Source organism: Amblyomma maculatum, chromosome 7 (assembly GCF_055883805.1).
Source record: "Amblyomma maculatum isolate TAMU_Amacu chromosome 7, ASM5588380v1, whole genome shotgun sequence".
NCBI classification, from domain to species: domain Eukaryota; kingdom Metazoa; phylum Arthropoda; class Arachnida; order Ixodida; family Ixodidae; genus Amblyomma; species Amblyomma maculatum.
Genome location: NC_139350.1, coordinates 124,357,008 through 124,429,096, shown reverse-complemented (window position 1 = coordinate 124,429,096; position 72,089 = coordinate 124,357,008). Strand labels below are relative to the sequence as shown.

General features: G+C 45.5%; 2 protein-coding genes across 2 annotated transcripts; both read right to left on the bottom strand.

The window, feature by feature from the left end:
• Positions 1 to 32,680: 32,680 nt before the first annotated feature.
• On the bottom strand, positions 32,681 to 36,699 carry LOC146184661 (uncharacterized). The gene is made up of 2 exons (XM_084608826.1): positions 36,477 to 36,699; positions 32,681 to 34,433 (listed from the first exon to the last, which is right to left on the bottom strand). Exons 1-2 carry the CDS (start codon positions 36,486 to 36,488, stop codon positions 34,179 to 34,181), a joined length of 267 nt encoding a protein of 88 aa, XP_084464952.1. The 5' UTR covers positions 36,489 to 36,699; the 3' UTR covers positions 32,681 to 34,178.
• Positions 36,700 to 53,231: 16,532 nt separating this feature from the next.
• On the bottom strand, positions 53,232 to 56,334 carry LOC146184660 (uncharacterized). Its single transcript, XM_084608825.1, has 2 exons — positions 56,323 to 56,334; positions 53,232 to 53,516 (listed from the first exon to the last, which is right to left on the bottom strand). The coding sequence occupies exons 1-2, from the start codon at positions 56,332 to 56,334 to the stop codon at positions 53,232 to 53,234; spliced, it is 297 nt and encodes a 98-aa protein (XP_084464951.1).
• Positions 56,335 to 72,089: the final 15,755 nt, after the last annotated feature.

The window sequence follows — 72,089 nt, the reverse complement described above, 5'->3', positions numbered from 1 at the left end:
CGTTCGTGCATTTTAACGCGCGCGGATCAGGCAAAGCTGTGGACACGCAAGCGCTAATAATTGTGCAGTTTAATTCAACACTAGTTATAATCGGTTAGAATTTAACAATCTATGCTGCAAATTAAAGATCAAGAAATTAAGTCACCACAAGCGAAACATGCTTTTAAGGCATATATAGTTTCGTTTTTGCTCGTTCAGTCGCTCGATCGCGTTACATTGGTTATGGAACTGCACCGAAAGCCGCAACGAAGTTCACATCCCTCTAAACGAGCTTAATTGTCGTAGACAGAATCGGTGTGAGCCATGTGCGCTGACAGCCGCCGAACACAAGCGTCACGGAGTTTTTGGATGGCAATGCGAACATTTCGTTATGAAAATTTATCTGTTGGTTTCAACCAGGAATTTGTTTGCTGCTGGTTGAATTGTCTCAATAAGGAAGGAAGCCTTCTGGTTTCGGTAGCTATAGGGAGCACCAGCTAGTTCTGTGCTGTGGCTGCCGGGATCTGGCGTTGTACGGTCGGAATAATAATAATAATAACAATATTAATAATAATAATATAATAATAATTGGTTCACAGGAAGGAAAGGCGCAGTATCTGTCACACTTGCTCTGTGGACACCTGAACCGCGCCGTAAGAGAAGGGAGGAAGGTGGGAGTGAAAGTGGAAAGAGAGAAAGGGGAGCCGTAGTGGAGGCCTACGGAGTAATTTGGACCACCTGCGGATCTTTAACGTGCGCTGACATCGCACAGCACACGGACGCCACTTCGTTTGGCCTCCATCGAAACGCAGCAGCCGTGGTCGGGATCGAACCCGGGAACTCCGGCACAGTATCGAGCGTCTTACCACTGCACCACCCCGGCGGGGCCTTATGGTCGGAAGCCAATTTTTCTTTTTGGTAGGAATCTGTTGGCATGTGGCTGTGAACTGCGATTTATTGGTTCTAGCCGAGGACGTTTTCGCTGCATATGCTTAGGTGAGCGTTTGCAATTTGTGTGATAACGATGTTCTATAAGCAACAAAATATTTCACCTAAACGTGCTTAAAATTCTGCCAACTATAACGTATTATAGTACCAAAAACTTAATTAGAAAAATTTGCTCATTAGCTATGCGCGCGTTATATAGCTACGGGGTACCCTTGGTGAGGGAGTTTATATATATCTAGTCGAGCCCACTTACACAGGCTGCGCAGTTACAACGAACGTTCGTTTATTACGAAGACGTATTTTTGAGGTAGCACTGTCAGAATAAATGCACTGCTTCTGAGATATATACACCACGCGAATTGATTATAAAGATAGCGCGCCGTAAAGGAGGTCTCCGGAAATTTCGACCACCTGGGGTTCTTTAACGTGCACTGACAATTGAGCAGCACAACAAGGCACATATTAGGGCGCTTTCATTTCGTCTCCATTGGAAAGCGACCGCCGCGGCCGGAATTCGATCCCGCATCCTTGATGCACAGTAGTCTAGCGCCCGATATATATCGCTTGCATTCAGTGGTTAGGGGGCTCGACTGCAGACAGGCAATCGCGTGAACACGATTGCAAGCCTACATATGTGCCCTATAGCTGTTACGGCGAACCACGATGTTCCCCTAGGCCAGTGTCGCTGTGATGAGATGAGCTATACGATCATCGATCACATATAATTTGGGAATGTCCGCACTCAAGCTCCCCGGTGGAGCGCAAAAAATAGATGGTGGAGAAACTTGTGTACAATTGCTGCGTAGCTCAGAAAGACGGGAGCACAAGTAACGGACTACCTATATCGACAAGGGACGTATGTAATACGTGAGGTCACTCATTTTCTCGCATACACTGTGCCGTTTCCGCCGATCGAACCGCGTTGGAAGACACTAACGATCTACTAACAGCGCTGGTTTCATCGGCCGCAAGGCAGTGCGCGTAACCATCAGTGAATTCACTCACGCGAGCCTGTGTGTGTTCCCACAGCATGAAAGTCCTGCATGCTTTCCTCTTCCCGTCTGTTCAGCAGGAAGGAGAAGGGGGGGGGGGGGGGACTTCTTTTTGCCAGCATACCCGAACTTATATTGTGTGTACTATATGCGGCCATGTTGTACACACGCCCGCCTCGGTGACGAGCTCTGCAGACTGCTAAGACAATCACGTACGGGCCGAAAGCCTTCAATATAGCTTATGGTGTGGTGGACAAAGTGGAGGCGGGATGCGTCCCTGCCATCTACAACGCCACACTCGAACGCGCGCTAAGGAACGCCACGCGACAGGAGCTATTGTGTACCGTCCTAACTCACACTTGCCGGAGAAAGTGTGATAGATACTGCGCCTTCCCTTTCCTGTATACGTAAACCAATTAAATTAAAAGTAGCACTGCAACGAATGCCGACAAGAGGCTAACGATTGGAGGCAAATTATAAGATAGAAAGGGTAGGCTTTCGCCATTCTCCTCTTGAGAGACATCTAAGAGACCCTCTAATTTTTATTTTTTTTTACTACACCTCTAATATCTGTGTTCTCTCTTTTTTTTTCTACAAGCGCAATGTACCACTATATATATATGTATGAATCTCCGCGAGTATGCAAGACTTGGCACCATCACTGTGTTGCATGTTTAGAACGTCCTAAACGCACTAGTCGTGTTTAGCTCCGAGCTCGAGCACCGTCGATCGCGTTGAGCGGGCCTGCGCTACGATTTGCGTTATATCTGTAGCAGCTGCAAACCATAAAGCGTATCTGTGTAGCAATGCTTTAAATGGGGCTAGTTTTGTTCGAATATTAAAGGAGCGCGCTAATAACTTGACAAAACAGACAAACGGGGTGAAAAAAAATACACGATACGAGACACAAAGCGCAGTGTCTGCGCTTTGTGTCTGGTGTCTTGTATTTTTTTCCTCCCGTTTGTCTGTTCTGTCAAGTTAGCGCACTTTTTTAATTAATCTGTAATGTATACAACCTGCGTTGTTTAAGCTGCACAGGTCAAGAAAAAAAAACATGCCAAAAACTAAACCATAAAGCTCGATCGTGCTCCATCTGCAACGGCATAGGTTCGTTTCTTTCTTTCTGTCCTTCTTTCGTGTGTGTGCGTGCTTGCGTGCGTGTGTGTGTGTGTGTGTGTGTGTGTGTGTGTGTGTGTGTGTGTGTGTGTGTGTGTGTGTGTGCGCGTGCGTGTGTGTGTGCGTGCGTGCGTGCGTGCGTGCGTGCGTGCGTGCGCGCTCGCGTTAAATACAGCGGTTATCGAGCTGCTTCGTGAGTAGGAACAAAATTCACGTCGTCTGAGCATGCGAGACGTCATGTGTGAAACAGACAGAGCATGCACTGAACTGAAGCGCTCTATTTCGCGCCATCCATGCGCCGATGGAGAGTATATCGATTAGGACGGCATGCTGTCACCGTACTGCGTGCTAAATGCTGTCCAACGGACACATAGCGAAGTGCGACCCGCGGAATCACTGCCACAAATCTGTATTGCATGCTAGCAGTGTTTAGTGAAAATGCAACTGCCTGTGTCGCAACATTCCTCCACCTTTCACCAATATCTGCCTTCTACGTCCCTTTTTTCTAGGAACTTAAATTAGGAGTAGGTGTCTAAAAGGGGGGGGGGGAATGAGGGAACATGCATTTGAGAAGCATTAGTAGGGTGTAGAAGCACCTCCTGCTAGAAATGCGGGATGTGTGGGGATGGGAAGATGTGCTTCACAGCAGGACACTGGCATCCTAATTAAGCCTAACTAGACTAGCAATTCATATTTTTCAGGCCCGGTCTCTAAAAGTGCTCACTTCAACGACACTTCCAATATGCCAACAAGCTCCCAACATCCCTCTGCCAGGTACCCCTGAGAAGAGCTCCCTACCCTTTGCACCCCTGCACAATGCCGCTTTCTTCCAGAATATTTGTGCACTACACACATGCCTAGACCATTTTCTCCTCATGTCTATACTGGGGCAGTAAAATTTGCCGAAGACATATACTCCACTGCTACACTGTATAGTGCTGTATAGATTTATTTTAGGGTATGAAAATATCATTTTGGTTTGACCGCTGTGCATTTACTTTGACTATTGAGCTGCCTTTCTTGAGAAATTGCTTCACTGAGCAAGACCATAAGATAAATTTCTTACAACTTGGAGATATATTAACCATCACCATAATATTTGCGTCGTTTCTACATCAAGCTGCAACAACACCTTGAAAGTCATTCTGAGCACGACAATGTGCGGTGTGCAGAAAAAGTGACCGAAAGGAGGCAGCATCTATATATAGTGCTCTAAGTGCCATAGCAAAAACAACAATTTTATTGGTGAAACTATTGTAAGAGCTCATTCACAAAATGGTACCACAAGTGGTGGTGTGAATAACCAGTATGACATTCTCAGCATCCATGCAAATGTTAAAAGAATATGATACAGTAAATTGGATCATATTGATTTTGTGTGCGTACTTAAGCCTGCTGTTGCAGCATTTATTAATCCTCCTGGTCCAGAGATACAACTGAATGCTTTGCATAAATTGGTCTCTCAGTACAACAGCACCCATTCTGTACAGGTCAGTGCAGGTTGATTCATTCACCGAAATTGCAACTGGCATTAATGTCTTGTTGTTTCATATTGTAATATGCACTGCATAGAGCACAAATAACCCTGAAATAGCAAATAAACCACATGTAGTTTAGATTGCAACAATAACATGGTGAAACTGGTAGCTGAGACAGTGTTTGCGGCTTTGGCATAACTGCTGCCATTAGCCACTAGAAGCAGGCAACTCCTTGTGACGGTGGATTTTTACGGTGCAGGGGATCTGAAGCCAAAGAGCGCCAAGCACAAGAAAAGTGGTGAACTCAAGTCAGAAAATGTGCTGGGTGTGAATCTTTTAGAAAGTGATTAAGTATTAATAGCCCTAAAATATTAATTTGCACTGTATAACGAGATCTGTAAAATTGCTAAGATGATATGAGTGGCCTGGGCAAATACGTTGAGGCCTGTGTGGTACTTATTCTCAGTGTTCATAGTACTACAGATAGTGGCTGACACAGGCAGTCTGTTGGCTGTCTCATTTCTAGGCATGTTATGGTAATGTAGCACCCAGCTAATTTCAGACTTGGATTTGCAAGCATGGCATGAGGTTATTGAAAAGAAAATTTGTCTATGGATTCTTATGGCATGTCACAGAGAATAAAGGCAGTCGCCAAACTTCTGTGCAAATGACAGACATCCGCATTTTTTTTTCTATGATGCATCTTACAGTAATAGGATGGCACAGCATTTGGCAGTACATGCGTGTCTGTCCGCTCATTGTTTTTGATTTCAAGAACAAGGGCCCATATGCTGCACACAGGATCAGAAAACTTGGAGAGGTATCTGTATAAAATTCACAACACCTGTATTCTGCCAGCAAGGACTTGAAGGGATATCATACAGCAATTGATTGCTCATACTTCATACCTCAAGGAATATGTCACAGCAGTCTGCATTTCCAAGCAGTTGCACTTTTTGTGGAGGCCATTTAAGACAAAAAACCTGAGTGTACAGCTATGGTCTTTGTTTTGTGCTTTACCTGATGTCTCTGTAATGTATTTATGTGCACATTTTGTCATGCAGTGCGACCAAGGATTGTCATGATGTGCACTTGAGTGGTTTATGAAGAAGACATTGCCAAGAGCTTCACAATTTCTAGTTGACAGTATGCTCTTGAAACTTACTAAGATTATTTATTCTTAGATTCACGTTTTTTGGTTTAGAGAAATGGGAAAGTGACCACTTCCATAGAAATTAATAATAGTCCAAATAATATGTTGTAGTATGCTTTCTCTTGCTGGTTAAACAAGATCCGGATGACAACAGGTTTTCTATTAGTACATCTCACAAGTCGGTTTTTGGACAACCCCACAATATGTAGTGCGCATTAAAGCTTGCAACTAATAAGGATGGCTATGGGAGCTGGTCCATTACTTTTTAAAGTTCTTTGCTGGACAGCCTATATATAATCCAGTGGAATGCAGAGTGAATAGACCGTTATAACAACCCCCCAAAAAAGGCTCATACTACCTTCACCCCTGCAGATTGCTATATAGATACAAATTTAAGAAGAGGGCTTCGTCGGGCTGGTTGGTTCATGTTGAACGGAAGGAAGAAACAGCGCAAACGGACGAGACAGACACGTGAGCAGCTCATGTCTGTCTGTCTCGCCTTTCTACACGTCCTGTCCGTTTGAGCTGTTTCTTCCTTCTGTTCAAACACAAATTTCAACATGAAATGGATTTCTGGATTACAATGACTACATCACCTATTTGGTGAGCTTGCTTGCTAATCCTTGTGGAATACAATGTCATAAAATGTATGCGATTCTTGTAGGCAAAGTGTATTGAGCTGGTGCTCTATATACATTTTACTATACATCAACTATGAAGTTCAACCGCTTTTTGTGGTTCCAGTGGACAATACTCGCAGTAGGCATGATAGTAAGTGGGGAAGAGGGAATGAGTGGCTATATTTTAGACATTCTCTTATGCAACAGCTGGACTGGAGGTTGCTTTTTAGGCCTGTGGCAGTCCAGAAGGCAACGCCTACTTTAGGTTTGTCCCTTGTTATCACCGACGTGGAGTCCGTGGTCACCTCTAGCACCTTCAGTGGAGGCTTTTTGTGAGGAAGGCCAATATAGATTTGTCACAAGGAGTTGGAGTCCCCACAGGTTGTCTTAGGCCTCGACCTCTAGGATGTTGAAGATTGGTGCAGTCACTGGCCACTTGGTGGGGAGCCTACACCCGGAGGAAAATCATAACTGCAGCAACTGGTTTATGGAACAACTCCCACTCAGCTTGACTTGGGCTAAGGGTCAGTGGTGGTGCCGAGTACTATCTTTCTCGAGACTCAAGGTGCCCCTGCTGCAAGAGATAACTTCTTAAAGCTTTAGGAAGCACCAGTTAACACACTGACTGGGAGTGTAACACAAATAAATTCAGTAACCAATATGTAAAATGCAATTTTTTTTTGTGAGGGAATGAATAGTGTTGTATCACAATAAGATACTGTCAGCAGCGAACATGTCAAGGTTGGATGAATCGGCCATCTCTTTGTATACTTATTTTCGCTTGTTTTAACAACAAAAACGTTTGTCTGCTGCATACGCATCCACTATGTTGCCCAGCTGAAGCCTTCTTCTGGGCAGCAATTCATTGCTAGACAGCTCAGATTATACCCTTTCCTGCAAAGGCAGCTGGATCGTGTATTACATGATGATCCAGGCAGAAGACCTTGGCAATGGGAGTATTAAGTACTCTGTCATAAATGAAATATAGAAAAGCAACATTCACTTGCACCTCAATTCCGCAAGACAGAGGAACTTAATATTACATGTGGGAATGGCACGTCGCTGAAACTCAGAACCTACCGAGTAATAAACAAGCGTCGTAAATACAGCCAAACGACACGGGCACTGCCAGATATAATTGTGACACGGCCAAAGCAAACTGCCGTCAAGGTATTCGCCCTTAGCTTGTCTACGATTGTCCTGTCGTCGTGATATCTTCATTTTGAAGCTAGTTCCGCATGCACAATCTTCAGCACACCGTCGCAGCAGGGGATTCACGCACGGTGGAAGCAAAAAAATGATAGCGTTCCAACGGCGATGGGGCCCGAAGGCTACGTCCTTGCAGTTGCGAATAGTTCACACTGCAATGGAAGCAAACCGAGCGGCAAACCGTACGTGCGTTGCACTCCTTCTGCGCGGGTCGAACACAGAATGTACTACCGTAACTGAGCAGCTGCACTTTGGTATCATCTCCAGTAGGTCTGCTCTCCGCGACGGCCCCGATCGAGCTAGGAACTGCCGCAACAAAGGCCCAGCGAGGCCGCAGAGGCGTGGGCTCGCGAACGAGGGACTTGATTATGACTAGGGAGCGTAACAAACAAATCGGAAGGATCGTTCACTACAGAAGTAAAAATTTGATAATGCTTATTACTACAGTTCACTACATTTACAACAAACACAAATGACATGCGCCCCACCACGGCACCATGAATACGAAGAGCGCTATCACAAACCCGAAATGTTGGATTGAAATAAAGCGCTGCAGTGACTACAAACAATGCTAAAAACCATAAAATGGGCTCTAAAGACGCGAACACGCCTAGACAGAGAAGATGCAACACGATCGCGTCGACGGTCTCATCAACACCAGGCCAACCAAGCAACACAGCACAACGGAGCACAGACAGAGCGACAGAGCACAAAAACGTCCAGCAAACCGCCATTAAACCAACGACGTCATTCTAATGTAAACTTCACTTCTGGTTTATGACGTCACGTCCGGTTATGACGTTACTTCCTCCGTGTGTGAAAATAGCCTCTGCCATTTAAAATTAGTAAATGCATTTTGCAGATAATTTTGAACCTGTATTTGCGAAACTGTAGCCTCAGCCACTTATGCACCATAAAATGCAAGAACAGAAACACCGACAGCATTCGTGTTGCAACAATGTATTTGGGGTTTATTTAGCAAAGTGAACATGGTCGAGAGAGTTTTGGAGGAAATAAACTGGTGCTATCTGCAATGTGATATAGTGCCAACATAAATAACTTTCATTCTTTCATCAGCGCATCAGCATCTTGTCAACTGATTACCAAGATTTCACCAGCTGATCTTCACATGTCCATCTTCACACGGGGCAGTGTTCGTCACCATGTGCTGCATAAAACATCCGTGTTGTATTCTTCTACCTTCCTGAAATGAAAAGGTGCAGTGTTCACAGAAATTACTGTAAAATTAAAGCTGTTGTGAGAAAGCTGGAGGTTGTTTAATATTGCTGTCCAGCTGGTATTGCAGGGAATTACTACGCATATGATTATTCATGAAATGTCTGGGCATATGGCATACCCCTATATCATGGCACAGAAATGCAGCAGTCTCCTCTTGTGAATGCACCTATCAGGGGTGGAAGTGCCGCTCCATTTGCTCCATTCTGCTCCAAACTGCTTTTCCTGCTCTATCCTGCTCCAAAATGCAATATTACTCCAAAACTGCTCCAAACTGGCTGTTTTAGTGTTCTACCATCAAATTTAGTGCAACACGCGAACAATGTCTTTGCACCAACAGGCAAAAATATAACGCATCTAGCACTGGGCTTAATGCAAACGAAATTTTTGTAAGGAAAGGAAGCATGTGGCATAAAAAATATTTGTTCGCAAGTAAATTTAATATGAGTCACTGGCGATTGGAGATAATTGCGAAAAAAATGCACTGTGCATGTGACGTAGCACCTCCTCTCAGCCTTTTGAATCGCCGGTGGAGAGAGAAGCAAGAGCAGCAAGCGAAGCAGATAGGCGCAAACTACCGTGAGCTGTTCGGAAGGAAACTTGTCCGACTGGAAAAACCACATGAGTTATTCTAATGGTTGTGTTCTAAGAACAAGCAGGCACTTATTGAGCCTCTTTTTCAGTAGCAGGCTTGTTGGGCCTACGGCAGACAAAATCATACTTGAATCGTTATGGGTTGGTACTCCAAAGATATCACTCACTAGGAAGTGTCTCAAGAGTGTTGGAAAGCCATACAGGGCCTATTGCCAAGATTTAAAAAATGAGCCCCAGCATTGCTCAAGCAAAGAATGATAGAACTATTGGAAGGAGGTAGTGAAGTAAAAATACTGAAGAATGAAAAGGCTACCCTTCAGTGCCATCTACATTTCCTGAAGGCACTACTGACCACTGCTCAGGAATTTATCAGCACAGGCATAGGATCAAAAAGGGATATGCACAAGATAGCAGAAATGGCATGCCCATTAATCTGAGCTCCAAATTAGTGACATTGCTTGAGGGCATTGAAGTGGTAAACTCGACATTTGAATCTGTCAAGTCAGAATAGGCAAATGCGTTAGGTCACAAGGCCACACTAGGTGTTCAGTTATAAAGCACACCAGCAAGCGTTTTGTTTGCTGCTGGTCTCTTCCAAGTTGTTGGCCGTTGTCTTGTCAGAAATGAGTGCGAAGGTGGAGTGGCATTGAACTTGCATAAAAAGGAAGAGCTCATCTTTTTCTGTCAGAAACAAAAAAACAATTACTACAATTATCAGAGGCATTTGACCTTAGTAACCTGCTCCAAAACATAATTTAAATGCTCCAAAACTCTTGTCTCACTGCTCCCAAAGCTGTTCCAAAATGCTTGAGCCTGCTTCCACCCCTGACCTATGTATCAGACCCATTGATGACGGTCTTTAGTGGTAATGGCACATACCCACGGCGGGGAATAGGCCATGGTATATAGCAGGTACAAAAGGTTCATGGACAAGCAATTGGGCATTTTGATAATTACTAGTCTTAAACTAGAATTTCATGAAAAAGAAAGGAAAAGAAAAGACAGTGAATTCTCATTGTAGCAATCTACCTGGTGTGATTATATAGTTGTGAACAGAATTGCACACAGGTTGTAGGGTATATCCCTTGGCACTTGCCCCGAAGGAGAGGAGAATAAACACAAATAGCATGCCTGAGTAATCACCATTTGAACGATCTAACAGTCACTAACAGTGTTCCACAAGGAAGCCTGCTTTGGCCACTGTTGTTGAAAGTGTGCATGAAAGACATTGCCCACATCGACATATTCATTAAATTTGTCGTACATATATAGGGTGGATCTGGTACATATGATATGGGCGTGTCCAGAAATCTAAAATATAAATCGAGAGACAAAAAATAATTTTAAGAAACTACTGTGGAGCTCACGCCCTGAAACTCTGCTAGGTCTAATCCGACTAGCTGATGTCGCCCATGTCCAAGGACTCCAGGATGTCATCTTTGCGGATAACTTAATGCACATCTTGCACCTGTTGGATATTTATTGGTTTTACCACCACCACATGCAGATGACTGTTCTATTATGAGGGGCACAGATGCAGACATGTTGACAAAGCAAAGCAAAGCCTTCCTGTTAACATTATTGTTGTGGTTTCAATCAAACAAACTTAATAAAAATTGATCAAAGACAACGCTAATTATTTTCCTAGGAAAACATTTTGTTTAAATCGTGCTGTCAGCAATGAGAGCCGGAACATTACAACTGTAGGCTCGCAGAGAATACTAAGTGTCACGTTCAACAGCAATCTATACTGGGACATGCCTGTTGCTGGCATATGCAAAAGATTTTCCATGGTATTTGATGTTATTTCATGTCAGTGAACGCTACTTCTGATGCACATTGAAAACAAATTGAATAATTTTTTCACATCAGCCAATGCATTAAGATCACAGTGGAGGGTGGAGTAAACAATAATATAATTTTGCCATCCTTTTCTTGAGGATAAATAAAATGCACCAGATGGGTAATTGTGGTAGAAATGTTGCCATAAAATATTACTTCTGAGCTTTTGCGTTGATTATGCACATGCACAGCAGCATGCTGCGATGACCTAAGAGCTGGAAATGCATCACGCGTCCAGGCAAACACCACATAAGAGTGTGAAGCCGCAAAAAGAAAAAAGCATGTGGGAACTTCCCATGCTTTGCCCGATGATGAATACATTCTGGAGAGGGGTGCCTGAGGGCACACCGCACAGGAAGATACGGTGGCTGTTTGGGAGAAGGGACATGGCCATAAAACCATTACACTGATCCATTAGGAGTTGAGTTCTACAGATGCTGTTTTGATCCGCTGTGTGTGACATCAGACATGCCCTGTGTTTTTCTGGCAGACAGACTTCTCGTTTGGCTATTGCTACGCTATCGAAGTGAAAAAGGGAGTTTCTATGTCTCCTCGCCTGTTCCTAAGGTCTGACTGCAGGAACATTGCTTACCAATACTGTTTTATTGACTGGCTGGTTGACCCGGAGAGATGTGCCGTGTTTTATTGGCCAAAGTACTGTGAGAGAGCTGGATTGATTGTTTAAAGGTTTTTTGTGGAGCAAAAAAAAAAGACAATTCTGGCCCTTGGCAAGAGGCTCTATAGTCTATCATTGCTATGAACTTGCTTTTGACATTTTGCTGCTAAGACCTTTGAAGTATGTACATAAGTCTGCAGAAGTGCAATCAAATTTCATTGTTTTTGTTCTGTCATCTTCGAAACGTCATTCTTCTCTCAAACCGAAGACTCATGTCATGCCACCAAATGAAGGGTAGATTCAAAACAATCTGAGACAAGCATAACAATGCACAAAGCATTGCGATGGTCTCGTGAGTGTGCACCATGAACATGAAAATTTGTGAATAATTTGTTTTCCTACTCATTTATTTCATTTATCGCTGCTTTCATAGACCTTTGCATTTTGTATAATGCACTGTTGCTGCTGCTGGTCCGTGCATAGTTTTGGCATGAATGCAAAAGCTAACAACTTGGTTCTAATGCAGTTGTACTAAGCAGTCTTGAGTTTTAAACTTTAGTAAGTTGTTAAGGCATTGAGATAAATAAAACTTTTTACAAATTGGTGCTGCTCAAAATAACATAAATATGTCCTCACTCCTCAGTGGCACTGATCAGGCCTGGTGTTGACGGCAGCGGCTCCACACTGCGCAGACTTGTGACTGTGCCATGGAAGCAAGCAAACAAATGAAAGAAATAATTATTTCTGCAGCCATGAGATCTTGGGCTGTTTTTCAGCACATACACAACAGTGTGTATAGTTGGAGCGTAACACTTTAATGATAGATGCACGAGCTTACTTTAGCACTCTGGCTACACCTTGTACACTGCAGTAAGAGAATCAAGACAGAACATTGCAGTGCTTTGTAAATAGCTGTAACATGTTCAACAAGAACATTGAAGAAAGTAATATAAGAAGTGTTGTCGCTTACTATCCAGGGAGTTGTCATGATTGCTTTCATCATCATGAGTTTCTCTGGGCACCATGTCATTCAGGCACTTGCAGGCTCATTTTCATCTGAAAGGGAATAACCATATGAGACACAGATGATTGGTAATTAACTTGCCAACATAATACAGGATCTAATTGTGCAGCTGAAAGTTGCGCCAGGACACTAGAAAAGTGCCACGAGGCAGACACTGTTGCCTTCATTCAATGCAATGGTCCTTAACAAGGATCCTTTTTTTAATTTTCAGGTGTTTTTATAACATAATGAGCAAACCAGTTCAGCCTCTGCGACTTGTAAATGCACATAGGACTTCCAGTGCCTGAATGTTTTGTCCAACAGCATAAAATATTGGCGCACTTCATTTCACGTGCTGACACAGGGACACAAGTTCATAAGCTTGGAGCAAAAAGAAAAATGAAAAGACCTCTTGCAATATTTGGCTTTGGCACTGCATTCAGCATGTGCTGTTAGCTAATGGTGCCAGATAATTGTCTGAGAAGATAAAGCAAATCATCTTGCAAACAATTTTCATTTATTGTGGCTCCTGGTGGCTGTGCACATTTAAATGCACATGTAAACAAAAGCAGCTACACGACGTGCATTATATTATGCAACTCGAGCCATGCTTAGCAAAAATGCTGAAATATCATGTATCTAATTCGCACAACGTAAGTGGCTTTTTACTTTGTGCTGCTATTCCCCAGCAATCGACTAGGCGGTGTTCAGACGGACGGGCCGTATGTATCGTGGGAAAGCACCATCCACCACCACTCCTACTCGGAGCGCACGCGATCGGCAGGCGCCGAGCCACTGCCATTCCGAGATACTCGAAAGTGCCGTTTTCGTCAGATATGATAACTAATTGTTCCGCTCGGACAGTCCGCTGTCCAGTCCGATCGTCTGAACAGAGAAGGTAGTGGGTAGTGACTTACCAGAATCATTATTTTTTTCTGACGCTGGATGGCTTGCAAAGGCCTTTGCGAACGCCTTCATTGTTCAGCGGAGCGAGCGCTCGTTCGCCGTCGGCGGATCCCTAGAAATCGTTGCAACTTCTTTCGACGGCGCCTTCTCCCTGCGCTGTACAGTGTATGTACAGGATGGTGGCGATCTCGAGCTACTTGCTGGTCGTCCGCCGCACTGAAACGATTGCGCATGATGTTTTCTTGGCACGGCAAGGGTATTGCAGCATTTGATGACGCCATACCTTTTTTTTTTTCGTTCGCGATGCTTGGGAAAACTATGTGAAAACGGGAGAACTATGTGGCCCGTTGCGCACAGCAGCACTCTACAAGCACTCGTACCACCATCCCATCGGCGCTTGGCTTAGCTTGGCGGTTTGGCTCCATGGCTGCTCAAAATCACGTGAGATCTCGCGAGATTACGGCAAGCTGGACGTCACGCGGCATACGTCTCCGGAGTACGTCTCTAGCGCCTGTACGTATCTGCAGTTTTCACGCATGCGCAGTAGGCGTCCGATACGTCTACGTCTGTACGCCTCCGGCAGGCGTCATACGTCTCCAGTAAGCTAAATCTCTCTAGTTTTAGCTTACCGTGATTCGCCACCGCGTGTTCCGCTGCGCATGCCCAGACCCCTCTTGACGCCACGCCACATACTGGATGTCGGCACACAGACCTGCCGAGTCGGGACCAATCAGCTTGAGCGCCCCGCCCACCGCGGTAGAAAGTCACGGTGGCGGACCGCGGATCACGGTAAGCTAAATCTCTCTAGTATCAGCGGATCACGGTGCGTGCATTCCCAGCCGAAACGCAGAGCCACGTTTTCTTGACTCGCTAGCGACGTCAGCGGCATCAGTCAGCCGCTGCTATCTCTAATTCGCCGCGCAACGTTGGGCCCGCGCGCTGCATCCAGCAACCTCCCGATAACTTAATTGCTCTCTTAATTTCTCCAACCATAAAGCTTCCTTCATGACAGTTAAGAACCAGAGCTCCTCAATACTACCAGTTGCGAAACCTCCCACAGGGCCGATGTATCAAAAACGGTGGTTTCGATTGGTCTGAATTCGGGTGTATACGAATGGTGGCGGCGCCCGCGGCCATTAAAGGAAACTGCGTCTATATTGCAAACTTTCAGATTTCTGATAAATGCGCAACCACCATGGAAAAGAAAATTGTTTGAAGACTTGCAGTAGCAAACTTCTTAAAAATAATAGCCGTACAGTTAATTAAGATGGGAAAGAAGAGAGAAAAATTGATTTCTGAAATGCAATGACGGCAATTGTAAAACGTTTTTATTGACCTTTCCCAGATGACGCGACAATTCATAAGCACCCTAAAAAATGCGTGCAAAATCGAACCACTTTATGAAACGGAGTTTCGCAACTGGTACTATTCAAAAGCTGTGTCAAGAACTGTTAGTGTGTTTCTTGAAGGAATATGTGTGAAAAATTAAAATAAGTCTGAATTGTACATACAAGTCTTGCTCGAAATATTTGCCTCAATCTATCGAAAAGGTGAAACAGCTGATGAGCAGCGCTCAAATTTTGCATTAGGAAGTAACGTAATCGTCGGTAAATTTTGTAACCCACACCAGCTACACCAGTCTAGCAAAGCGCTTATGCCATCACGTTCTATAACTTTAGGTCGAGTACCGTAATTCGGCTCCATGACGAAGTCTTCACCTACGAAGTCACTTTGCTCGCCTTTGTGACCGTATGACAGCGTTTGATGCTAATAAGTAATTACTCCACAGCATCCCCACAAACATTGGACCAAATGTCGCTTCCGATTGGCGGCTTAGCACCCTGTGCGACAACACTGGTCGTCCACCCCAATTCCGCAACTGAAGAAGGTGTGAGTGCCCCAAACGTATCAAAGTGTGCCCAAACGTATTCAGGTGCCCACCCCAAGCCCAATGATGACGCAAATCAGCTGTCTTCCCGTTCAGTGGACTGGAGGTCAAAACAAGTGCATGAACATATAAAGTTAAACTTCGGCATCTGAGGCGCCTTGTTCCCAGAAGCAAGTTCAAAAATATACCGCTCTCGGTTTGGTTGGAAAGAAGTTATTGCTAAAAAAATTCCTTAAATATTCACGCGCAGTGTAGCGTCGGCAAAAATTCATAAGTAGCTATTAAACACTAGAGATGGAGCAGTTAAAGTTGGCGATAAAAATCATAAAGTTCCATGTTATTACAGAATATTTATTGAGGATAATGACATCAATAATGATGCTAATATTAACATTATAATTTTCAGTTTATGTTTTTTGTTGGGTCATATTTACTGAAAAAAAAAATCCTCAAAACTGCGCGAACCAAAATGAGTGAAGCGGGACTTGTCTGATCTCAATACGTTTTCGCGAGGGACATTTCCAGGAACTTAGCGCGGGTTTGTCGCGACCGCATGTCGTTACCGAAGACGATGAAAGTTGCAAGCCATTCGCAGCTTTGCATGCCTACATACACCGACTACTTGAAACCAGTGAAGCCGGGCGAGGTCAAAATACCTCCTCTCTGTTGCAAACCGGTTCCACTGCCGCCTACACCGTACTGACGTCAGGCGCACACAACAGCCCAGCGAGCAATATGGAGACGCCCAGGGGGCCCTCCTTGCATGAGTGGCGTTTGCATTGACCTTCTCTCTCTGTCTCACACGCACACACACGCGCGCACACGCACGCACGCACGCACGCACGCACGCACACACACACACACACACACACACACACACACACACACACACACACACACACACACACACACACACACACACACACACACACACACACACACACACACACACACACACACACACACACACACACACACACACACACACACACACACACACACACACACACACACACACACACACACACACACACACACACACACACACACACACACAAGCTCCGCTTGTGACCCATTACATGTGTCGGCGGGGCCGTTCATGCCTACCTGTGCACTTCTCATGTTAAGACAGAAGATGCGCCTGCTGTTAGACGTCTCCATTCGCAGCTAAGACTTATCAAGCCTGCGGTGACGGCTGCAGTTTGAAATCGTAAGCTTCATGAAACTTGGCAAAAAAACAAAACAAAAAAAAAAAGCCTTCCCTTGCACGCGGCAACCATGTCTCATAAAGAAAATCCTTATACTATGGCACGTACACCTTGCGATAATGAACTTGACAACTCATTTCGTATGAGCCTTCTTCATTCCGGTAACCTCGCAGGGGTGGAACCTTATCAGCACTTTCAGAGCAGCTTTTAGCAACCTAATTTCATTGAGACAGCTTTAGGGGACGCCAACACGGCGAAAGTGGTACGTCGTCAGCTTCAGGTGCAGCAGTATCATTGTCTGCGTGAAGCTCTCGTCTGAAAGCTCTTTGAAGCAGAGCTTTTGGATCGTACTAGTTGGTAAATTCCGTTCCAAAAAGTGACAAGTTTAGTACGAACTTTTCAGATGGCTATGAATTGTCCGCCATCTAGAAGTGGTCAATAAAAGCTTTCTGCTACTGCCATCATCGCTGTCGCTATTTTGCTCGCTAAGCTCCGCTAAGGTGCCCCTTACTTTGTCTTGACCGCAGCCAATTACAAGACACTTGGCTTACTTTATAACTCTGCCTTGAGAGTTAAAACTGGTCTACCCGCACACATGCGCATCACGGAGCTTCACAGATTCGCTCAACTCCCACCAGTGGATGCACTTATTGCTACGCATCGAGCCAATCATGAAACTCGCCTGCGACACACACCCAACGGGCACCCCCCTCCCCCTCCATACCCGAATCTTTGACGAAGCAAACCTTCACTTGCCCATATTGGACCATCTTACAGCACTATGGACAGAAACATTGGTAACGAATCCAAAACCCCTTCCAACCGACACCAAAGGGCCTGGAAGAAATCACCGACAACGCCACATAATTGATACACAAGACCAGCCCATCGGTCTCCCCATTTATGCCGACGCCGCCCTATATCATCACGCACAGGGAACCGGGAACAGGACGGCCCACGAGGCCGCTGGCGCGCAGCTAGAGGAAGACCGCCGGCATAGCCATGATTTGGGCCCGTCCAACTCGGACCACTCTTACTGTTCTCTCATCTCCTTCATCATACCGGACTCTGTCACCACGCGGCTTAAACATGAACGGAGGGGTTTGTTGCGGGACCTTGTCCCCGATATTACTCCTCCGATCCCTTCCCGCCTCTCTCGTCCTGCTCAAGTTCTAACTCACAAGGCGCAAGCCGGTGCAGCGTACACACCGGACATCCTGAGTCAATGGCGCCGAGCCAAGATCAGCTGCCCCAACTGCCCTGCTGACTCCGTTGACCTGCAACACTTGATCTGGACCTGTCCTGGCACGGCTAGCCTCCGCGCCCGCGACACATCTGCTCACCAGACTTACGAAGACTGGACTGCCCCCAAAACTAATGCCAAGCGCAAGCTTAGTGCCCTGCTAGACTTCATGTCGGAGTCTGGGGCCCTCAACCTCACCTAACCCACCCCCGCCTTCCCCTCTAGGCCTCAGGTCATCCTTATGAATAAAGGTTTATGAATGAATAAATCATTGAAATCATCTCTTTTTTTTTTGTCCACCTTAATTACCTCTATATACGGCTTTTATTTTTAAGAATTTTTGCTCCTGAAACTCTTGAAAATATTTATATTCAAGGTGGTTGTTTATTTATCAAAAATCTGAGTTTCTAATTTAGGCACATGTTCCTTTAGTGGCCGCGGACGCTGTCACTACCAAAACCACCGTTTCTTTTTTCTTTTTTATACATGGAACCTATGGAAAGTTTCGCATCTAGTAATATTAAAAAGCTTTGGTTTAAATTGTGTAGAACAGAAGCAATTACGAATAGAAATATGACAAGAATGAAATGAGAATTGGAATATACTGTTGACTGAAAAACAATGAAAACGGAGCTGAAACGGATTAGAGAGTGAAACGCAATGGAAACTAAATTGAATAAAAAGAGATTGGAACAAATTACCGAATAAAAGAATAATGCTATATCGCATTTGCTCGGATTGAGGCCGGTTGACCGCTCGTTCAAATTATTCGTCCTTTTGATCATCTCAATTCACCATGCTTTTTGCGTCTCCCTTTTCAGGATGGTGCTTTATATCCCATTATTTTTTTTTCCTTAAATCAATTGTTGATAAATCTGTTTTGTTGATACATCTGTAACACATCCTTATTACTTACAAGCACTCGCACTACGTTCCGCATTCCACTTTCATGTTTTTTTTATTGTTCTTTTCAACAATCTATGACGTTAAACGCGACCTCTAATTTCCGCCACTCTCTATATCGCGTATTTAAGAGAAAACTGTCTAATATTTCAAAAATGGAGGCCGATTGAAAAGGCAAAATTATTTTTAGTGTAATGTGGATTTAATGGTTGGTTGGAACGTCTAGCGCTGGCAGTACTTTGGGCACACGGGATCGAATTACCAGCCGCAGGGCACAGCTTCAGCGCGAGCGAGATGGGCGCCGGAGACAAGCGATGGTGATGGCGATGCCGCAGCGTTTTCTGTTCTTTGTCTTCTTTACATTTCCCCCGCGTGAAGAAGTCGCCATCCTGGCGACTCAGGGAGAAGAGACGACCAGAGGGTTGTAATATGGCTTGAGGCGGCTAACGTGGACAACCTCGCGGCCGCGACGGCGGTGGTCGGAAGAAGGGGTGACTGGCTCGATGACGTAGTTCACAGGGGATGTGCGTTCCAAGACACGATAAGGTCCGTGGTATTTGGTGTCTAGTTTGTTGGTGGCAGGAACGCATAGCCAAACGAAGCTGTCGGCCAGGAACGTGGGAGCAGGGGTATCGGTATCATGCTGATCTTTGCGATAGCCTTGAGTGTTGGAGGTAAACGTGCGAGCTAGGTGACGGCATTCCTCGGCCTTCTGTGCAATATCTGACAAGGCACTGTACTCAGAGGCATCTGGATGGTATGGCAAAATTGTGTCCAGAGTACAAGATGGTTCACGGCCATATAAGAGAAAGAAGGGCGAAAACCCAGTTGTTGCTTGGGTGGCTGTGTTGTACGCGAACGTTATGAATGGCAGTACCTGGTCCCAGTTGGAGCTTCCCGATTCAGATGTAACATACATTGCGAGCATGTCCCCAAGCGTATGGTTGAAGCGCTCCGTGAGGCCGTTTGTTTGTGGGTGGTACGCGGTTGTAGCCCGATGTATCGATTTGCAAGACGACAGGAGCTCTTGAACTACTTCGGGAAGAAAGACACGACCTCTGTCACTCAGTAGCTCGCGAGGGGCGCCGTGTCGAAGAATGAAGTGGTGTAGAAGAAAATGGGCTACCTCTCGGGCTGTCGCCGCGGAAAGTGCAGCAGTCTCGGCGTAACGGGTCAGGTGATCGACTGCGACGATGACCCATCGACTACCAGCGGCCGTGCATGGTAGCGGACCATAAAGGTCGATTCCCACGCGATCAAACGGGCGAGCTGGACAAGGTAAAGGCTGGAGAGGGCCAGCGGGGTGGCGAGGAATCTTGCGTTGTTGACAGGCGGTACAAGAGCGAATGTAGCGCCGTACGAAATTGTACATTCCCCGCCAGTAGTACCTCTGACGAATTCGATCATAGGTTTTGAGGACGCCGGCATGAGCGCTTTGAGGGTCAATGTGATGGTGGGCACAAACCTCGGAGCGGAGGTGGCGCGGAATGACAAGAAGCCACGTTCTGCCGTCTGAGTTGTAGTTCCTGCGGTACAGAAGGCCGTCGCGAATGGCGAAATGGGAGGCCTGTCGGCGGAGTGCCCGAGGATGTGTAGCCGCGGAAGTAGTGCCAAGGATATCCAGCAGGTTAGAAACCCAAGGATCTTGTCGTTGCTCGAAAGGCATATCCTCAATGGTGAGTGCTGACAAGAGTGCTTGAGGAGGGGACGATGAGTTAGGCGAGCGCACCGGTGACCGAGAAAGAGCGTCGGCGTCAGAGTGCTTGCGGCCAGAGCGGTACACTACACGGATGTCGTATTCCTGAAGCCTGAGAGCCCAGCGCCCGAGACGGCCAGACGGATCCTTGAGAGACGCGAGCCAGCAGAGAGCGTGATGATCTGTAACTACCTCGAAGGAGTGGCCGTATAAGTAAGGGCGGAACTTCGTTACAGCCCACACGATTGCTAAGCACTCCTTTTCGGTAACGGAGTAGTTGGACTCGGCTTTGGTAAGAGCACGGCTTGCGTAGGCGACAACGTATTCGGAGAAGCCAGGCTTGCGCTGGGCGAGGACGGCGCCGAGGCCGACACCACTGGCATCGGTGTGAAGTTCTGTAGGTGCAGTAGGGTCGTAATGGCGAAGGATTGGGGGTGACGTCAGAACATTGCGCAGTGTCGCGAATGCATCATCGCAGGCTGGCGACCAAGAGGAAAGGTTAGGGGTGCCTTTCAAGAGCTGTGTAAGGGGGGCTATGATGGTTGCGAAATTCCGAACAAAACGACGAAAGTACGAGCAGAGGCCCACGAAGCTTCGCAGTTGTTTCAAAGTGGTCGGTTTCGGAAAGTCAGCGACGGCGCGCAGCTTCTCAGGATCAGGCAGAACTCCATCTTTACACACAACATGTCCGACTATTGTGAGCTGGCGGGCACCAAAGCGGCACTTTTTGAGGTTGAGTTGAAGACCGGCGCGGGTTAGGCAGGTGAAGACCTGGCGAAGTCGAGTCAGGTGGGTCGGGAAGTCGGTTGAAAAGACGACGATATCATCGAGGTAGCATAAACAGATGTTCCATTTCAGGCCGCGCAGTACAGTGTCCATCATTCTTTCAAATGTGGCTGGGGCGTTACAGAGTCCGAATGGCATAACATTAAATTCGTATAGTCCGTCTGGAGTAATAAAGGCGGTATTAGGACGATCCGCCTCTGCCATGGGCACCTGCCAATACCCGGAGCGTAAATCGAGTGAGGAAAAGAATTCTGCGCCTTCCAAACAGTCTAGGGCATCGTCGATTCGTGGGAGGGGGTACACATCACGACGAGTGATTTTGTTGAGGCGGCGATAATCAACACAAAATCGTATGGAGCCATCCTTCTTTTTAACTAGAACCACAGGAGACGACCATGGGCTACAGGATTCTCTAATTACTCCGCGTTGCAGCATGTCATCGACTTGTTGGGCAATAACACGGCGCTCAGTCGGGGACACCCGATACGGCCGCTGATGGAGAGGTGGGTGAGCGCCAGTGTCGATGAGGTGGGAAACGGTCGTCGTGCGGCCCAAGGAAGATTGCGGAATGTCGAAGGAGGCGCGGAATTGGTGTAGAAGGTCGAGAAGTTGCTCGCGGTGGCGCGGTTCTAGAGCGCTGTCCACGGAATGGTCAAAAAGGTCCCGCTGTAGCGGATCTGAAGCCACACGAGTTGGAGTCAAGGCGTCAACTTGGCAAACAGGGAATGACACATCATCAAAGGTGAACAGAAGGTCCACGGGCTCGATGCGGCCGAGGCACTCCCCTTCGATCAACATAGCGGGAGACGGAAGAGGATTGGCTACCAGAAGTGTGCTAGCGCCGTTTTTCATGTCAAGGACGGCAAACGGCAGCGGTAAGTGGCGGCGGCGGCAGACAACGTTAGAGGGCACAAAGAGGACTGTCGCGGCGGTGGTAAAAGAGGCAGTGAGGGGAACCAGAACAGCGCTAACGGGTGGGATGGTTGTGTCATGTGCTACGAGGAGTTTGGTCGCAAAACGAGGACACGGCTCGTGGAGCAGGGCATCAGACGGTGCATCACTCGATTCAATGAGCTCTACTTGAGGACTGGCGCAGTCAATGATAGCACGATGCTGGGACAGGAAATCCCAGCCAAGAATGACGTCATGAGAACATGTGGGGAGAACGACGAATTCGATGATGTACAAGGCTGCAGCAATGACGACGCGAGCAGTGCAGATAGCTGTCGGCTGTATGCTGTGAGCGGATGCGGTACGAAGCGATAGTCCCTCGAGAGGCGTAGTCACCTTTCGGATGGAGCGGCAGAGTTTTTGGCTGATAACTGATACAGCGGCATCGGTGTCGACGAGCGCAAGAGTATGAACACCTTCAACGATGACAGGAATAACATTCGCGGGATTAAGACGAGGACTTTGAAATTCGGTCGGATACGCAGTTCGTGCCTCGCGAACTGCGGCGGTTAGTTTTCCGGCTGGGTAGCGGGTCGTCGGCGCATTGGCGAAATGGAGCGGCGACGTGGTGATGGCGAACGACGAGGGCGGAAGTCCGGAGGTTCAGGGGGTGCTGTTGGAGGACCCGATGGGACTGGGAACTGGGGGGCCAAATAAGGTGGCGCAGGCCGTGCAGCAAAGGCCATATTTATTCGGCGCCGGCAGTAGCGTGTAGTGTGTCCGGGGATGCCGCAGTGGTAGCAAATAGGCCTGTTGTCTGCAGTGCGCCATGGAGATGGTGTCTGACGCAAGGGGGGAGCGAAGGCTGTTGGTGCGGACCGCATGGGGGGCGAAGCATAGGCATATGCTGGCTCAGGCGGTGGACTTGAAGTGACTTCGGCATACGTGCGACGCAATACTTGAGGAGGAGCCGGCGCGAATGCTGGAGCGTAGCTCAGTGGCGCAACGCCGGAGGATGAAACTGTGGGCGTGAGTAACGGCATTGAGAGTGCGACCGGAGCTGATTGAGGAACAGGGTTAGGGAGGACTTCAGAGACATGCTGCTGGATTGCATGGCGAAGCTCCGGAACAAGGCCAGTTGTTGACGACTCCTTAACATATGGCTGTAGGGACAGTTGGCGCGCGACCTCCTGACGTATAAAAGCCTTGATGTCTTCAGAGAGGCTAGATGACTCCCTCTCCGCGGCTAATCCAGCGAGTGATGCATCAGGCTGGCGAATCAAAGCACGCTCCTTGCGGAGTTCGTCGTAGCTTTGACAGAGGTCGTATATTTCCTTGACCGTATTGGGGCCTTTGGCGATAAGCATGTTGAAAGCGCCGGCATCAATTCCTGTGAGGACATGACGTATCTTAACGGCCTCGGTCATGGTCGGGTCAACGCGGCGACACAAATCAACAATGTCCTCAATATAACTGGTGAACGTTTCACCGGGCAGCTGTAGTCGCGATCGAAGACACTGTTCCGCGCGGAGTTTTCGGACGGCGGGGCGGCCAAAGACATCAGAAAATTTAGTCTTGAAATTCGCCCAGGTGGAAAAGTCCGACTCGTGGTTTCGAAACCACAGGTTAGCGACGTCGCTCAAGTAAAAGATGACATTGTTGAGCTTACGGTTGTCGTCCCAGTTATTGTGACGGCTGACCCGTTCGTAAGTGGTCAGCCAATCGTCGACGTCGTCATCGCTGCTTCCGCTGAAGGTAGTCGGGTCCCGTTGACGGAGCGCACCTGTGCAGGTGACGGGCGGAGGCAGGTGCAATGAAGTCAGCTCCGTCATTGGGGCAGTCAATGTTCTGCTGCGAAGTTCCAGGGCGAGATGGGTACAGGGAACTTCAGATTGACCTCCACCAAGTGTAATGTGGATTTAATGGTTGGTTGGAACGTCTAGCGCTGGCAGTACTTTGGGCACAAGGGATCGAATTACCAGCCGCAGGGCACAGCTTCAGCGCGAGCGAGATGGGCGCCGGAGACAAGCGATGGTGATGGCGATGCCGCAGCGTTTTCTGTTCTTTGTCTTCTTTACATTAGGAACAAACTCTCAGCAGCGGCGGATGTAATTTAATGTACAAACCTTTAATTTACGTTGGCATACTTTCCTACAACTCGCTGGCTAACGTTATACTTAAAACCAGCTTCGGTGGGTAAGTGCCAATGGAGAGTTTTTAACTGTGGACAAAACGATTCATAGAAGTTCTTTGAAACGAAGAAAAACTCCTTTTATATAGAGCCATTCAGCGCTAGAAATCAACCCCCCACCTTTCCCCCACACACAAACACGGACGTATCCACATTTTGTTTTTTTGTTTTTTACACAAAAGTGAAAATGAGCGTATTAGACGCGCAGGAGGCTTGCTTCGTTCTGGCGCCTCCTATTTCCGCTCCTTCTTTCTGTCATTTCAAACCACGCAAAGAGCCCTCATACCTGACTTTAGGGCCTGTCCTTCCCGAACGAATAGCGATGGAGGCTGTCTGCAGAGGTAAACTCAACGCTATTTCTTCTCCCAGCAACACATGGCACTCAGGTCCTTTTCCGGCTAAGTTTGGTTTGTTTTGTTTTGTAGAGTTTAACGCCCGTAGGGGACGCGGCTATGAAGGATGCTGCAGTGAAATTCGCTGGGGGTTTCCATAGTCTGTAGTTCCTTTAAAGCGCGCTAACATCGCACAGGACATAGGCGCCTTACGTTTCTCCTCCAACGAAATGTGGCCGCCACGGCCGAGATGGAATCTGCGTTTTGACAACAGGTAGGACATGAACAGGATAGAAGTTTATGCCAGGAATCCCAGCTTCGCCACCGACAGATGACAGCCGCAACCAGATTTCAAGAACGTCACCTGTCAAGGCAATAGTTTCAGGAAATGGAAAGTGATGGGCGATCTCCTAACCTGACTTGTAGTGCTTGCTTGGCGCCCGGGAAAGACAGAAGTCTGCGTTTGACATGACGGAGGTATTATTTCCTAACTATAAAATTAAAATACCTGTTATTCCCGCCACGTTCACATTTCCACCCGATGCAGGGGAACTCCCGTGAGCTCATGCCATCTCTGGAATGCAGTCTCCATTCACGCTGGTTGAATTTCTAGAATCAATAGAGCAAGTAAAATTGACGACTGCTCCTGGTCCTGATGGTATGACAGTGACTCCCAAGGAATATTCCTTAGGAGGCATTCTCGGATCTTTAAACGGTGCCTGGCTTTCAGGAGAAATACCTACAGGAACAATGGCTGCCGGCAGCTATTACCGCCCTCCGCAAACTCGGCAAACCTCGATCATGACAATATAAAAAAGCTTGTGCCAATTTCTCTGACACTTACTTTGAGGAAATTGTTGGAATTATTGGAATGTGGAGTGGCTACCTCTCTTCAGTGGTGGCTAAACGGGCATACCCTGGTCTGCTCCCGCACGGCCGCTCGATGGAAGCGCACTAGGTGCGGCCTGCTACGTCGCCCGAAACCGGCGGGAGGCGCCTACTTCCCGTCGCCACCGCCGCGGCGCCACCGTTCGGGGACAGCCGCACGCGGAGGGCTGCGCCTGGCTGCGCTTTCAGGGAGCCGTCGGCGTGGTAGAAGCCTTTTATTTTAAGAATATAAGAGCTCCGCTTCACACAATTTGGCAACGTGAATTAGTATATACTGTCATGTCTACTGTGACCATGTCAGCACTTAGCGCTTGCTCGGCAACGATGTATACGGTGGGTCAAGGCCACTCGATTGGAGAGTTCGCATTACCGTGATGTTGCATTCGGATCAAGTTGTTTGTCACATGAAAATCTCACCCTACTGTGAACAACTCCAAGCTGTTCAGCTGCCATGGTAGCCTAATGCATAACCACTTAACTATGTCGCGAATTCCGTGTGTCATTTTCATACCATTTACTCAATCCTGCATACAACTTTTATACACAAATTGATATCAACCTGTTCTAAGCTGACAGCGCTATCCAATAAAAATATATTGCCCTACTGTGAACAACCTCTGTGAAAATGTGACATGATGTCAACCTGTTCTAAGCTGACAGCGCTATCCAATCAAAATATATTGTCCTACTGTGAACAACCTCTGTGAAAATGCGACATGTAACCAACCTTTCTATCTCATTCTGACAAATGTTACGTTGGAAATATGAAGATGTTTATTAGGTTAAATCTACATGATAACCTGGGATCTTCGACTCAGTTGGATACCTTAAAATTTTTGCGCCAGAAGGCTATCCGTCATGGCTTCCCGCATTTTGCTTGACCGAACTAAGCGCGCTTCATAGAGGCGGTCTGCCTCAAGCCTGCTACGTATATGCGCCGAAAGCTTTTATTAGTATTTTTATTGGCTTCTCGCAAACCCGTACAATTTTTGCTGGTTTGTAATTTTCAATGGAAGAACGCGCATCGAGTGTTCCTGTTGTGAAACTCTTAGCAGCGATCTCAACAATGTTGACGCTTCAGAGCACAACTGCAGCCGAGATTCAGCGAGCAGCCGAGTACGCTTATTAAGTGGCCACACAAAAAAGGAAGAAAATTACCAATCGCAGATGGAAAAACCTTTCATGAGAGCTTATGCGATAGCCATAAATGTCGCTCGACTGTTGAGTTGACATTTCCAGCTCAGCTCGCTATCAGTGGGTGCCGCAACTTAACAATATCTTGCATAGCGCCTCAGCATGGGCACGATCATTGTTTTCATAGATTAGCTGCGGGTACTGTGTGAGAAAACAATGATGAAATCAAAAGTTTACACAGCTTGTTACTTCACCGGACCTCTTAAGACTTCATCATCCTGTTAATGAAGGTGCTCGTAAGCTGACAAAGCTTGATTACTTCCTTTGCGGGGTACATCAAGCCTCCATTGTCCTTGGTTTTCATCAACCTGTAACTGGTCCAGTCGACTCATATTTCCTGCTGCAGACATGTCGCCTCAAAACCATTACCTAATATCGCATAAATTAAGCAGCAACCTGGTAGTGATAAACAAAACTTGGGGTTCCTAAATCTCCTTGCAGAGCCTCGTTAGAGTACCCGCTCTTTGCTACCAGCTTATTCACCGTATCCCGTAATTGCTACCTCTGTCGCATATCATTAGAATGCAGCCTTAAGCCACCGCATTATATGAAATACCACCCTACACATAGCTATATAAAGCCTCTCTTTACTGAAGCCGTACGAACGTGCCCTATAGGAGTATAGTGTGCCTGACTTGGGATCTAAGGGTCCCACTTTGAATAATTTCCATTTCACCCTTACATCTTATTGACTCTCTCTGATTTGGCAGCTCCTGCTACATTGAACATGTCGTGTTCTCATTGCGCCAAAGGTGTCTGGCCATATCACCAACGAACGTGCCTCTTACCAGAGAGGTATTTTTCCGACTTTCCGCCGACAGAGCGGGCGCCGGATTTTCTGTGGAACGTGGCTTTTCAGTTTATCGCGTCGACTCAAACAGTCTCAAGAGCATAAACAAATGTTGTATGCACAGGCTCCTTTGCTTGCAAGGCCACTCAGACTAGCGCGCGGCAAAATTTAGAACAAATTGTATGCTTATATTAAAAAAAAAGCGCTTCGTACCGTTTTCTGATATGTCCTCGCAACATAAACTGCGAGAAAAGCTTCTGGTGCTACTTCATCGTGTTCATCTGCTTCACAACACATCGTTAAAAATCCTAGTTCACTGGCCAGCTCCCTGGTAACCAAATAGGTTAAACAACGTGACGGGAACACAGGAAAAGAGGATGACACAACTAGCATGGTTGTGCCGTCCTCTTCTCCTGTGTTCCCGTCACGTTGTTTGCACTGTTAACCTATAATTAATCACCAACAAGTCCAATCTGCTGTCTCTTCTAGCAAATTCAATGACAGCTGATAGGGTATTATGCTTCAGCATCTGGACTTTTTAACCTCAGCGCCACTTTCATTTCAGAGGAAGCGAGTGCATTTCCACTCCTCGCTACTGCCTTTGTCTGAAGCGAGCTCAGCAGATAAAATTTGAGGGTCTCTTAGATGTCTCTATAAGCGGAGGACGGCGAAAGCCTACCCTTGTCCTATCATTTGCCTCTCATCGTTTGTCACAGTTCGTCATTTCAAGTCGTCGTTTGATATATTGGTCGTTTCCAAGTCATGATGAGTCCGCCTGCGTAGTCATTGTAGCCCTTACCACTCATAACTAAGCAGGTTACTAATTTAGAATCATCAGTGGTCATTACATGTCATCCTTTCACATATTGGTCATTTCGCAGTCATTAGCAGTAATGATGAGTCATGCCTAGTTATTATAGTCATTACCACACATCGCTAAGCACTTGTACTCATTTCTAATCAATTGCGGTCATTACAAATTGTTTTAGTCATTATTAACCATTATTAGTCATTAGCATTAGTCATTACCTCTATCAATGTCTGTTTATAACTTTTATTGACTACCTATCACCATCAATCACTTTCATTCTTAATCTCCGTCCTTGCAGGTCCGCTTTTGCGACTGACACACCAGTGCACAGATTACAGCCACAGCTTCTGCGCACAGATTTTCGCTCCGTGAGCCTAGAGCGGCTTTCGCCTTAAAAAACAAACGCATCCCGTCTCAACGTTAACGTGCTTGCACACACGCACACTAAAAAGTTTGCGTTTACCACGCACCATGTTAGGAAGATAGTGAGAGACCGGAAAGCGTGGCGTGACATGGTCCATAGGGTCACGAAGAGTCGGACACGACTGAAAGACTGAACTGAACTGAACGCAGACACGAGGCGAACGCGTCCAGAAAGGAAGCAAACCGCGCGCTCAGAGCCGGCGACCCCGGCGGCGACGTGTCCCCGAACAGTGGCGCCCTCAGCAGAAATAGCGGGCGCCCCAAGGACGTGCTTGCCCATTGACGGCGGCGTGACGCAGCAGGCCGCACCCAGTGCGCTTCCATCGAGCGGCCGTGGCTCTCGGCATGGATGTGCACAAGGTATACGACCACATGAGTAACGAGGCCTCTCGTTTAGGTGCTGCAGTGGATACCCTTACCTGCCAAGATTATTTAAACCTTTATTATATAGTGTGAATCCGCCATTCGCATCAACAGCGGCAATGGGGGATCCTTTAGGCCATGGCGTATGACAAGGGCTGTGCTGCTGCTGCTGCTGCTGATCCTTTTGTGCACACACAAGGAAGCCCTGATTAAATCGACTTCAGCTATCGTGGACATCACTTTAAATTTGTAGCAGCTGGGGAATGCGGCAATATAATCTTACGAACATATTTATGGGGATAGTCTACCCTTCCAGTGTGTAGCAAAATCCTGTTTTGAATGCTTTTTCTGCGCTGGAACTCAATCAAGGAACTGCCAAAAAAAAACAATAAATAGCACAAACTACAAGCATCCCGAGGGGCTAAATGCGGTTATATACATTGCTACGGAGTAATATTAAGATGCGCTAAAGAACTGCATCTATAAACTTTCCGTCGAAAAACTGCACTTGTCTAGAATTTCAAAGTACGGGTCCCAAGCCATTCTTGCAGCTTAACCTTTTGTTGTACTAAAATGCCTATACTTTCACACTATTACAAGCAGAGGAGTATTTAATGGGCCTTCAGGTTGTACATATGGCATATGCTTGTCTCATGCAATTAAACATTTTCTCCAGAATCGCTACTTTCCTGCTATGCCAGTGAGTCGCACACGCCATCTGCAAGAGCGGATACGCTCCTTCTATTGCCGAAGTTTCGGAAAGAAAAAGCTGTAGCCGAGCAGGGAATCAAGTCTGTAAATTTGTCGTCGCGAATTCTAGTCCTGCGACTTGTTGGCTAATGATGCAACGAGCGGGATTAATTGCGTTTGAACGCATACACGTAATGCTATCTTTCATGTCTCATGGTGGCTTGCTTGCATTTGTTTTTTTTTTTTGTTTTTCTTTTTTTTTTTTGGGGGGGGGGAGGGGGGTGCATTTTGTGAACTGCAGTGGTAGTTCGCGCGTGAGACCTTGCCGTTAGAGAGTTGATGCATCAACTCCCACAACATAACAAGTTTCTGTCATAAGCAGTTTCATGGCGCAATGTATGTGCAAGCTCACCCTTCGTGATCGGACATATGACTCGCGTCGTGTTGCATAAATGCTTGCATTAAAAGTGCTGCGCAGCTTCACTCGTGATCTCGTCGAGCATTGGCACCGTAGTAGCACTGAACACTGCAGTACTTCGACTGATGTTATCGCGGCGAATCTTGAAAGTTTTCTGAGATTTAACGCAAGGGATTTTCCTTGAATTCAGGAATCATTGGTTTGTATAAAGAGCTTTACTGCGAAAGCAATTCATTGCCTATAAGCGGAGTGGATAGAGCCTGTGGACATATCGTGTCCGCACAAATGGTCGATCATTAATTACAAGGGTAATTAATTAAGTTTGTTAAAGATATGAGCAAATAGGAGTGCCTAAGTCTGTGAAACGTTGGATTGATTGCTAAATAACTATTTCAACGTAATAGGCTTTGGACGTAGGCCATGGACAGAACGTATGCGCAGGAATTGTTTTCGGGTGTGGTCGCACTAATAACCAGGTAAATTGACCAAATTTGGTACCCAACCTAGTTCATCTACAGCTAACGCGGCGGTGACCTCTATACTTGGGCGAGCCACCTCTGAACTTTGGCCCTCTGGAGCTACAAAATTTAGCCTCGTCAAAATTGGACCAAAATTTATGCGTAACCTAAATCGAACATGGTCAATAATTCATTGCTGACCTCTAAATGGGGATTGGGCACGCCCAAAATTTGGCCCTCTGAACTACCAAACTTTGACCTCATCGGAAGTTGAGCAATACCGACGTGTAACCTATTTCCAGTAGGACCATTCAATGGGTGACCTCCAAACTTACGTGGACCATCTCCGGAATTTGGCAACCTGTAAATTTGTCTTCGTTCGAATTTGACCAAAATTGATGTCTAAACTAATTTGAGCATGAAAAACGGAGTGATGACTTGCAAATTTAGGTGGGCCACTCCGAAACTTTGGCCTCCTGGACCAAGAATATTGGACTTCGTACGAATGGGACAGAATTGGAGCCCAGACTGATTTGAGCATGTCCTACTCTATGGTTACTCCCAAATTTCGGTCGATCACCCGCAGTATTTGGTCTCTTGACCCCCAAAGTTTGATTTCGTCTAATGGTAACTAAGCAACGGTACTAAGCAACAAAACGCAGAACTCATAACGAAACTAAGCACGGAACTCGCAATAATTTTGCATTTCTTCATTCAAGCATATCTGCATCACGAGCGAGAAACTGGCGGGCACCGCTTTCATCCTGCTTCTCGATCGTAAGCGGCGGGACGCCGTGGAGCGCTTAACGAGGGCAGTCGGTTTACGCACCGCACCGTTTTGATCTTTAAGACAAGCTTCGCAATACGTCTTACGCCTCCTTCTTACAACTTTTTGGTCGATGACAGTTTTCTCAAGTATTTTCACCCCAGAAGATCCGACCGCTATACCGGGGGAACCTTAAACACATAGGAAAACCGGTAGATAGCCGGCGGCAACAGGGGTCGAAATTGGTATATCCTGATACCGGACAGCAACCACACGTGTTGAGAGAAACGGGCGTAAATTATTAGGGGGCACCTTTAAATCACGTAGGAAGGCAGTGTAAATGTATGGGTGCAGTCATTTATTCTTCTAGTTCTATTCGTGTTGAAGTCCGACACACAGTCTTCGTCATTCAGGCGAAATATAACCAAGGTGTCTGTTTACGCTTCTGCTCCGTTCACTAATTTTCAAAATTAACAATCAGACGTGTTACCAATAGCAAGGCGCCAGTGTGCAGTGTACGATATCGGTGCACTTGAGAGAACATTAGCTGGTAGACATTTCCGAAAACCTCTATTACACCCCCTGCTTCCTGGTAGTTATGGCATTTTAAAAACCAAACCTATCGCCGCCTTGAAGCTCAGCTGCTAATTTGAGTATTGCTTTGAATCGCAACGACGTCACTTATGCGTTTTTTGTGGCATCTCCCGAAATGCTGAATTTAATCGCGGGTAAGTTCTTCGAAAATTGTTCGCAGCGAGTGAGGGAATTAGCGGGATATTTAATCAGTGCACATAGATTTCCTTGCTCTATATTCGTACGTCATGCTTGTCAATCAAAAGGAATGAGCTTCTCGAGCTCACTGGAAGGTGTAAAAAACCTCGAAGAGTCTTCATTATGCTGAAAACCAGCTGAAAAGGACAAAATGCACCTGCAGCGGTGGCGACATGTAAACGTTGGGATCCTTTTGAGTAGAGAAGCATATATCGTTAGCTGCTCTTTTTATTATTAGCGCGAGGAATAGGCAAAGTCACACAAATGTTTACAGCGTATACTGTTTATTTGAGATTCCAAGCAGGACGAGACACATTTCATTTTTCGCACCAAGGAAACGTTTTGCAGGCGCTTTGGTCGATCCAGCTATCGCTGCTTCACAGGAGAGGCAGTAAACATTGTGGTTTCTTGTTCTTTATCCAGCCACATTTCTTCTAACCTGTCATATATTGCACGCCTGCCCTGATCGCGGATTTAAGGCCGCGAACTAATACGCTTCTGTAATGTGTTTTCGGTGACTAAGAAACTACCACGCCAAGTCACGCCGACATAGTTTGACCCGCAGTGAGAAAATGCACTGAAACTGCCATCATGTGTGCGTGATAATCGAAAGGATGCCATCAGAAGCACTGCAACAACATTTACAAATGGGTTACAGACATGATAAAAAAGGCCAAATTATGACTCCCTTCTATTGTGCTACGCGCATGGAGTTGTCTCTGACGTTATTTGTTCCTTTTGTCGGTGGAACAATTATAGCTACAAGAGCGCCCAGTTCCACATGCAGTGTGATAGCGGAGGCTATAGGGTTCACATTACGGTGTGTGGCAATTTGATGGCCTGCATGGTAACCGGGACATAAAAGGCAGGAGCACTGAGCAGTGCTCTTCGCTTTTTGTCTTCAGCTCGAGCCGTCACATCTTAAAATCTGTGCAGCGTTAGCACTGCTCCTCAAAGAGTTTTGACCCCAGGTTCCGTGCCGCAGATGATTTTTAATGCGACTGCGCATCAGGATGCAAACGTCGTTGCTCCAAACCTTCTTAAAGGACGCCACATCTCCGCGGCCCTTTATCGCTGCTACCAAGGGGTAGGCGTGGAGTCTATGCCCGGTGCATCTTGATTGGTGGCGCATTGTATAGCACGTAAATCGAAGTGGACGGCTGGTGCTGCGAAGAGTGACATTTCTAAGCAACTGTGGTTAGATTTCTCCACCCGTCTTCTGCGGAAATGGCATCCTTCGCGATTCGCGTTTCTACCTTTCTAGTAACATATTTCGAGGCCCTAATGAAGGTCATAAGGGAAGCGGTAGGCGACGAAGGCAGTTACTTACTCGCCTAAAAATATTTGTGTGTTCATCGAGGAAGCAACTTTGCATGGCAGCCTGTCGAGTATACACTTCTAGCTCAAAATATTCACATTCGCGTGACTTAGGCAGTCGCCCAAGAAGAGCTCTTTAAAAAGCAGCTCGATATAGTAAAGCTGTTTCGAAGGCACAGAGTACAGCCATCGTGCCTCTACACAATCTACGGCCGCAACTCAGCAGAACGCGGTGTCCTGCTCTTTTTGCGGCCAAAAAGGAGCGTGTAAGCCATTTAAGTTTGCTGCAATTCACCAGGGACGCAATAAAACGCGAATGTACAAGTTCGCGTCCCGTGGAGGCCCGACAGCGGCTGAATCCCTGCTACTCTGCGCATCTCGTGCAGACAGGAAGACGCGCAAAAAGCCCAGGGTAGCGAGCGAGGGCTTAACTTAACTCCCTAAACATTCTGCTTGAGCTCAGTGCTTGAAGCCACCGAAGCCGTAGCCACCGTAGCCGCCGTGGCCGTGTTGTCCGCCGACTAGGTGCGCTCCCTGGTGCAGCTTGTTGACATGGTGCACGGTTTTGACCAGGAACGAAGGGCCGGGAACAGTCTTGTAGTAACCGTGTCCGCCCTCGAAGCCGCCGAAGCCTCCATATCCCCCGAAGCCGTGGCCACCGAAGACACCGGCCAGGACGACGGTGGCGCAGGCGCACAAGAGAAGAGCAACGATCTGCGAACATGAACATGCTAGCTAAGAAATCAGGCAGCACGTCGGTGCGGGAAGCAGCTTGGGTGCGAAATTTTGTTTTTTATGGACGCTGGGGGACAACTGCATCAAAACTTCATTGTTGGTGAGCATCGATTATTTGGGTTTTTGTAGCACTAGCAGACGCCTTTTCTTTCCTCTTTTTTCTTTTTTTTTTTTTTTTTGGTGAGAACATTTTAGCTTAAATGCAACATTTTCTGGTTTGGTTTGGTACGTAGAATTTAACGTACTCTAGCTATTAGCGCCGCCGTAGAGGAGGACTCCGGAAAATTCTACCGCCTGCGGTTCTTTAATGTGCACGGACATCGCACAGCACACGGACGCCACTCCGTTTTGCCTCCATCAAAACGCAGCCATCGGCGGTCGGGTACGAAACCGGATACTGCGGTAAATTATAGTTGGCGTCGTAACCACTGCGCCACCGTGGCGGGGAGCAATATTTTTTCTCCCGCCACTCGATACAAAACTACGGATGTTGATGATGAAAACGACTGTTTTCACCGACCGCAAGGCGCTGCGTAACCTATCATCAGAGATAAAAAGCAAATAAAAAAATCTCATATCACCACCGTTGGTTACAGAAAAGGCGTGTGGTGGTGATAACTGCATTTCAATTTCTATACTTTCCAGCTTAAGAATGTTCGTTTTTCACTTACAGAACGTGTTTGTGATCGGAACGCGTAGTTATCAGTCAAAATAGAACAACTAATACAGTTTTCTTAAAGACCTCTTAAATGTTCAACTAAAGCCCTGCTGAGTACTACATGCAATAGCGAGTAGACTACATTTCCTGGTCTGCGCTGAACCACCTATTGAATATTAAACAGGCTACACTTCCTCACTGGGCCGTTAGGGCGAATTTTTTATTCTACACCAGCTACACAAGAGCAGCAAAAATCCGTTGTAGGTATAGGAGATTCCCTACACTGGTGTAGCTGGTGTAGGTTAAACAAATGGCTCTATTATAGGCCGCTGACATTACGCGTACGCGTCCGAATGAAATGCAGCGAAGTTGCATATTGGCATATGTAGGAGGAGCAAAGATCATCTAAATAATGCGTAATAATGGTTTTTATAGTTATCTACTCTAGTAGGCCTTATGAATAAAACTAAACAGTTCTCATTTTGTCCTCGCTGTGAAATTTTGTTGCATGACAAGCAGCATCTCTACAAATCTGCTACAAAGCAAGCGCACGGGTTCGACAATGACCATCGCTTGTTCACCGCTGTAACGCGAGAAATGTTTTGCAAAGGGCTTTTGAACAGTTTCCATAATCGTCCTGCCTACGACGATAACCAGCGCAAAAGGTAAGTTACCGCTATGCATGACTTAGACTCCGAAACAAGTCGGTAAACCTTGTGGGGAAACCTCAGCGGGAGCTTTCAAATCGTGTTTCTGGGTGATGTGCAAGAGCGTGGCTGTCTTTCGTCGAGGCAAGCAAAATGCAGTCACGCATGGTGCACACAGAAACGGCTTTTTCGGCTAACAAGCGCTACGCAGTGCTTTGTCACTCTTTCAGAGCACGTCGTTGCAAAGCAACCTGCACGTTGCTGTACTCGACGGCGCCGTTTTCTTTATACTCCCGGCCGTTTCCATTAGCTTCACTTCGCAGAGCCTCGAACACAGCGAGGCTGTGCCAGTAATAGGAAATACAAAATCATGCCTCCGCGTATAAACGAAAGCTGCATTACTCTATTGCTGCAAATCTCAAGATATATTAACGACGAGCAACGACGGACCTGCTCATTTTCGTTTGAGAAATATAAGCTTTATACCACTAACTTTACGCTCATTGGGCAACTAAGGAAGAAAACTTGGCGCAAGTTTGCGCAGTGGAGTCCAGAGTACGTTTGCCAATCAACAGCACGTTCGCACACGCAAAGCTAACTTAGCGAGTGCCAACGAGCCTGTATCACAAAAAGAAAGGGGGGGGATCCCGACATACATGCATCTCTCGCACCTCAAGCGCGCTCCCTACCACGGCCCGCGAACAGACGGGCACTCACCACGGCGTTCATGGTGACTCTTGGCGTCTCGCTGCGAGATTGTGCACTCCAACGATTTCTTGGGCCGAGGATGGTCACAGGTAGTGAAGTTTTAGCGGGCCGCCGTTCCTTATATACGCGGCTTCTGGATGGGGAAGCGGCGCTTCTGTTGCGCCTGAGCGGGTGAGAGGCGTGGCCGCCCGTGAAAGGGTGATAGAGGATACGCGTGGCGCGCGTTCGTTCTTCCTTCCGACCGCCAAAACGGAGCGATAAAAGGGCTTTGGTTCCGGCTGGACCACGCTGGTCGCGTCCTGCCTTACGCATTTTTCTTTTTTCTCCACGAGGCCCCCTCGGACACTTTCACTGCCGCCTTCCGCGTGTACGACCGAGCGGCGCAATTATCTGCCGTTTGGTCGGCGTAATCGTACGCGCTTAGTTATCGCGTCCCACCCGCCCTCCATCCTGGCCCGGGCCGCCGCCGCTCAGAAAAGCCCAAACCTGTCCGCAGTCAAATCAAACGGGCACGCGGGAGCGACGCGCGGTTCGCGTTTATAATTAGCGGTTGGACTACGCTGTTCCTCCTTTTCGCCCGGCTACACGTCGCCCGGTGTTAGTTTTCGTTGTGTTTCCCCGCATTACTCGCCATTTAATTTCTACTCGGCTGAATTTTGGCAATTTCCTGTCCTGCTTTTATTTGGCATGATTGAAATTAATGCACAAGTGCGTGTACAAGTGAACGGACCACGACGTCCCGTTCAAATTAATGGCAATCTCGCCAACTCTATCGAAAATGAAGAAGCATCTTTAGTCTATCAGAAGGTCAACTAACTGCATGCAGACACGCCATAGCAGGCAGTTTCAATTGAACAACGCGAGAAAAAATATTTGAAAACAGTAGCATGCTCCGTTCAAATTTGTTCGCACCTGTACATATATGCGCGCTGCAAAGAGGCTGTGATATGCAAAAAGAAAATTCCTTGTTTTTATGAGCACGTGCCACTTTTAGAACGAGGTGCGCACTAATTGTTTAGCGCACTACTTTAGCCAGTGCATATTGAACAAGGTATATTATGCGTTGTCGTGGCAGACTATTCAGGAGCTTCAGGCTTAAACGTGTAAACGCTAGATTTAGTTGCAGGATGGCGCCCTGATCTGTATCGACGAGGTGCTATTGTTTAATGGCAACCACAAGAAACGTCGAAAGAGTTCGCATGTGTTAGCAACTATCCTTACCTGCATTAACAATCGCAATTTCTTACGCCGCTAAAGTAGTAGCAGTTTATTTGCGAAGCAGCAGCATCAAGTATACAATCTTCTAAGCGGGATATAGAGGCAGCTAAACGCATATCTCTCGAATATGTGCACTCGGTAGCAAACGTTTACGGGACGCATGTTCTAGGAAAACAATTCTTCTAGCTCTGGCTAATGACCCAGACGCGTGGTATTGTTGCCTGCATATATAAAATGTACATCCCGCTATGCTCTGGTTCACTTCGAATGGCTTGACCATGCAACTATACTCCGCAATAATTTTTTTTTCCCCGCACACGCTCGTCCTGTGAAATTTTGCCGCCGACAGTACATCAGTGACAATGTATACTCTAGAATAACAAGGAACATTGAAACAAAAACACTCCTCAGCATTCTTCCTTCACTGTATAATACTGGTTTGTAATACTGGCAGATAAGTACACATTTGAGAGAACCCTTTCCGTACAAACATGAACTGTTCTGCAGTTGGTCGCTGTAACTGAATATAAAGAGACCAGATAAGTAGTTCTTCTCAAAACTGATGTTGATGTTTAATTTCAATGAGATGAGGCTACCGTTATACTGCGGACTTCAAAGAACGTGACCCTAGGTTTTTATTTTTTTAGTGACATTTTCAGGAACGCGGTTTCTATTACGCTAAGTCAACAAAGAAATAAAGATCGTAGATTCTAACTCTGGCAGAAATGAAATATGACCTGATGCTTTCCGGTTGCGCTTTGAACGATGCCATTTCTTTTCAAAACAGTCTCTTGACGACTCTGGGGTGTTCCTGTGGCTCGAGCACTGTAGCTGGCCATTTCATTGAAGTTCATACCTCCGATTTTTTCGGAAGGGCCGTAAGAGCCCAACCGGTTGGTGTGTGATAATTTCTTGCGCTTTCTGCGCTAAGGCTTCACTATAGCATTTCTGCAGTCTTACACAAAACACTTCTAGATGACACCAGCAAGTGCTTCTTCAGTTACATATTTCTGGCCCGAAAAGGCACGTGAACTACTTGAAGCTGTTTGCTCTGAGGCGCACCATTTGCTTATTCCAACGCTGCTATGTAGTGCTAGCTGATAAAAGTGTGATGTAGATATGATAAAAGGTAAAGCTTAAGTTATATTCTTGTTTCCACTGGCTGTTTGCTTCGTTTTTTTTTTTTTTTTTTTTTTTAACTTGTCAGAAATGCAGACGCTCTCAAACGCAAAAAGATACACTTCGATAGCTGCGATGGCATCTTTATTTTACGAGAATTTTTTCCGATTGCTCGATGCTTTTAGGGGAGGTGGAGGGGGTTGTGGGGAGCGGATGATGACTTGGGACTTAATCTGTTATTTCGGCTTGCGACGATGGATTTATACGTCGACATGTTCTCTTTGTGAACGGCACTTAGCCTATGAGACATGCTTGGGCCAATCTTTCTCCAAAACGCGTGAGTAATCATCGTCCCAGCCGACAAAATCGCTCCTTAATTATTTCTAGAGCGTTCCCCAGACGTTGCTCGTTGCTTCGATTGCTGAATAGGTAACTGTCTGTTCGAAGACAATGTGACGTCAGGAAAGTGCGTGGAGTGGTGAGCGGGACCAAGGAAAACCAGCTTAGAGGGTAAAAGCGTCCTTTTCTGCTCCGTCTTCGTGCTTTGCGGAGTCTCGTGGAGCTTTCCGAAGTGCCGTTTTTGTGTAAAAGTGTGCATTAATTAGGCGCAGATATGCGGCCCTCATCAGTACGCGTACACATTAGCTCTCCCCGTCTCCTGTCGCACTGAGAGGAGATGGTAGCAGCGAGGAATATGATTCCTCGGTCGGGCGAGCAACTCCTCCTGAATATAGCAAACAGATAACCAGTTATACCCAATTTGCAACGTGCTCTTTACAGCTCCCAAGAAGCTTAACCGCGTTCTTTTGTCAACTGCACCAGCTTGCATAATCTGAGATTAGCCCGCAATACTGTCGTCAAACGGTAAATTAGTGAGTGTCGTCCTGAGATAATGTTCCTTTGAAAGAACTGACCAGAAATGAGGTATCTTGTTAACCGGTTCTCACTTTCCGTCTACAATAAGCATACAATTAAAACGCTTGCTAAAAGATGAGTAGAGGCATTCCTTTCTGAGTTTGCTGTTCACCCCCAGGTCTTGGGAAAACATTTGCATTTCCTGCACATTTCTGCTTCGTCTTCATGACGCGTATACAGATCACATTTAACATCAAGGTGCCCATAATGTTTACTTTTCGGGTGCTTAATTTTTTGTTCAATAACTCAAACGGAAAATAGTTAGTCTTATTAAAAAAGAAAAATTTGGGAACAAAGTGCGAGCTTTGCTGTCTTTCTTCTTTCTTACTAATTTTTCTTTTTTGTCAATAAAATTTTAATTACTTACCTGCTCAAGCCCCGATAATCACAACGTATTCGACCACAAGTCCCCCCCCCCCCCCCCCCCCCTCCCTTGAAGGACGGGTCACTTTTTAAATTTCTCTGTGCGTACAGGGCACACTGATGTGCAGCGAGCGCAAAAACACCGGCAGCACTTCCTCTTTCTATCCAATGATGGGGGAGAAAGCGAAGAATTGAATGTTAAGTGCTTTTTATTTATTTGCTGCAAAATCAACTGAGACAACAGTGGGACTAAACTTTACCGAGGTACAAAAGAAACTGAGCCGAGCCTGTGAAGGTCTCGAAGAGGAAAGTATGACACCTACGCTGTTTAGTGTGGACACATCCTGGGCACACACTGTAAACCATGCAGTCGGTATCTGAAAAAAAAAAAAAAAAAAAAAAAAGACAATCAGTGAAAGTGCTTCATTCTAGCCTATTCCAATTAGTTGAGAACTGAGAAATGAAACCAGAAATGTTGATTGGAGCCTTCGTCAAGCGTTCATAAGCATAGGTTATTATTCTTATTCTCTGCCCGTTTCTTCTTTCCAGTTTAAAGAATTATTATCACCAAAACACGACTTAGGGACACCCTGAAATCCCCAGAATCGGTCAGTGGTTCAACGAGTCGTGGCAATGAAAAGCAACAGGAGCCATATTTATATCTGTGGCATTCCTATATGTGCATGTATTGCTCACTGAGCTTGGAACGATTCTTTTGGATGCCATGGGTCTAGGGGCTCTTCGAAGATGCTTTTTGCTCACTGGTTTTTGAGCGATCACTAAAAGCCAAAGAGAATAAGCGAAATAGTGTCTATATGTGTTCGGTAAAGGCCCAGAAGATTCTCTAATTCAGAATTTAGTATGTTAATTGCTACAAAACGGCTCACATGAAAGAGTACATCAAAGAGACGCACATTACAAGACGGATGTGTCCAGTCAACTCTGGATGGTGATGGGAAAATGAAGGTAACTGGTGGTCCTTGTTCGCTTCATCAATCAGAGCCAAGCAAAAGCCGCTTGCGAGTGAACTACAATAAAAGTGACCTTGCACTTGTTCTGTTGGTTACTTTTTGTTACAGATTACGAAGCTGAGGACGACCAACTGCGTTTTCCGCTTTGGCTAGTAATAATCCGCTATAGCACGCGAGGTTCAAGCACCCGTTTTGTCCGAGCTCTGAGCAACCACGCCAAGCTTGTTAAACCCACAGAATGCATACTTAATACCATGTTTTGCACAACATATTTTATAAAAACAATATTTCACGCAGCTTTAACCAAAGATATAAAAAGAAAATAATTTACCTGCAGCTGGTGCTACTAACAATATACTATTGCCGCCGTGTAGCGCTCTTGAGGCTATTTTTGTTTCCTGTGTATTAGTTGGCTAGGATCAATTAGGCATTTTTGTTATTTGCATTAGGGTCAAATGAATTTTGTTAACTAGTGTAGGAAGTTAAGAAACTGTGGACAAATTTCGTCTGTAAACGGATTCTATTCGTGATTCCAGAAATTACGAAAATTCGAGAAATATGAAAAAAAAAAGCGTGATTTCTCTACTTTCCTTCGAAATTCAAAAACCCTGGATTATTTAGAAAGTCAGACGCAATATACCTTTCAGCAAATATTGCGAATAAAGTGGGTGTTTGGGGATGGGGGAAGATATCTAAAGTGGCTGCACAGCAACCATACTGCTCTATAAATGAATTAATAAAATTCCAACAGAGGAATGTGTTAGGCAAGGAGACACAATCTCAACTGCACTATTCATCGCTTGATTGGAGGAAGTATTCAGGGACTTGGAATAGGAACAGTTAGGGATGAGGACTAATGGAGAATATCTCGGTAATCTCCAAATCGCATGATGACATTTGCCTTAATAAGCAATTCAGGGGAAGAATTGCAAAGAACGATTAATGACGCAGACAGGAAAGGCAGAAAGGTAGGCCTAAGAATTAATGTACGTAAGACAATAGTCATGTTCAACAGCCTCGGAAAGAAGCAGCAGCTATACAATGGGTAACGAAGCACTGGAAGTGGTAGGCGAATATACCTATTAAGACAGGTACTAACCGCAGATCCGGACCACGAAAGGGAAATAACTGAGATAATAAGACTGGGATGGAGCGCGTTTAGCAAGTACTCGAATATAATGACTAGCAGCTTACCGGTATCGCTGAAGAGGACAGTATCTATCAGTTGCATCTTACCCGTACTCGCCTATGGTGATGAAGCGTGCAGGCTAACGAAAAGGGTTCTACGTAAGCTTAGGATAACGCAGAGATCTATGGAACGAAAAATGGTAACTGTAACTTTAGGAGACTGGGAAGCGTGAAAAGTGGCTCAGAGCAATAACTCGAGTTAAGGAGATTTTAGTCGTAATCAATAAGCGGAAATGGGAATAAGCAGGATATGCAATGCTCAGAGAGGAGAAACGATGGTCGCTAAGGATAACAAAGGGATTCAAAAGGAACGAAAGCGTAGAAGGGGGCGACAGAAAATTAGGTGGGCGGATGAGGTTAGAAAGTTTGCAGGAGTCAAATGAATGCAGCTAGCACATGACCAGGTTAATTGGAAGAGTACAGAAGAGGCATTTGTCCTGCAGTGTGTGTAATCCGGCTGATCGTGATAATGATGGGGATAGGAAAAGCGTTACGCTGTTAAAAGTTGGGCAAACATACCCCTAGCCTTGCAATACATTTGTACAGTCGGATACAGGTTAAGAAAAAAGCGGCATCCAGCTCTCAAGGGACCTACTTCCAGCCAATAGCTGACGAGCTATACCATGACGTCACGGCTGACCGCCTTCCACCTGCGAGTAACGCTTGGAACGTTGTTACTTCGAACGAGTCCGTGCTGGCAAATAATTCTTAAATGTTTCGCGTGTTCCAAAAACAAAAATACATACAATTACTCAATTTGATCGACAGCCGTTTGCTGACCAGAGTAGAATAGGTAAAACGACCACTTCTGATGGTGAATTTCAGCACTGTCGAGTTTTCATGGAACCGCTTTGTTGGTCTGCGCTTCACTGCACCTCTTTTCCGTCATGGAGCCTTACGATGTGGCATATGAATGCGTTTTATGCTTCTCGAGTGAGGGTTCTGGAGAGTTACTTTCCACAACTCGCAAGTGGCATACACGAAGATCAAGACCGGCCGTATCATCTGCAGTTGTGGACAGCAGATGATTAGAAATTTGTGAGTTCGTCTGAGATATCAGCCCCTGTAGCGTAGCGTGGACGAAACGTGCGCGGTAGTGAGTGACCTTGGAGTCAGCGTGGGATTGGGGATGGATGTCAAAAAGGAGGTGAAGGAAAACGATGGAAAAGTTACAACGCCCGCCCGGAAGCGCCCACGAAGCACAAACAAGAGACGATGCATGGAGGTGTAGGACGACTTCACGAAGTGCGCATTGTTGTCTTGTATACATCGTTTTTTTCGCTGTAAGGAGATCCCAACTGTGAGGAAGATTGCCGCCAATTTCAACGCTAGCGGCGACGTTACTCCTCTAAAGCCATGGACTGTACGCCGACTGCTCCATGATATATGATTCAGGAGTGAGAAGAGAGGCCGAGACTAGCGGCTGATTAAGCGGGATGACATCGTCGATTGGCAGCAAAGATACCTGCGTGGCATCATGATGTACAGGAAGGAAGGCTGGAGAATATTTTTCCTGGACGAGACTTGGGTGAAAGCAGGACACACTGTGTCGACTGTGTGGATACACATGACTGTTACTTCTCACCGCGATGCATTCATGCGTGGTCTGACGATGGGTCTGAAGCAGCCGTCAAGAAAGGGGCAGCGTCTTATCGTGATGCATATAGGCCACGAGAACGGCTTCGCAAATGGTTCCTTTCACGTCTTTTGAGGTAAAAAGACCGGCGACTACCAAGAGGAGGTGGACAGCAACCACCTCCAGGGCTGCTTTCATGCAGTTGTGGAGAAAATGCCACCAGTTAGTGTAATTGTTATGGACAATGCCTCGCACCACTTGCGGTTGGAAGAAGCAGTGCATACAACTGCTTCTCGCAAGGAAATAGTGCAGACAGGGGTTATTTGGCAACAAAATATGCTAGAAAAAGAGCTCCTGAACCTTGTGGTTGTAAAGCTGTAATATTTGAAGTATCGTGATGTTAGCGCAGCCGAAAGGGTGGGTCCGTTACGTTGCGGCTTCCACCCTACCACTGCGAGCCAATCCAATCGAGCTTATATGGGCGCAGATGAAGCACGGTATGGCAGCCAGGAATGCCACATTTAAGATGACAGATGTAGAGGTTCTCCTTAGAGAAGAAGCCTCCAAGGTGACAGCGAAACACTGAGCAAATGCTGTCAGGCAGGCACGTCACTGACATTAAAAATACATATATGGAAGACTGAAGTGGCGGTGCACATGTCCAGCCCATCATCATCCATCTCGATGAAGATGACGGAGTCCGAAAGTGATGTGTCTGGAGTAGAGCCCCTTGAAGATTTGTAGGGCTAGCACCTATTCACCGGTATCCTACAAGTCCCACTGCTTGAATTGGAACTCCATTGTCCCACTGCTACTGTTAAAAAACACACCGCTCTAATTTGCTGGGATGAATTCAGTGGAGTGGGCTGTCAAGCAGGTTCGGCAGGGTTACCTTCAGATAGAGCAGTGACCACAGGAAAAGCTGCTTCAGTGTTTCTTTCCTGACCACATTTGCTGCAATTAACTCAGTGGTGTGTGTGTCGTATGCCTCACTCGGTGCCGCCTACATTCAGTTACAGCAGTCTGAACTACAGAAACGGCTCGAGTGTTCCATTTTTATCTGATTTGCTTTGATTAACTCAGTGGTGTGTGTGCCGTATGTCTTGCTTGGTGCTCACTGCCATTCAGGTACAGCAGTGGGTATGAGGAAAGCTGTTTGAGCGTTTCATTCCTGATCTTATTTGCTATGATTAACTCAAGAATGTATACCGTGGAGGATCGCTCCGCCAAGATCGCCTTCTGGTGTAGCAGCGAACAAGAGAAAAGCTGCCTCAGTGTTTCATCCATTATCCTAATTGCTGTGATTGTTACGGGGCAAGATGGGCAAATTTAATGTCACTTCCAATAAGTTCAGTTCCCTTCATGAGGTGTCACACTGACTGCGTGGTGCTATATAGGGAAGAAAAGTGTCAATAAGAATGACTCATTTTCTGGAAATAAACTGTACATGAAAGCACAGCACGAATTGGTGAACCAGTTGGTTTTGCAAAATGGACGTGAAACAGCGTAAAGGCTGCTGCATTCATTCATCCATGACACATTTCTGTTGGCAATTACATGACGAACTGCGGCCCAAAATATCGGATACAGCGTTAACGTCTTCTGAACCTGCAAGATGCACACATAGCCATCGCACCGACCTGCCCAAAGAAATGCATTCTGTTAACCTGCTTTTTTACTCCGGAAATAAAGAGGTAATGAGATAAGGAGCGCACACTAACTAGGGGCTCGGCAACACTGGCGTTGTTCTAAACTTTTTCTGGGAATAAGGCCACACTGTTGCTCTATAGGTATTTTCTCCACAGAGAAAGACTGACTCCTCTCCTGTACAGCACGGGGAGTGAAACGACCGGAGTTCGCCAAACTCACTTAGAGCTGAATGCAATCTGCAGTGAGTGACTCTAAGGTTTACCATATGACGCTGTGCAAATGGCACCAAACGCCTGCTGTTGTCGTTGAAAGTGATGCTAAATTTGACCATGTTACAGTATAACTGAACAGTACATGTCTGTGTAGATGGCTAACCCAAAATTGTCTTCTGGCACATTAGCAATTAAATAAGACCTGCTTCAATCTTTCAAGAAATGTGTTTTGACCCATTAGCGAGGAGGAGAATAGTTGCTGCAGTGTTCCCTATTTGATCAGATTTGCTCTTCTAATGGTATGTATGTTGTGGAAGTCAATCTGCCATTTGCACTGCACGCTGGTTTCTAATACAGGAGTTGGAATGAGGAAAGAAGTTTCAATATAATTTCTGGCGCACTGGACGAAATTTAGAACATGCCTTTTGTAGAAGGGTGATGTAAATGATCGAAATTGACGCGCCATGTTTGGCACATTATTTGGGCGTCTCTTTGCCTTCCTGCACAGTACCATTTGCATTCAATGGCACACCTGTGGCAGCTTAATCAGTTTCTTTCTGAACGGATGTAGCTATTATGGCGGTCATATGAAAACTAAAACTAGATACATATTAGATAATGGCACAGAACTGCAGGCCAATTGTCACCTTGCTCTGTGTTAATGTGCGTCGGGCACTCCAGGACAGCATTCAGCCGAGTGGCATAAAATACACTATTAGTTTTTACACATCCGCACATAATCCACATCTCATGCCTCGACCAGTGCACAGAATTGCTTTTATAGCACAGATCACTAAAAGGGCCGTATATACACATACTTGATCGCCTATGATTGAAAAGGGTATCAATTTGCGTGCCCTAGTTGTCATAGGTTTCCCTGGCGTATCAAGCTTGTAAAATAATACAAGAGGTCATAACATGCCCTCTAAGTACTTCTTTGACATATGCTATCGCATGACATGAAACAATGGCATACTGCTTCACAATGCTGAGACGTTGACGGCAAAAGTCTTTTTAGTTCGGTAATAATGGCACAAATAGACTGACAAGGATGCGATGTGAGGGCATGACAAATTAAATGGGCACCCGTATACACCCCTGTTACGTCGCAGAATATTTTCACATGCAGATAAGCTTCTAATCCAAGCTGTGCACTAAAGGTGCCGCTGGTGATGTGAAGCTTTTCTGGCATGCCTGCATTTTTCTCGGCGAATCAATTCATAAAAAGAGTTCCTGCAAGCCTAATGTAAAGCCTCCCGTCTTCTCGATAACATAAAACACTTCATAAGTATCTGCTTTGACAAAATCTTGTAAGGACAATGCTGTATGCCAACTCTGCAGCTTTTTCTTAGCCTCGAGTAACGATGAAGAGCCCAGGGCAGCACTGTGGAGCTTAAAATGGATAACTTAATTTGCAGCTACATCTTTGTCATGTGCAGGATGCCTCTGATCCACCTATTCTTTTTTTGAAAGTAAGTCACCTTCTGCTCAGTGGACATGTGTCTGCTTAATGAAACATGTGGTGGCCTTGACCTGTGCATCACGTTGGTCTTTCAAGCTTTATAATTATTAAAATAATTCAGCAACACCATGCCATTCGAAAGTTGCTCAGGCTTTCTCGTCCAATGTATGCAGCCAGTGAGCACATAGAGAAGGTGGCATTACATTAACAGTATGTCGGTGAATGCTGGTACCACAAGGTGAAAACCGCATATAGTGCAGCGTGCCAACCATCGCCATTTTCGCGACTGGCATGTGCCGGCGCTATGCTGCACCCAAAAATGAATTGGCCCATTCTCTTGGCGCTATTACGCCTGATTGTGTGCCACAAGATCTGTCATAGCGGCTGATTCTCTCTGAGTCTCCAGAATAAACGCATTCTTACACTAGCCCAAATCCCTCGTAGTGCCAATTGTGGATGATAATGGTTCACTATAGTCTGTATACTCTATTGCATACACACATGCCATCTGCACCCATCCTCTAAACAACACTGCTATTTCGTCACTACGGTGTTTCTCATAATCCAAGTCGCTTTGGAATGGTAAACCGCGTGAAACCAAACCAGAATACAACAGTGTGCAAGCATTGTTCCGCACAGTATCGATAGCACTTCACGAATGCAATAGTGTTTGCCTCTAATGCCAGGTTTCAATAACACGTGCAAATTTGCTTGACAGCCATGTTTGCTTTCCACGAGGATTTTATATCATTTGGAAAGTGTGAGCCGAAGAAGAGAAAACTGACAAAGGAACCAGTGCGTGGTCATAGAAAATATATAAGTTTAAGCACCTAAATTGAGGCAGCTTACTAAAACATTGTGCACAGCTGCCCCGGAAGTTATATCAATTCGCGAATAGAAATATTGTGCTTGATTAGCTGTTTGCAACACTTTGTACTAAAAAAGAATTTCTGTGTAGACAAATCGACAATGTGCCCAGAAACTCCAAAAACAAATTCATTTGCTGGAATGAATTGAAGACTTTATGCATGAGATACGTGAGCAATGTTTTAGATAACAAGTTTATTTTTTCGGAACAATTTTAATTCCTGGAAGAAATTAAAGGCATCATGCACAATATCCCGAGCAATGTTTTTGATTGCAGTGTTTTGCGCGCAGTTGCAAAAATCGCTAGAATTCGGAAGATGTTGATTACATTCTAGGATCAGAAGCGCACCTTTGCCATGCTTTTTTGCTGAATAAGTGAGTGTGTGTCTGCTTTTGGTCGAGTCAGTTATAAGTGCTGCAGTGCATTGTTCACACGGCAGCTTGGATGTTCAACGTGGTGCTCAGTGCTGCCCATTACGCTGAATGCTGTAATATGTCTTCATAGGATTCATTTGCGGAGATGGCAGTGCCAACACCATATTCTTGTACAGCAGTGAGAATAGGAGAAAAGCTGAAGGGTGCACTTCTTTGTCTACAATGCTATAATTAGTTTCATAGCTTGTGTTCATGCAGACAACCATGGTAGCAACAGCTTCTTATTTACAATTCTGAAAGCTACTCAGATAACAGAAACGCAGGGCAGGTAGCGCCTAAGGCACCGCTAAAATTTTTTTCTAGGCACTGTTAGAAACTTTGGTGTCCGCATAATTGTATGATCATGTGCTGCTGACAATCAATGCTACATTTCATAGCTTAACATGCATTGTTACTGTCTGTACCAATGAAATGTAATTTGTGGAATACTAACGCATAGCGTCACTGAAGCGCACTTGTGGTGCACAACGGAAATGGTGGAAGTGATATCACAGCGTTTACAATTATCTGAAAATCTTTTCTATTTGAATACAACTGTACACCTAAACAAATACAAACTGTATTACTAATCTTATTTCATTCATAGAGTACTTCTCAGAAGTAACAAATCAGGAGCTGCCTATCACAGAGTAAACAGGAGTGAGGAAAAAAACCTACCAATTAAGTTAACACATTATATAACTGTTATCTTAGCACATAACTAAGTCACACAAGAGTGAAAAACCAAGTCTCGAAACTAACTGGGCAGCATGCATGCATTCACGGTCAAAATGTGCACAGATATTTTTCCTTTGATTGGCGCTTCTTGATTACGTACAGATTTAAGAATAAAACAAATAAAAATGAGCAGAACTTAATCACAATTTGCCCGGCACAGCTTTCAGACAAATAGCTCAGCATAAGCTCCATAAGATCATGCAGGGCTTGACGCTTCCTTTACATTTATCTCCGTTGATCTCATAACTCCTTCTGGCTTTATCGTCGCGCGCTAGTCACCTAGCGAATATCAAACACTTACGGGTGCATTCACCGATAAATAGGAACCAGCAGTTGCCATCAGTTGTCGCGCTCGCGGGTGAGATAAGAACAACATGGGCAAAAGCATACTTTTACAGACATCGTGGGGATGTAACGGGAGCCCGATTCACATGCACGCTCACACTTAGCAGTTCACGCACAAGAAAAGAGCATCCTCAGAGGGCGATTGCCACCGCTTTATGGCTCACAATGTTTCGAATCAACGATGAACGACGCAAATATCACAGTAAACCGCGGCGGTCTCCCGATGGCACATCGAGTGTAACGGAATTCTGGAGTGATTGTTGTCACCTCGTATACAAATACCTCTAATAACACACAAATAAAGCTTTTGACCGAATTCCACCTTGAGATAGCAGTATACAACACTAATGTTGGCATCCAGCTGGCGACACCTTCCTCCATGACACCAAACAACGGACTCGACAACCGGAAGCGACAATTTTGGTAAAAATTCGCGTGACTATGAGCGCGAAAAAACATATTTTTTAGTTATTTTCCCGTGTTTGCTGCGACGTCACATATTTGTAGGGATGCCACTGGCTGGAGAGGGGTCCTTTTAAGGCTGTTTGCCGCTTTTTTATTGACTTGTATCCGACTATAGCTAGCAACACCGATGGACGGACGCGACAGCCAAAGGCGGCCATTTTGGTAAAAGTCCGCGAGACCGTGAGCGCCGAAGAACGAGATTTTAAGTTTTTTTTTTTTTCGTGTGTGCCGCGACGTCACACATTTGGAGCGGTGCCATTGGCTGGAGAGGGTCCTTTGAGGGCTATTTGCCTCTTTTTTCTTGACCTGTATCCGACTATAGTCATATTCATTTTGGGCTGTACCATAAACAGGAACGGAGTAAAAGGAGTACACAGCCCTATAGCGCACTCCCTTTTAAGGACATGGTATGCTGCCCAAGTTCAGGGGAAGAGTCCGGTCACTGAATGTACGACATACTTAAAGTTGACAACAGAGTCTCATTTCCACCTTGAGGCATAGTATAACTGGACGTAGTTAGCAAGGGAAGAAAAGCTTCAAACGCAGCATCGTAGGTCCTGTGTCAGAAAAATGACGCGTTTTACACTTGTGTCGGGCTTCAGAGCACATACGGCATACATGCGCTGTTGGGAAATTCGGAAGACAATTACAATCCCCTATACTTCGTCGTTTGTCTGGCTACAAACCCTTTACCCATACATGTATTAGGCTCGTCACATTGCAGTGACATGAACGGTGCGATCAATCGCTTATAGTGCCTACCCTTCTGCATACCTTATCTCTGCAGCCGTAGCAATAATCGTTGCTAGAAACACAAGGAGGAAAACGCAGTCGCTAACCGAGGTCACTGTGGTCGCGAAAAGGCGTTCTAGGAAAAGGCAGCACACCAGGACAGACACGATAGAGGAGGGGAAAAGACACTGCGCTGTGTGTTGTCCCTTCCTTCCTCGTGTTTGTGCTGATGCGCTGCTTTTTCCTAAAATATCGTACCAACTCGCCCATCAGCCTGTGCCACTGCGAAAAGACAGAAACGTGGACAGAAAACACGCTCCAGTGGCGGGGAGCCTATAGGATGCCTCAATGCGCACGCCCCCCTCCTCCACGCGCATCGAATCACCCTTAGGGATCCTGAGCAAAATAAGCTGTTATTAAGGCGAAAGCATTACTATAGGCTATGTCGGCAAGGTTGCGTGTACAGTGACGTGTGTACAGATCGTGTGTGCAGAATGTGCGTATAGAACATGTCCGCAGCTGTTGTGTCGTTCTCAGAATAGTTAGGATCAAACGAATAGGTGTGATTGATAGAGGATGACGTGAGGATGCTGCAGAAAAAAAGTATGCCAGTAGGATGATTATTTCATTAATTAGAGCCAAGGTGTAAAAGTAAAATTGATCAGACGTCGAAGTAGTTATACGATTATTGTCGACGCCCAACCCAAGGGATGTGACATCACGCCAACCGGAATTGGGTGTGTTTCTGACTTAATGAGCCACATAAATGCGTGATGGTGGTCAGAAGTGCGTAATGAGTGTCAAAATCTCCCGCCGGCGAGATTTGTCCGCGAGCTGTGTCAGCGAGATTCCGCAAGTGGCAGATACTGCGTCTTTTCCTTTCCTGTAAACAAGTTATAAAACGCCGGTGAACTTTGATACGTTCAACGGAACGCTGGTTGTGTTCGACAAGAGGCGCGTGATGTACCGTGTGCAGCAGCAACGCTGAGGCTTTCGCATTTCTCCACTGCAGATTCTGCAGCGCTCTCGCAATTTTTTATTTAGGACTGGTTTCAAAAGGGATTTCAGGGTTGCCTCTAACGGCAGCGCTCGTGGCGTATATCATTCTTTCCCAAATGCTGCTGCCAGATATAAGCCCCTTTAAATAAGCAGCGAATAGAGCCGACTTTCTTTTTCATTTGAACACGTCTCTAAGAAGTAGGAGATAGACCTGAGTATAGTTCAGCACCATCATAATTTTTGTTCTGACATCGTGCTTCCGGAGTCGCTTGAATTTACTGACGCCTGTGACACCACATCATGCTTTGGCCTCAACTCGAGGTTTGATTTTTCTCGACTTCTCAGACAAAAGTTCACAGACATTGCTAGCATCTCGTCGTTACTGCGAGCAATGGTTTGCCCCATTCCTCACAATACCACACAGAAAAGTCACACCACAAGAAAAACATATATTTGACGTGAACACTTTATTCGGGGTTTGAAACAGGACGCCGCACAGTTTTGGCGCGAGTAAAGAGCGCGAGAGCTGTCATTTCGATATAGTTCTCCCTGGCCAGAACGACTCCTGTTTACGACACGAAATTAGGGCTGGAAATAAATTCGATGCTGAAGTTGCACCGCGCATGCGATTTTGTAAACATATATTTTGTCTGCTCTTGCTCTTCAGTCAAGGTTTCTTTCCGCAATAGGGTGCCTATGCTCTCCAGTCTAAGATAAAGAGGGCCCACTCGGGAAGTTTCTTCTCGAATAACGTCACTGCGTGTAGACCCATGAAGTACTTTGCAAATAAGACCCCTAAGGATGGATGCCTGAGCGGACGAAATCAAAACACCTTGTTTCCTTTGATTTTGAAACCAGGAGCTTGCTCTCATTCCGGCTGCCAGCAGTTCCTTTGTCATGGGGGTCAGGATAACCACTTCCTGGCAGTAGGAAAGCACGCACATGTTAGGGTGGAAAGAAGGATGTAGGATAGGATGGGCAGCGGTATCGTCGTTCAATGGCCGCTACAAGGACAAAATGCTACAGGGGCGCTATTTGCTTCCGGAACAGCTTTGTCTTAAACTAAAGAGCAATCGAAAGAGTGACACCTATAACTGATAAGCGTCACGGCCTCCCGTGACCACTAGGAAACTTGGCTACCTAAGAAGGGGACAGACAGGTTTCACGCTCCAGCCGGGACTCGGGTGACAAAGAGCATTACGAAAGTAACAACCTCGTGCGTTTGATTCAGAGTGGCCGTAAATGTGCTTTTCTTCTGCGATGCTTTCTACTGTGACTAAAGGCGTTGCAGAATGCAGCGTCCTGCCCACTGGAGGACCCCGTTGGGAACGTCACGTGTCGCCGCGGCAGTTGGCGGGAGACGCGAGAGAACGCCCGTATACACAACTGCGCCCCGCAAGGACCCAACTGCCACGGCGGAAAAATCCCTGAAGCTCGACGAATCACACGCACGCAGAAGGACGCGCCGAAACCCTTTCAGAGGAAAGGCGGGAGTCGTCGCGTCGCAGTTCTGCAGCACAGTGTCCGGGCTCAGTGCTTGAAGCCGCCAAAGCCACCTCCGAAGCCGCCTCCGAAACCGCCGTGTCCGTAGCCGCCGTGTCCGTAGTGTCCGCCGACGAGATGCGCTCCCTGGTGCAGCTTGTTGACGTGGTGCACGGTCTTTACCAGGAATGAGGGTCCAGGAACGGTCTTGTGGTAGCCGTAGCTGTGGCCATCCTCATAGCCACCGTAACCACCGTAGCCTCCGAAGCTCAAGCCATGAAGGTCTCCAGCCAAAGCGACGGCAGCACAGGCGCACAGAAGAAGGGCGACGATCTGGGAATACGGGGAAGGAGGAAAACTGTATAAAATGATTGTTCTCAAACGGGGGTTGTAAAAGAGGAAGCGCCCCCCGCTCTGGGGCGTGACTGCATGCACTGCCGAAATCATTAGTGCCCCATCCTAACGTCTTAAGCGCTGAAAGTATGCACTTTATAACTTTGATCCTCTAGTTCTAACGCCGATCGTCTTCCGTTGAAGAGCAAGCATATAAGTTTTCAGATCCTCCACGTTTTTCAAATGACACAATTTAACTATAGGATTTGCCGGTGGGTAATACGCTTTTCAGTGCACACTACGACATAGTAGTTTTGAAACTTTTCTGCAGCGCTAAGCAACAAAAAATATACGTGGTCGTTATGACCTCACAAAATAAATGAAGTAATTACTTTAGATTAAAAAGAGAGTGGCAAGCGATGCCGCTTTGGATACGAGTGTTCGCGGCGCAATTACGATCTCATCTATATGAACGAAGAATACACCCGAGGTCTGAAATGCTTGTACCCTGCGCAGGCAATCACTGATAGCTTCTTAACAGGAGGCCGGTTCTCAACTGTCTTATTGAAGGCAGTAGCAAGCAAAAAGTGTACAGAGGCATCAATTTGAGCTTGTAAGCCAGTGGCAGTGTCCCGACTCCGCCGGGCGATCTGCTTCTGCCATTAAAGCAAAGGCACTCCCTATTTGCCTACTTCTGTGTGGGGCCTTCTTCAGTACTCCCGAGAGTTATGATTCTAGTTTTCTAATTAAAAACACGGGCTTCTGCATCGAAAATGCTAAAGTCGCCTCCCTTTGCCGCCTAAGTTTTGAATGTTTATTTTGCTTTTGCACTGATTAACAATCACGCTTGGCAAAGAAGATTGGTCGCGTACTCTTGTTTGTAATGTGCAGCGTTTGGCGCCACTGCAATCGTTAGTCAGCACAGGCTTTTTGTTGCCGTTGCTGCGGAACAGTGTCGCCAAATGATTACCATTAATATTTGGATATTTCAGCGCTGAAGCAATGCGAAATTGCTGAGAAATTAAGCGCATTGTCCCGCAACCAAATCTGCTAGAAATAACAGTTGTCTGTGGGGCTGTGCTGTAACACATTTACGGGAAAAAAGTACAATAATAGTAGGACTCCGGCGCTGAGGCGTCATGGCGCATTTAAGGAAGACCACTGATCCCCGAAACTTGTTGTTGTTGATTAAATGTAATAGAGCACTCGAAGGTTTGAAATCATGTGGTTAGCTACCGTTAATTCTTTATTTTGTTACTTGGATAACCCTCCATTTTGCGCTACTTTTCTAAACCGCTCGATAAACACTATGCAGGCTTTGAGCGGTTAATCGTCGTCATCGTCATTTTGACTACGTCCACAACACGACAAAGGCTTCTCCCTTGTCCCCCCAATTAACCCGGCCCTGTCACAACTGCAGCCTTCCTATCCCATGTAATCCTTTCACCAAACACTCTGTATACTCCCGCTATGCTTCCCTTCTTTACGCGACGATCGGTTACCGCACTTTCTCATTACATTCCCTGCCCATGACCATTTCTTCTTGACTTCGACTAGAATGCTAGTAACTCGTGTTTGTTTCCTGATTTATGCACTCTACTCGCTTCCTGTCTCTTAACGCTACACCGACCATTTCGAATTACGAAAGTCTACAGAATGTCCAGAACATTGTAGCGAGCCGATGCGTGGTCCTCACTTTCAGTTGAATCTTTTTCAAGACAGTCCCCAGGTTTTTGCGCAGTAGGTGAGTACCAGTAAGGCAACGTTGTTATATATTTTTCTCCTGAATAATAAGGACAAGGCGTCATTTCTAATCTCACACTACCTGCCAAACGCCCTTCACCCCATTCTCGCTGTTTTAGTTATTTCACTCTCGTGATTTAGACATTGTGGTCACTACCCGCCATAAGTATAGGCATGTTCCGTTACCTCTTCCAGTGTTTCGCTACCTATGTTAAAGTGCTGTTACTATTGTGCATTATTTATTTTAGCTTTCAGTATAACGTTTTCAGGTACACCGTTATCATGGGACTGTATCGGCCATTTATAGTACTTTGCTGTCAGTTGTTAACCAGCTCAGGCTTCCCATATACAGGAGTCCTGCCTATCTCAGTAGAGCAACTGCTCCCTGCGGCTCTGGTACCAGGGTGGAGATTTTAATCCAAAGCGAAAACGTTGAGAAATGTGAACAGCTCTCCTTCGTAGACACGTTTGCCGTACTTAAGTGAAGGATGACTGGTAACCATTCGGTTGTTTTAATTTCTCTCAAAATAGGGCGATTTCCACAAACCAGTCGACTAACGCAAGAGAAATCGACGCTTGTTGGACAAAGCGCAAGTCACTGTCTGTAAACCAAGTGTAATAAGGGAGCGGACTCTCCAGAAAGACTCTTGTACACTACGCTGTCCTGAATGCTACAAAATGTGGTAATTTCGATGCGAGTCAGTGGCTACGTCTCGGTGAGGCAGCCGAGACGTCGCAACAGGCTACTCGCACCGACGTCCTTAATTTTTCCCGGTGTGTAGGATAACGTGAATTACTCAGTTGCTCAGTGTGAGTAATACTCAACGTATTGAAGAAAGCTTCAGTGCGCTGCTGCTATTCCAGAGTAATGAATTATCGAGCACAATTCCTTCAATGTTTGAACGACAGGCATTGAGGCACAACCTGTCTGGGAGCGCATTTCAGTAAATTAGGAAACAAGCGGATGACGGCGTGGTTATCCAACTCGAAATGCTACGCAAAGAGTGCCAGAAATAGTATGCGGGTTTAGTCGTGTCCGGCGGACTTGCTTGGACGAACTTACCGCGGCGTTCATGGCGACTTTCGGCGTTTCGGCACGGTCGTGCGTACTCTTGTAATTATTCAGACCACGGGAGCTGAGGGCAGTGAAGTGCCAGCCGGCCACCGGTCCTTATATACTTGTCCGAGGAGCGGGAAACAATGTTGGACCGCGTCTATATCTCGCCGCAAGAGAGCTGAGAGGGGTAGCCCCGAGAAAGGCGAGGGCGCACGTGTAATAGGCGCCAGAATATAGGAAACGCGAGCGCTATGTCCGTTGTTCTCGCTATGCGGGCGTCCGAGAATATAAGCAGATAACGTCTAGCATGTACCCGGGTGTGGGCGCATTTGTAGCTCCTTGCGTTTATTTCCACATTTTCCGAGAGAGCACTGATCAAGTGCCTTTCTAAAACCGTATTACCTGTGGCAAAGCAATTATCGCTGCTCTCGGTGGGCGAAATCGGGTACAAAGTTATCATGTTTCGCTCCCCCCCCCCCCCCCTCTTCTCCTCCTTTATTTCTTCTTGGTGGTCCGGCCGGATGACAGAACGCCGAAAGCCGAGAACCTGTCCACAGTCAAAGTGGAAGCGCGAAGACAGCGGCCAACGTCTGCGTAGGATTCCGACACGAGAATTTTTCGTGCCCATTCAAACATCTACAAAGCGTTCCATTTCCACTGGTCGTTTCGCTTTTCTTGCACCTTTATTTCTCCGTCCACACTGCATCTCCTCTTTCGCGCTGGCAGCATTCTTAAATGGCCTGCTTTGCTGATCAAAGCGAGAGCGAGTATTTCTAATTTCGGGAGCCTTGGCTCGTTGTGCAGTGGCCGCTTCCAGCAGCGGGAAAGTGCTGCGAGACGCAAAGATAAAATGTTTAATAATAAAGACGGCCGCTCTCCACTGTCCCGCCGACTCGCATCCCTCTCTTTCTCCCGCATGCTGCCCCATCTCACGCGTGCATTAATATATCTATCCATCTATATAGGCAACACCGCATCGGTCACTCCTTTCCGCAAACGATCCGATGTAGCTGCTTATACCCGGGGCGCGTCGACGGGCGACGGTGGTTTCCGCATTCGAGCTGATAGCCCGCTCGATTGAGGCGATTGTCGCCTGATGCCGCGGCGAAGGCGTGCCAGGCGTTAAAAATGATTTCATGTTGTTCAGCGCATTGTTCAGAGGTTGCTGATTACCCTCATGTTTAAACAAGAGGAAAACTAACTATCTAATTTTGCCTGAGCAGAAAGCAGTACTGTGCCTATGGCAGCGTGTGAGCTGCGAAAAATACAAACATGCATCTCTACATAAGTGCTGCGCTAATGAGTCCTCTAATGTGGCGTGGTTCGCACGCACGGAATTGTCTGCACGCATGGAGCTTTGGAACTTTGCAGGCGATTGTTGACGCATGCCATGTTTCAAACACCTGGTTATGTTTACTTGGATGGAGGCTGGCGTCCGCTTTACGCGAGTACCCTATTGCTGCACTTGGATAAGTCTCCAAGGAGCCTCACAGCGAGAAGGGGGATGGAAGGGAAAGGGAAAAGGGCAGTGGAAAATGAAACTGCGAAGACTGACGTTGGCCTAAGTCCATGGAAGCTATCTTCATGCCTCCTCAAGAAAGGAATAGGAGCTTTTATCAGCTATGTTTACACCAACATTTGTGCCTTTTTCCATTGTATACGCGGCAGGTCAGGTGAGATACCGTTTCCCTTGGTGAAACTATAGGTATTCAATAATCAGGCGGTCCACTCAGCTCTGCATCTATGTATTGTCACCATATCCCAAGAAATACATGTACCTAACCCCTTCAAAACTCCATAAGAAAAAGCAGGCAACGCAGTGCACGCATAAGCTGCCTGCGAAATGCATCATGGAGTAATATTATCTTCTTGTAGCATCCCTTAGGACAAGAATAGTTCAATAGTCTCGAAACGAATTACTTTGCCTGCGCTTTGCTTGCGCCCGATGCTATAGTTCTTGCTAAATAGTGAGCGTTCTTCCTCCGAACCCCGCCCCTCGCTTGGCTCCCAAAAGCACCATATACCTGAAGGCGGAGCTTAAGATATCTATTTTCAAAAAAAAAAAAAAATGTTGGTCACACTTTACAATATTCGAAACTGGCCGTATTCCGACCGCCAAATATTTTTTTGCTCTCTGCGGTCATTACTTTACAAAAATTGTATTTCACAGAGTTGAAGACTGACCGCAGCATTTCAGCTAACGCATACGCCAAAGTGCTTCTGTATTAAGAATTTCATGTCAGCGCTTCACCACCTTTAGTCACTCGAGTGACAGCCATGCACCTCACATTTTGACGGCCCACTGAAGGTACTACATTTAGAAGAACGATATACAATTTTTTAAAAATATTATGCGGGCCATTTTGGATTTATTGAAGTGCACTGTTCACCAATTCAGCTCTTCAGGAAATTGAATTTTGATCTCTTCCCATCACATAGGTCTAACTAGTCACGCAGAAACCGCAACGGACGTCTTGATAGGAAGTCCGGTTTGACGTAGGCAGAATTTCGCGCCCGAAATTTTCTTCATGCACTGCAGTTTCCCTGCGATAAAGGCCGGCATGAAGTGGCTGTTTCCGAAGTTTTCTAGCACGTAATACCTCCGCTTAAAGCGAAAGCAGCTTCTATGTCGCTAGGAAGTGACAATGTATTGACAAACACGATTTTCAGCTCGTCTTACGGTACATATTGTGAATGCTGCTATTTCCTTAAGCCAATATGAAGTTACTGCTTCAAGCAGGTATGTTTTGATGTTGTTTTGCTTCCAACTGTTAAATATTCTTAGTGATATTCAAAAAGAGGAATTTACGAGTGGAAAGAGCATCTTCTTGTGCATAGTGCTGCAACTTGTGGCGGCTATAAGATAACAGCTAAGATACGTTTTTTAGCGAACAGGCAACTCATTTTTTTAGATTTTTGAAGTGTTATTATTAGACGCCGAGTTTTTTATTTTTTTTTTTGATACCTGGTGGCTCGGATTAGCACCATGAATATGACTGCAATCCAATACAGCTACGAAGCTCAAGAAGCAAAGGGCATGTGCATGGCAGGCGCGCAGCCGGATAATGTGTACTTACTGTGGAGCCATGGCTGCGGGCACATAATTATGTGCTCCAAAGTTTCGGTTTCGCATCTGAATAGGGCCAACGTCTCTTACTCTGCAGCTGCGATATCAGTAACGTTTTTGGAAATATTGAATATGTTACGAAAATTCTTAATGACAAGCTACAAAGCTCTACACGAATGATGTTCCGGAATGTAAGAGGTAACAAGTTGGCTATACGATTTTAGCTAATCAGCACTTGTGAACCAATTCTTACACCTGCTACACACGCGCAATAAATGACAGTAAATGATTAATACCCTAATTTCATTAAAGTCATCACTCTATGAACTGGTACTGAACATGCAGATTAACTGTCATTTTACGTGCACCCCGATAATACTGATTCCTTCAAGACAGTGAGAAGTTTCCCCTGGTGATAAATATAACTTACCAGCAGGAAAGTGCGTCGGCAAAGTTCTTCAGATGCAATAAAATTATCTTGCAAGAAATTCAGGAGTTATGACCGGAAATAGTCGGAAAAGTAGCCATAAACTCGCGTATGAGAACACAAACGGAGAGAGTGAATCGGAAATAGCGGTGAATATTTCGTCATTCGCGCAAGACCTTCCACAGAGGTCTTTCATCTATATGAAAAGTGTGTGTAAAGCAGGGAGTAGAACCGGATTTTTTTTTTTCTGACTGGGTTCAATTTCACGCCTTTCGGGTTCGGGTTGGGCTCCGGAGACGCTTTCCGTTCCGGTTTGGCCCGGTTCGACCTCACTTGAACCGGCTCAAACGAGTTCGAACGGGGTCAGAAGAGGACACAAACAAAGACACAAAAAAAAAAGCACTTGCACTGCTTGTTTTCAGTCCTCTTTGTAATACCGAGTTTGATTTCCTGTCCTGTTCTACAATAAAACCTAAAAACACATATACACTCTGTCTATTGTCTTTATCGTCAGATGCTGATATGGGGTTCACTTGAGTGTACAAACATCAGCTAAATGCTTATAACATGCGGCCGACGATTAGACGAAGATGATAAGAAATTCCGATTGTTTTCATCGGCAAATAACCGAGTAAGGCTGTTATGCGCCAAAAGCAAGTTGAAACAATGTTTCCTGCTACGTATTTCAGGCACCTGAACATTTTACATCAACGTTTTTTTTTTCGCTTACATAATTTATGCTAATAGTGCTACAATATGGGGCCGTTTCTTCTGAAAGCCTTTTGATTAACGCATAACCAGTGTTAGATTAATAAATACTGCTAGTGTCGCACGTTGAATCACAAAAACAGTGAAGTCCGTGCAGGAAGGTCATCCTATATAGGTTGCTTTTAGGTTAAGCCCAGCTGATTTCAGCCCCAAGCCGAAAGGAAAGCTGCTGCCAACCAATATGTGTTTGGATACTAGTATTAGAAAGCAAAAATATAGTAATAATTCAGAAGTGCTGTGTTTGATCCTTTTGCTGGGTCTACCCTCCTCTCCCTTTTCTAGGCATCATTGATCTCGCAAGCTACTTAAAATATTATGGCGATGTACAGCCGAGCAAACAGACTGTTTTCATACAGCTGCAGTCTGTGCCTGTCTAATTTTAATTAAACAGAAAGGCAGATAAATAGGAAAATACAAAAGAAAAATGACACCTGTGTCCCACGGCGTTGGCAGCATCCTCCCGACCTCCCACCATGCGCTACGCTTCCACGTGTTTGTGTCCTTTCACTGCAGGAAGCTAGAAGAAATGTCCACGCCCTTGAGCGTTTCCTTCAAAAACTAATCGGGTTCCACCAATTAGGCACGTGTTCACTACTGTGCGGTTGCAATCGAGTAGGTAATTATGCCTTTAACCACCAGTGACGCTTGCGCGCACTCACCGTGCTGTGGTTACGATGGAAAACATTTTTCTTTAAGGCGCAGTTTCAGGGATCTTGTTTTTTGTAAGTTCTCCTCGCAACGCAAGTGGCGTTGAAATGAATGCTCCGTTTACATTTTTCTCCTCCTTTTGGTTCACTTCCTCTATTGCTTCTCCAAGCTAGCCTACACCCTCGGTCTTGCCTGCTTTTCTTTCTTTTTGTGTTGTCGCGCAGCAGTTCACCGATTTTACCATTACTGCCGTTCCCTCTTTCTATTTTCTTCTTCTTGGAGCCCAGTTCCTGGTTCCTTCGATCCACTTGACCCCGTCCCGCTCCCTGCTTCTCAATTTCGATGCCCCATCCTCCACCTTCACAACACAACCTTCAGGACAGATAACTCATCAGTTGCGTCTTTCTTGAGTATTTCGATCCGAGCTATCAGTGGCACATTTGTAGAGTGCCTCAAGTATTCGCATCAGTCATGGTGGACAAACAGATGAAACTTGTTCTGTATTTCGAAGTCCAATGCTCGAGGGTACGTGCGCGGGCACGCCCAGTCTCGGTACACAGTTCAGGAGTTGCGTTAAAGCTAGAAGCATGTGTCGGTGACTGTATGCAGATGAAACTTTGGCGCAACAACCAACACTGCCCGAAAAGAAACAGAGCGACGCGGGCAGCTAGGTACGCGCCAACAGCACTTTCTCTATGGCAGCACAGGGAGAGACAGAACACGCGCGACCGCGTCCGGAAGCCATGGGCCGCGGTGTTCACGATGGGGTGTAATAGTCCGGCTGAAAGAAAGAGGGAAACAACGCCCTTAATGAAGAGGCGGCGACCGCGCCCTGCGGATTAATCAGGCATCGAGCTTCGTGCCGCTGAGCGTAGGGCACCCCCATGTTCGCGAGCACGCCGTGCGTGTGAGCGCTCCGCCAAGGCGGCACAAAGAAAGGCCGAGACTCTGCTGCCGCCTGGAGGCAGATACGTGAACTACGTGCGCGGCTCAAGCACCGGAGCCATTATTAGAATCAGTGGTAGTAAGTAGAAGCGGCAGCCGTACAAGCGAGGACGTTTTATGTGGAGGACGTGAATGGCGAGCATGTGCGTGCGCGCGTCGAAGTGGCCAAATTAAGAGTCTCAGCGCGGTTTTAACGGAGCTCCGTTGTGGAGATTAGCGGAGCTTTGATTTAATAAGACCCCGACTCACTCTTTCTGCATCGTCTTTTGCCTTACGCGCGCTCGGCTCCTCAATTTAGGCCACTGCCTTCTTTCTTTCTTTTTTTTTTTTGTTCCATCCGCGCGCGTCTGCTCATCATGCCTGCTAGCATTTGCGCTACGGCGCGATTGTTTTGCGACAGAATAATGCAGTGGGTGTGTTCCCGTTCACGAAATCCGCTCGCGAAACAACCATGAAACTGCTTATTGAGCATAATGGCCTTGTGCCAAGTGCGACAAGAACAAATGCGCCTTTGCACAAAGCGTTTTATCACGCTCGTAAAGGACGCGTAAATAATGGCGCGTGTGAACTGAGAATGAAAAGTATAATGACTATATTTGAACTAACGACTACCATGGCCATAGTTTTTGCTTTGATCAGCTTCAGTCCCTTAGTAAAAATTGTCATAAAAATGTGTCAAAGGGATCTCTACAGGACCCACAGGTTTTTCTATAGGTCTGATAAATTTTCTTATTAGAGCCGCACAGAGCTATACGTATTTTTATTGCCCTAATGTGCTATAGGACAGGCCCCACACTAGTTCCTGCTAGTCATGAGTTCAACATCTCGGTTTCTTTGACCGCGAAGTCTCACTTCTAAAATTTTCACCAACAGTCCTTCGAAGGCGTTAATATGCAGAAACATACTTTATTGTACTTTACTACAATAAAGTACTTGTGTACTTTATTGTGAAACTGAGTCACAAATTTTTGTTGGGTGTGTCTTTTACACTTGGCATTGAATGCGCTTCTATTATAACGTATTTTTTTTTTTTTATTAGAACTGATTGTATGCTTTCGCTTCATTTTCTTTTTGCTTCATGTTTGCAACTAACCCCCCCCCCCCCTACGATAATGGCCAATGGGCGCTGTATGTATTTGTAATAAACAAACAAATAAATAAATAAATAAACATAAAGCCCGACCAAATCGAATACGAATACTGTGGCTTCGCTACCGAACCGAATACGAATAGCGTCACTTCGCTACCGAATACGAGTACGAATCGAATAGTGATAGGATCTAATCGAATATCTGTAGTGATATTTGCCGGTTTTTCGAGTATGCATATAGCACGAGCAAAAAGTGCGAAACGCTGAGGGCCAACGAGTGCCCATGCTGTGAATTGCGCAGCACTAATCTCCATTACGTGGCCGAAACGCGAAATCAATATGCCAACTCCATGATCTTCAAATAAAGCGTGTAAGATACTTCTCGCTTTCATTAGATGTCAAAAGAGAATACACTAGAACCACACACCTCGCTGCATGAGAAAGGGCGACAGCTGCTATCAGGAAGAAAAGACGGGAAAAATATTTAAGCTATGACTTACGAGGTTGGTAATCAAAGCCAAGTTTGCTCAACTTGCCAGGGCCCTCTTGCGTCATCCATCTTTTGTGGCCAAGCATGGGCATTATGAAGCCACTGCCTCAATGACCCCGCAGTGGCGCTAATTAGTTCATCCCGCGCATACTGATTGTCGTAGGATAGAGCACGGCTCGGCGGTGTAGGCCCAACTTTCGAAGAGTGCTGTAAACAAAGTAAATACAACCGTAGACAGATGGCGTTGTTAAATGGAGTGGCGCAGATGAAACTTCATGAAGACGGCAATGTTCAGTATATAGCACGAGAGCGTGTTGCATTTAGAATTTGGTGGAGACGACGATGTTCGCTGCACAGCGCCAGTGCGTGTTGCAGTTTTACACAAGGCGCGATCGGCTGCGGCGATGAATACGAAATCGGGAAGAGCATAGCGTTCTCGTGCCTAAGCCAGAGACACTGGTCATTTCGTTTTAGCTTGAGTTCGAAGGCCAGTCACGATTATGTTTTTAAGAACGTTTTTTTATTTTTTCACATTTTCACAATCGAGGTCATGTGGTTACTGTTGTTATGTGATAGATTCACGCCATTTCCATGGCGACCGCCACTGCCTAATTACTCAACGCGGAATAACGCGAACGTGCGGAGTAGCGCTAAAGCGGTAAAACGTTAAAATTGATGTCATGCTACAAATAGGAAGATTAGACCATCCCATCAGTATGCTTGTATCAGTCAGTTTCCTCGCCATTAAGAGGGATGCCCATGAACGCTAGACTGGGCTGTTCACGACAGCCTGTGAACCAAGCGTGCATATTTTTAACTGGAAGCAGGCAATGGCCCTGTCGTTTTCTGATAATTGCATGCAATTACCTACTTAAAGAGAGCTGAGTTTTGTGACAATATGCAGGCTGTACCAACTTTTTTTCACCACAAGTGTAGCTAAATCGCCCAGCAAAGTCATCAGCTCTTTTGGTGACGCTCTATAGTCATAAAGCTGGAGATTTAAATGGGCTGCTGACCTGTAGGTATTATTTTTAAAGCGACTGGACGCAGGCTTTAATACTTACCAGTTAGTTATATCGTGTCTTTTAATTACTTTGTGCTTTTTGCTACTATATTCTTCCAGTGTACTTAGATACACGTCTTTATTCCTGTGCATGACATACACATCTTTCAAACATAGTTTTGGCAGGACGCGAGTTTGACATGCAGGGTCTTTTTTCCTTTTGAAAGCAGTTGGTTGTGGCCTTTTCGTTATGGTCATTTCTACTTCTTACCAATAGTTTAGTACAAATTTTTCCAGGCCATAATAAGGTGCTTTTACAATAAACGATTCCTCATGCCCTTATTGCTGTGACGGGCATTAATCGAGATATAATTCATCGGAGCATTACCTCCAGCATGCAGTTTTCGCTGTCATATTTTTATATGTGGTTGAGCCCAATTAGACAGCCGGGCAGTGTGTGCGCCTTCTTGCGAGCCGTTCTTCTCGGTACGCCCAATTTCACAGTGGTTCACCAAAATACGCAAACAAGACTTTATGCGATATCGCCTATAAAGCTTTTTCGGTCGAAAAGGCATCGCCGTTGCCGTAACCCGCAATTTAGAAAAAAAAAAAAAAAAAGAACGTGTCAGAAAAAAATACTTTGATACAACCCTCCTTTGTGCAGCATTCAGCTTGGTGTCAGAATTTTCCTTCCCATTTAGCATCGACTTGCTAGTAAAATTGAGGACTAGTTTGCGACATTGGTCCTAACCGACGACGTGTGTATTTACGATTGATACCGCTCATAGTAAGGCTATGTGTCCCCTGATAAATTAGAAAGATACTGTATGCCTTCCTTTCCCCCGAAACCAAACCAATGGAAGAAAAGCATGCATATCTCTGCAGGATGCATGTGTACAGGTTTAACATTCTGCCAGACCATGTGGTAGTCTGTAAATTCCGAATGTACATGGAATGAAAAGGCGGTGTCGCATGCGCTATCACACGTGTACACTCATAAGCGGAAATAAGCTTCTTCCTGATGTTTTACCTTTGAATTGGATTACGATGCATGGATAGTTCGCTTGTACATGTACGGTAAATGCTTTCTAATAACCATATGCTTAGACTGCGCTGGGCATCAGAATGCGCCACACACATATATATATATATATATATATAAGTTGGCCAGCTTCTGGTCGAAACGTCGAGTCCAATACAATGTGCCTTTAAATGAAGCGTACACTTCTCTCTCTCTCTCTCTCTCTCTCTCTCTCTCTCTCTATATATATATATATATATATATATATATATATATATATAGATATAGATTTGTATATATATATATATATATATATATATATATATATATATATATATACAAATCTGTACATTTTCAGAAATGAAATCAACAATGTCTTTGTAGCACATCATGCAGAGGCCTAAGTACACTTACCTGACGGACATCAAATGTGACTGGAGCATTAAAACCTTCTCGGTTATAGCAACATACTGGTTAACCCCTTTAGCCTGGGTTGATACTCAAACAAAGAAAAATTTGTTACACCAATCAGCTGATTAATAAATAGTCTGGAACGCACTTGAAATTTTTGTTAAATGAAAAACAGCTAAATTGGCTTGGTCAGTCATATACTGGAGGGAAGGAAGATACCCTGGAAAAAAAAAAAAAGCTCTACTGGTAAAAACCAGCTGGTAATGCGTTGCCGAACAGTTTTCCGTGCCCTAATTACGAACCATATGTGCAGAACATACGACAATTTCTGTATGCTTAGTAATGGGAGGTTTCGTATAGTGTTCACGGAAAGAAATTGTTTCTTCGAAGACAGGTGCTTCAGTTTTGTTGTTTCCGGAAAGCTATGTAATGGGCTTGCGGACTAAATATGAGAAACGTAGACCCCTCACGACGATTTTTGTATGCTTGCTACTGAAGGGCTAAAGCATGCAAAGGAGAAAATTTGTTTTTGTGGGGACAGGTGCTTCAGTTTTCTTGCTACTGAAGATTACATAATGTACATGTGTATTACCTCCGTAACAGTCATTTGAGCTGAAGCTGAAATGATCTGAATATTAACATGTTCCCTGCATAGTTGGTCACCAGCGAGTCACATAATTTATTCATGTTGTGGAGCCACAAATACTGGAATTATGATCAAGATGTAAGAGATTTTATCAAGGTATACATAAAGACCTCACAATACAATCTGCCCAAGGCTTCATCATATGATCCAGTATTGTGGCAACATGGCATCAATAAATGACATGACCCACCAATGGACCGAGATGCAGTGCACATATTAAAATGCAGGCTGTTTCTGGTCCAGCTCAAATCACTTCATTACAGATGCAATACAGATGCAACATTATGTAACCTGCAATAACTAAGCGGAAGCAGCACCTGTCCCCACAAGAAGCTGCTGAGTGCAAGCACACATCATATAATGTGTGCTGTTTCCAACAGTAACTTGCAAATCATAAATGTTTATGTGATAAGTGTTGCATGGCATACCCAAGTGCATGCACATGGGGAATAACATGGCGAAATAACATCTTTATTTTTAAAGACAGCATGCAATAGATATGTGTTGTGCCTTGTACTATTCCACATGGCCAGGCTAGAAAGTGCACAAAAATGCTATTGTTAGTTGCATCATTTCTTAAATGCATTGTAAAAACAGTGCAGTGATGTCCAGTGCAATAAAAAACTAGCACATATAATTCACTAAGCAGAGATCAATGAGCCCTCACTATATAATCGTTCACTTATCTGTAACACTAGTTTATACCCTCTATTTTAACATGGTTTGAAGGCATATATGAATATGTATTTCATCAATACTTATAGTAGGGAGTATGCCATTCCTAACACCAGGAGTGTACTATTAGCAGACAATGAGAAAGAAATGAATCCATGATAATATAGGCTGGCCAAACCATGATCATGACAGATTAGCTAAAGTCAATGAGAACATGGCTAAGAGGTTTTGCTAAATCAATGTAAAGAATGTTTATCTACAATGAAAAATATAAACTCAGCTGAAAAACTTGTAAATTCAAAGTTGAATTTGTTGAATGTTTTGCACAAGCAGGATGGAAACTGGTAACAAAAGAAAATGTTATAATTATGAAGGAAAGAGTCATGCAGATAGGTTACATCCTGAAATAGTCCATGCAAGATGCATGTTAAAAATGAAATAACTGAGGGATCGGAATAGCTCTAAGCACTAAGAATGGCACCAGTTTGCATGGATTCAAGGAGTCAAAGGAAAAAAATAAACACACTGGCTAAAAATTAATATTTAGCTAACATATTTCAGCCCTTTTAAGCATTTCAGGTTTCTAATAATAGGACATAATGCATGAACAATGAGATACAATGAGAGGTAATAATCACCAGCATCTGAGGAAACGAGGCCTCGGTGATAAGTAATCATGCAAAGCTAGTTCAGTTCATGAGCACATAGAAATTAGGTATTCATTTAAGAGCTTGTTGGAGATAGACTCAAAGGAAAATTTTGTGATATCGGTGAGATTTTGCAATACTGCTTCGACCTGCAAGACGTACTGGGAGAGAATAGTGTACCACGTCTGCGTAATGTGCCTTTAGTAAAGCCTCAAATCATAGTTACTGAAAACACAGAATATACCTGTAAAATGTTTTTCAGCCCGTCCGACGCACTTAAAGCCAACTTTTTTGCTGACAACCTATACCAAAGTTTTCTTGTTTACGGCTCTCACAAAATAAAATGAAAAAGAAAAGTTAAGGGAGCTTGCAGCGAAATGAGTCATCGCGAACTTAATCCAATAGCGAAAATAGAAAATCTATAAAGTGAACAGTTTGAATAAAGGGAAACATTGGGCAAGGTAGACAGTTTAATAGCCAGCGTTATGCGCAACGTTGGTGGGAATGCAGACGACGTACACTTTGTACGTAGCCGAGAAGCATTACAAAAAAAAATAATAATAATGGGGCTCGCGCCGAGAGCGTCAAGCCACAAAGAAAAGGTGTTAGGCTGCAGGAATACCACAGTCTCGCCGGCAACAAAAGAGGTAATGGTCATGTGACGTCGATCAACCCATCTTTTGTTTAGTTTTGTTTTGTTCCCGGACTAAAGCTTAAGTATCACACTCATGCGTTTCTTTTATATCAGTATCACGCTTTTTAAAGCAGGCGCCGATACCAACAGTTTTTGCTAATCAGTGATAAAGTCCCCCGCATATAGTTCAAACAAATGTTCGTTACCGCTGCTGGCTTTGCGAAATGCACGGAAATCTTGATAACTCAACGATGCATGGATATACATCACGCTCGTTAATTTCGCACTGTTGCAGAGGCTGTGCAAAGATCGCTATAGGTTATTTCATTGAATGAATTAAGTGACAGCATTCGTTTCAAATCCTTTTACGGTAAGAGGCTCTTGAGAGGGTGAGTGGAACAATGACGGCGGTCAACGGAAGAAACAACCACCGCGCACATCCAGCACCATAATGAGCAAAGAATTAAATCTTGCTCACCTGCTGACAAATTATTAACCCTTTGCGTATTATTGCGCATTAACCCTTCAGGGAGCTAGGCAGCACCGCCACGACCCGTATGCACTGCATTTAAGAATTTGAGGGCTTATCAAAAGCAGATCAGCACTTGGTTTGCAGCGTTTCGCTCTCAAGTGAATTTTCTCGACATCATAGCAACCAATTCATTTCAAAAGTAGAGCAAAAAACGAAGACCAAGGATTAGAAGAACACAGCATTCCTTAGTCCTCGTTTTTTGCGCTACCTTCAAAATGAACAAGATTCAACTCGCCCAACTTTCAACCTTACTAATAGCAACCACCTTCACGGATGCATTATGGCCGTTCTGTCTGTTTTAGGTAGAACAGAGCTGTCGTATGCTCTTTTATTGAGGCTCCGTATGCGTATAATTTACGGATATTTTCTTCTTTTTTTTTGCAATGTAATGTTATCCTGTATCTATGAGCGACCATTAAAAACGTTCTTGAAGGCGTGCTGGTATTGTGCCAAAAAAAGCTCTTTAAGTAAAGTTGAACTACGGTTCATTGTAAGTTTGATGAACGAAGGGTCAGAAGCCGACACGGTAAACGCAGCTAAAATGTTGATCAACCTGCAGACCAAAGTTATTTGGATTTAGTGGTTGCTGTACATCACAAGCAATTTGGAGAGGCGCTCTTCGGGGCGTAGTTCGTTTGACACGACCGCGCCTCAGACCAAACAGGTGCAGTCTCAGAAACGCTTGAAAGTGTGGCTTCGCATCCTTATTCACTGATATATAGTGCAGCAGCAGCGAACTTTCTGGAGCATCAAAGAACGCAGCCACGCCCTGCCGCATTCTCTGCAAGGGTACGACAACCCGTACACACAGGAAGATGTAAGGAGGTCATAAATGCCATTTTGTGGCCGGCATACAGTTGGAGTACACAAAAACTTCACGCTCATCGAGGCAGCGATGATATAAGCTAAATGAAGAAGAAAACAATCCTGCTTGCGCGTGTATGTTGTCGGACACTCGCAGTGAAGTTATCAAACGTGATATTGGGTTCATTTGCACAACCAGCAGGCTCATTTCAAGGGGCATCAATCAGTGACCGCAAGAGTGTATCATCAGTTCATGTGAATATATCAGTTCATATTTTCTGTCGCGTATTCAATAAGACCAGTTCTCCGCATCTCTCAACGTTCTTTAACAGTATATGAAACTAAACATAACCCAGTAGATTCCGTTCTATTTGCAGCCATACGACATTATCTCATTTTTCCTAACCGGAGTGTAAATCATCCAACACTGTTTGAAAAGCCATCCTATCGCTCGATTCGTATCAGTTACTGTGCAAGTGATGTGCCGCATTTGACTATAACAGAATAACGGCCTGGGGGGCGAGTTGGTGCATGATGGAATTGAACGATGGCGCAACACGGAAACGGACACAGATGTGGTGTCCCCTTCTTGTCTGTGTCCGTTTCCGTGTTGCGCCGTCGTTCAATTCCATTGACTATAACAGTTTATGCTATAATAATCCCGAGAAAAAAAAAATGAAAATCTTCTGGCAAATTATTATTTTAATATTGCTGTCATAAAGGCTAATTCGATTGGGCTATTGACGTTTGTGTCGCTCAGTGTACAATGGAAAAAAATCATTATATTCGCCTAACGATTTCAAATTTCATATAGATGTGGCATTTATCGGTTAGCTTTGTTTAAATTAATTTTGGCTGATGCACTTGCCTGATGAGGCCAGAATTATAAAATCTTCATCGTTTCCTGCCGCGATGAAGCGAAAAACATTTTCGTAGCATGATGCTGACAATGACAATGACAGAAATGGTAGCGGCAAAGAACGAACGTCCTGAAGTGCAGCCCGCGCAGACGGAGAGCTCTTTCCTCCTATGGGGACAAGATACCGCTACCAGTATACCATGGTTAGGATATTTTTTTTTTTTGTTAGCTTGCCATGACATCTTCTTTTTTTGTCTTTATTGCCTTCTCAGATAATAATTTTAACAATACAGACACTGCTAGAACATACCAGTACAGGCAGCCTGGCGCGATGAAAAGTGTTTCAATGTGACCAAATTTTCAATAACGGCCATCCATTGCAGGTGCTTCGTTTGTGCACAATGGACCTCTGCAACGTATGTTATACTCTCAATAAACTTTTCACGAGTAGGACGATCGACAATGTACGCATGTCTTACTGCCAACCTTGTCCTTCAAGAGCTGTGTAGGCCCAGGAGCAGGAACATATACGGTGTGCCATCAGACGATGAAAATTTTTTGCTTAATTTGCCACTGCATCAGGCAAGTACCTCATCCAAACATGAAACAAAAAATTTACCATTAAATCTACCTCTGTATTAAATCTGAGACCTAGCGGTGTGTGTGTGTGTGTGTGTGTGTGTGTGTGTGTGTGTGTGTGTGTGTGTGTGTGTGTGTGTGTGTGTGTGTGTGTGTGTGTGTGTGTGTGTGTGTGTGTGTGTGTGTGTGTGTGTGTGTGTGTGTGTGTGTGTGTGTGTGTGTGTGTGTGTGTGTGTGTGTGTGTGTGTGCGTGCGTGTGCGTGTGCGTGTGCGTGTGCTCGTGTGTGTGGTTTCTATTATAAATACCGAAGCATCCACCAGTAAATAGCACAGAACCAAAAATGGTGTGACACCTAACTCCTTCTCTGCATGACATCTACATTCGGAGATTTGGCAAATTTGCGAAATGACTCATCCACATCTTTTGAAATGCTCGCTTTCGCCAATAAAGTGTACTTAGACGTTTATCGTAAGCGCAAAATCTAATCGTTTATGTATGCGTTTTGCGCCCCCTCATAATAGTAACA